At 36.2% G+C, this 60,948-nt stretch overlaps 1 pseudogene; it reads right to left on the reverse strand.

The window, feature by feature from the left end:
• Positions 1-30,101: 30,101 nt before the first annotated feature.
• On the reverse strand, positions 30,102-59,941 carry LOC121419806 (annotated as a pseudogene).
• Positions 59,942-60,948: the final 1,007 nt, after the last annotated feature.

The raw sequence follows: 60,948 nt of genomic DNA on the forward strand, positions 1-60,948 counted from the left end.
GAATTGCAGGCCTACGCTTTACAAATAACTTATAGTACTATTATCATTATCTTTGTTATTATTATTATTATTATTATTGTCATCATTATCATCATCACTATTACTACTACTACTAATACTACTACTACTACTAATAATAATATTGTTATCATTATGTCCTAGTATTAGTATTATTATTATCGTTATCATTATTAGTAGTAGTATTAGTAGTAGTAGTAGTATTTATTTATTATAAGTATTATCAGTATTATTATTGTTTTTATTCTCGCATAGTCCTGATTTCATTTTAGTCCATCATTTGTTCCTATCTCTGCATAAGTTCTTGTTCCTAAGTTTGAAGCATTCAGCGAAAGATTACCGTCAATGCCTTTATCAATACTGATCTCCGCGTAATCATGTTTGAGCTTTTGTTCTACATCATCTCCAGCGAGCTCAAGGCCGGATCTCTCGTCCTGCAATGAAAGAACAGCTGGAGATGATTTCGTTCCTATCTCTTCATAAATTATTGTTTCCTGGTTTGTGACGTCATTGTCTTTATCCTCATTATTTTCCATATACTCAAGGTTGGGTTTTTCTTCGTTATGCTTCATGTATTCATGGTTGAGTTTTTCTTCGTTATGCTTCATGTATTCATGGTTGAGTTTTTCTTCGTTATGGTCCATGTACTCATGATTGAGGTTTTGGTCACTAGCGTCCGTATCGAAATTACGCATATTTTCTTTATTCATATCTTCAGCTACTTCCGTCTGTGAACTGTCATGTAACGATACAGCTACAGAGGATTTTGTTCCTATCTCTTCGTAAATGCCTTTGTCAAGAGTTGTAGCATTTGGTAAAAGATAACCACTAATATCTATGGCACTCATAGTTTCCATGTATTCATGGCTGATCTCTTGTTCATTAAGGTCCGTTATGTGCGTCTGTTCTGCAGTGGGGTCCACCCGGGATTTCCTGTCCTGCAACGAAATAGGAGCTGGTACAATGGGTTCGGAATTAAGATCTTGATCAACAGATCTAGAGTGCGCCAAGTCCATGAATGTAGTACCATCACCATTAGACCCAATCTTCGGTGTTTTCTTTCCCTTTTGACGAAAGTAACATACGAAAGAAATAGCCATTGCGCTAATTACAGTTGCTGCCGCTGCAGGAGCATGTGTTCTGTTGGCCTTGGTCGTCGAAGACATCGTTGTTGATATGGACGGTACTATGATAATATGAAAGAAATTAAGATACCTATGTACAATAGCTTATAGTCCATCAAAGAACACAGCCACTGGCGTACAGATGGGAAGGCTGGGGGACTCCCCCCCCCAAAAAAAAAAAAATAGTATTGATAACAATAATAATAATAAATCACGACCAAGAAAAAAAGAAATAGGGCCTATATTATTTGTGTCAAATCCTATCACTGTATTGTATTTTTGTAATGAAAATTTGAAATCTTAGCTCGTTCGCTTCGCTCGCAACTTTTTATAAATCTTACACAATACGCCATTTCTAACCCCCTCAGACTTTCTGGCTAATTACACAACTGAACACATTACATATAAATATCTATTTTATTATTATGACTATTAATCTCATCTCATCAAGAGTATTCTTAGCACCGAGTTTGTATTTTATGTATAAGCACTTGTGTGCATTTGTCCGATAGAATTTTTAAAGGCTAATTTCTTAACTCTGTAATAGATTTATCTGTGTATTTGTTGTGTAAATAATCATTACTTTCACTTTAGTTGCTGAGATAACGAACCATGATTGTTGATAGAGAAATGAATAAACACATTCGAATTGTTCAAATAAATTTGTTCGAAAACAGAAAGCTTTTATGGTTTAAAATTGCCAAAATCTCTCTCTCTCTCACCCACCCTCTCCACCTAAAAGAAATTTTATATTCAAATGAATAAATAAACTGAAATAAATAACAACAAGGTCATTAAGGGTCAATGAACAGAGACTATGTAGGGAGTAAACAACTTAATCTTGACCAAGGTTAAGTTTTTGAAAAGTCGGTATATCTTTAAAGATATATGGATCCAGCTCATGAAACTTGGATATAAGGGTAATGGTGTATCACTGAACATCCTGCCTGAGTTTATTGTCATTTGGAGTCAACGAACTTTAGCCATGTTTGGGGGTATTTGCTGACTTGCCATCATAACTTTGAAAGTATATTGATGTAATTCATGAATCGTGGACATAAGGGTAATCAAGTATCACTGATTGTCTTGAAGGAGTATTAGGTCACATGATCAAAGTAATAAGTCACCTACACTTCGTTTTGGACTTCTCTTAGTATTTTATTATTACTAAATAGTCGTTTTTAAAGTCAGCAATGCCCAGTGCTATATTGAATCCCGTAATGCAGGCGAGACTGCCAGAGGCGTTCCACTTGTTTATAGACACTATCCTTTTAAGGGGGAGGGGTAATACCAATGTATGGATGGAAGATATTTTATGTATCAGCACTTAAGTATATTTCATCCAATAGATTTGGGTTATTCGTTGGACACATACCCACATAATCGCGTTATATCAAAATTTCAACAATTAAACACCCTCACAGGTTAAGATCTAGGATACATCCTTTTTATCTCAAGTACTTGTTTTTCAGCGTGAAAAAACTGGTTTAAAAACGCCTCATGATTAGTTAATTGCTCCAGGTGGCACCTATAACTATATTTATCCCACCCCCTCCCGAGTACTCTTACATGAGAATAAAAGTCACCCTAACTATTACAAAATCAAGAGAATAGATGTACTTGGGGGTTCCTACTTTCTATTGTCAGATATCAAATATCAAATTTCGCTGCACTCTAAAGAAATATTGGGTAAAAGTGCTCCATGAGGGTAATGTGTCCAAACAACATTTGTCCTTTCTTTTGTGCATTTTTTTGTATCCAGTGTGATGAAAATTTGGCCATTTTAAAGTAAAAGTTGCCTATTGTTTAACCTTACTAGACAATATGCTTACCGCATTGGGTGAAATACTACACAAAATTGGCTGGACACATCATCACCCCCGTGGTGGTAAAAAGTTTAGCCAATATTTTATTATATGTTTGTGGTAGCTCACCTCCTGAATAACAACTGGCACTTGCATCCCTGTTATGACCGCAGTCACTCCAATTCCCGACACCTCCATGAACACAGTCTTTGAGGTTGTTTTCAGTTCCGTAACATTCGACCCGGGTTAGAACGATCCGTCCAGGACCCTGACCAAACCTAGCCGATCGTGGCGCATCCAAGGCTCCATGAAACCCAAGCATCTTACAAACCACCCAAGCGTCTCTAAGATCCCAGAAGTCATCACAGATAGTACCCCACGATCCATTATACAAGACCTCCACTCTTCCTTCCGTATTGTTAGATCCATCAACGAGACGAACTTCAAAGGGATCTAGGAAAAGGACACGAGAGATGGTCAATGATTTTCATTACATTATGGCTATTTTCATTGAAGCACAATTTTTCATTGACGAAATGTGAATTCTTTTAATTTCCCGTTTAACTTTGCTCCTCATAAAATAAGTTCAGGAAAATATATTCATTTATCTATATCTATAAATACAAGATATTTGATGATAGATGTCAGATTTCGATGTGAGTTGTTTTTCCAACGCACCTCCTAGGTAACAAATAGCCCCTGCATCTCTTTCATGAATGCAGCCACTCGTATCTCCAATCTCCCCGTGATAGCAGTGTGCCAAGGTGGTTGTAGTTGCATGGCACCAGACATTGGTCAGGAGAACGTGACCAGATCCATGTCCTGTCCTAGCATATTCCGGTGCACCAACGGCTCCATCAAAACCCAGCATCCTGCAAACCACTCTGGCATCTAGCAAGTGCCAGTTATCATCACATATAGTCCCCCAGGATCCGTTGTACAAGACCTCTATTCTTCCTTCGGTGTTATTAGATCCACCGTCAAGACGAACTTCAAAGGGATCTGTGAGACCTGAGAGGTCAAAGAAGAATGATTTTAACAAAATGACTACTTATTATCAATTTTATCCAGGGTATACCTTAACTACTTGAGAAAGTAAAAATGAAATAAAAAGGTTGCACATAACATTATGAAGCCCATATATTCACCCCTTAACCGGAATCGTTCAACCACAATGCATAGACCCCCCCCCCCTCTCCCTTCGTCATTGATGCAGCCATTAAACAAACGTTGAATACTAGTATTTAAATTATTTTTATATTTCTTTGTATTATTGCGTTATGCATTTGTGCATTTCACCGCTTTAAATGTAACCTGAGATTACGAAATAACCATGTACTTTGGTTCTAACCATCTATTTATATCTAATGAATATTTTAGGTGATCTGGGTACTAAATCGAATTCCCTAGCATTTCCGGGTTGAATACGGACTTAACTGGGTATTTAAAGGAAATGTACGGAAAGTGCGGTTCCTACGATTAAGGATATACAAAGTAGTAACAGAGATCTTATACCCCCTTTTCACCAGATGAAGTTCCCGCTACATTCTTGAAGTTCAGAAGAAACCCTGGGACGTGGCGCCAAATTTGTTTGAATTTCTCGAAAGATGTGAAATTGTCACGTGCATGCTACGTCCGTATCACGTTAATGTGACGTTTATGCTGCGTGTGTGGTGTGCCCACTAAGTTCATTCTGCGCGCAGAGCCGGTCCATGCTGCCTCGGAACGGTTCCCGCTGCGTTCGACTACATCCAGTTGATCATGTAGATTGCGCGACTTTCTGTACCTTCGTCTATTTGGACGTAGAGCCAACCGAGTTTACGTGGTTGCCGCGTAGTGGCAGTAAAGTAGACATGGACAGAGTTGTTGCCACGTTCTTTCGGTGTCCGCTACGTCTATGAAGCTGTTGGTAGGTCTTTAGTGCGTCATTACTACGCTCGGTTCAGACGGCGCTTCCGCTACGCGGACTTTGGACATGTTCAAAGTCCACGTAGCGGAAAATTTGTTTTCGGAGATCATGCAGACTTTGCCACGTCAATAACAGTTCTATTTACGCTCTCAGTACGCTGCAGCAGTTCCCACTGCGTCATGGCAATTTTTCTTTGACGTAGCGAGAACTGCATGGACGTAGCGTTGGTGTAATGGGGGGTATAACTTGACAAACTCCGGGAGCCAATACAGAATACACCGAAGGGCACGAATGTTACTGGGTCCTTACACGGACTTTCACGGTAACTTACGTACTCTATTGTGATATCCCTTGGACATTGGCCAAGATTGAAGTTTCCTTCCTTTTCGCAACATCTGACATGTCTGAAGCTTGGCACGAGCAGGGGCTATTGTTCATGCGCACAAACAATAGACAATTTCGACCCCCAATTTGGCCGGTATGGGACCTCCTGGTGCAAACACGGAGCCTACCGGATGCATTCGTTAGCTACACGGATGTACAAGGTCACTACAAGGACGAACGCAAATCATTATCCGTTCGTGTACTCTTGGATGGAAAACTGAACATGTTCAATTTTTCTTCAAGATATGCCGGTACATCAAGGATGGCGCCGGATGAGTTGCTGGGATATAAACCGTAATCCCAGGTTGTACAGATATGACCGCGGATCGACAATCCGGGATGATCAGTGTTGCATCCGTGACGGTGTAAAGGGTTTGTTTTTTTTTGGCATGTAAGGTGCAGATGTTGTCCTTATAGTAGCGCATAGGTGGATCCTCATCGTGGGCATTTGAGCGGAAATAATACGGCGGTTATTCAAATCTCCTGATTTTTTTGTTAACCTTATCATGAATCTAAGGATAGAGTTAAGAGAACTCTTCATACATTTAGATCTTAGATCTGAACACTTAAAAACAAACTCTCAAAGAATGCTTTAGACAGAATTATCTTCTCAACAGCAAGAGCACTGCTTTACCTGCTCATGATTCAACAGCTGATATGAGTAAGCAACTCACATCTTTCTTGCTGATAAGGTCTGTGGCATTATCCGATACATTATTGAGCAGTGTAGAGACCTGGGGGCCATTTATAAAGCTGTTCGTTAGTTACGAGTGACTTTAAGAACGACTGCTGAACCTTTCTTACGCGCTAAACAAACGTCGATGAATATATCATTTACCACAAGGAGAGATCACCAGTCGCTCTTAAAGTCGCTCTTAACTTACGAACAGCTTAATTAAACACCCACCTGAACTCGAAATTAAATCCCATATCCAGATCGACGAACTCCATATGAATCTTAATTTCTCAGGGTAACAACCGCAGGTGTTATTCAGGTAATCATAAAGAGTACATACAGTCTTGATCCTGGCCTATATGGTAAAAACATCTTCTTCGTTTTGCTCGCTAGTTCATTTACTGCATTGGTGAATATTTCCGTGTCTACAGGTGCATTCCCAGACTTACTAAAACAAGTAATTGTGGTGACAGTGATAAAGAAATCCTCATTTAACAGAGATCATCTCAGGAACTACAGAGCAGTTTCCAAATATCGAGCTCAGATCCAAGATATTTGCGTATGCACCTACATTTCAGTTCGTTCAGTTTATGGATGATTACTGAGTTTGACCGAAGTGACACTACTTGTGTTGAACACACACACAGAGCATTGTCAGATGTTTATGAAAGGTGCAGGATATGATGGCTGTGCACAAGCTAAAGCCCAAATAAGGACAAATCAGAGTTTCTGGTTTTTGCCTCCAAACACATTCTTCAGCTTGTACGAGACGTCAAATTGCAGCTTGATCAACACCCATCTTTTATCTAATCAGATGCGCTGTTTGTGAGTTGTCTTCTTTTTTTTGGGGGGGGGGCTGTTGCAACAATGGTCACTTATGTTTCGCAGATCTGCAATTTCGAAGATCGATGAATTCATTGGGATTCCTGTTCTGTCATTTTTTCCTTAGGTTTCCTTTTTTTTCTTGCATGTGGAACTTTTATGTTGGCAGTGCCCCCAAGTCCCACTCTATCTCTGGCCATCTATACGCAAGTGAGCAGTGCCAAAAATGCTCCGTTACCATAAACCTATTAGATCCATGGCCTCACCGTCTATCTGCTTTTTCATTCAAAATCGGCCGCACAATCTGAAACCATACAGCATTATAAATTGAATTTCTTACGAAAGGAGGGGTTCAAGGACAAGATGGCCATCTGCAAATAGGTGAGTTCTTGGGAACTGCAATTTAATGATATGGGGTCTTCCGAAAATGGCGCCTGAAATGAGGCGCTAAGGAACGAGGAGAATGGGTTGGTCAATGAAAGAGTGTGAAAATGCTATCATTAGGAACTGCTGGCAAGGAGTGAAAAGTGGAGGGGGGATGGGCAATCACCGTGACTCACGTATGATTGTGATTGTGTGTGTATTCTTTTTTTTGGTGGGGTCGGTTATATATCTTTCCCATTACATCTTTCAAAGCGCTAAGAGATTTTATAGTAATTTGCGTTAGATAGAAAATGAGTGTTATTATCATTATGATTATCTAGTGTGGATGAAATTTAGTCTCCAAACTGAAAATTTAGTTTGCTTTCAGAAATACTACCTTTACTGTCTTGATTTAAATATTGAACTGAACTTTACCATGTACGTCTACTTACCAAATGCAACTTCCATGAATATACTCGAAGCTGAGATTATCATATAATACACAAGCAGAAAGGTCGAAGACTTCATGTTTATCAAACTAGTGGCCAGATAATGCCCAGAAGATAGAATATTGTTGAACGCAATGCCGCCTATCCGACCGAGAACAAATTTATTAGGTTTAGTCTATACCTAGTATTTACTGGTTAAACGATGATTGCGCAGATGCTCATTGCTAAGTTCTGACAGCAATTCATCCGACAGTTTATAAATCAGATTTTCACACATCATTTGTAGGATAATAAGGTAATCAGGCTATCTTCTTCTGTGTGTAATATGAACACCTGAAACAACGAAAAACCAACTACCAATAATAAACACATATTCTAATTTTGATATAGGATATAGAATTTTCTCTCTGTTCCTTGTTTCGACCTCGTCAATAACAAGAAAAGCCACGGTCGTTTCTATTTTTATTATTAAGATATTTCTTTCCAGTGAAACTGAGAAACTATTTTCAAAAAAGTACATGGCACTTCATCATATCTAGTTCAGCAAATAAGGTCTATTCCAATTTTGATAGGATCGCAAAGACGATTTCTCATATTTCCTTGTTTTATGAGCGTGTCAAAAACAAGGCAAGGGCAGAGGAATTAGCTTGCTTTTCATACGAAAATGAATAATTGCAATTCTTTAGACTGTTGTTTTAATCAAAGCTGAACAATCACACGTACCATGTAAAACGGATTCAAATTCCAAGACATGCGGGCGGAATCCCATTTAAAATCAACTGGGGTAAATCGTCATTTCATGATTATGTTGGTAAATGATTTTTTTTTTAATGATAAACTGATATTCTATAAAACGGACTGGGATATTGGCGCTAGATTGACCGGAAATGATCCCAACAACTTCTTTTTTTTAGTTTTGGGGGTTCACACACTACTAATATAGTCCTTCTAATATGATCCTTATATCATTTTCCTAATGCTATTAAGCATACTTTTTTTATTGGTAATTAGCTAAGGATGTGTCACCTACAGGTTTCACAGGCCTAATTACAACAGAAGTCACAAAATATTCATTTGATCCAGCCCAGTCCAATGATTTCTTAGTTTCATATAGCTTGTTTACAAAAGAGTATATGATTCCTCATCTAACACTGCCCGAATAGGCAAGAAATATCATTTTACTTTGTGAACATTTTGTGTGCCATAAGGGTTGTATTGTTTCACTTTAAGATGTATATATGAGATTTCGTCACGAGATATTTCAAATACATATCGAATCATTTTAAAAATACGGTCAATATCCCTTTATGAATGTCAGACATGGAATCCCAAATAGATTTTCTATCTAAATGGAGTAAACACTATATGAAATGAAACTATAGTTGCAGGGAGTAAACAGTATGTGTAGTGTTTACACCATTTAACTATAGTTAGTTTAGGTTAGTTGATAGTATTTTGGATGGCATGCATGTCATTAAGATTTTGAGAAAGATTTGTAGTATTTTCATAATTCAAAATGACGACCTTTCCGAATCTAAAGAAAGAGAATTTCTGTGTTGAGTCCGTATTTTTGGCGATTCCATGCTAGAAAAATCAGCCATATTCACAATATTTTTCAACCTGCTGTACATACGAACTCCAATTTGTTTTGTGGTAATATTATAGCACTACTAGGTAGACATGCAAAAAACTGACAACCAACAAAAATATGTCGTCCAAAGGTGAATTAAAGCTTAAAAGTTTGCGTGTCGTACGGGATATTTCTCCGTCCCGTACGATACACACAATTTTCACCTAGAATTTACCCATAATCATTTTCGTTTGTGTTGGTTATTAGTTTTTCACATGACTATCCAACTATAGCTTTATCATTGACATTAAAGAATATTTTATTTCTCACGGATTCGGCTAGGAAACTAGACATTGTTCTCAAAATGTCCCGTACGATACTTATGGAATCGCCCATTCATGTTTTCAGGGTAGAAACTGCAACAATGGGCAGTATTTGAATCATTTAATGACACTTATGGGACTTAAGTAACATTATAGCAGGAGAATATTGAATAATTTGCATAAATTGAACAACTAACTTCATTCAACACTGTACGTGCTTCCCGGGGTAATGGATATAATAAGTGGCAGTATTTGAATCATTTTAACAAATTTAATTCCAAGCTAAGAACCAATAGCTCCAAGTATTTTCATATAAGCATATAAAATTCCTTGGTGAAAATAGAGTAAAAGAGGGCGAAAAGGAAGCAAAGAAAGAAGATGCGCATTCAAAAAGAGACAGGTCTGGGTTATATACCACTCTCATTCAATTGAGAAATAAATTGACTTCATCTTTATGAATAATCTTGCTCCCACCCCCCCCCCCCCCCTATACCCCTTGCGGTCTGAATTACCATGGAATCATGTAATGATCCATTGATATATATTGTTCATTCTAATAATAGGTATAACATAATTATAATGTATAAAAAATGTAGTGTGGCACTCATTTTGAATAAATGCAAATTATGCGTTGTTCCACATCTTCGATGGTCCGTGTCACTCAAGCTTTTGATATATGATTTGGGGATCCAAATCATGTGAATAATTATATTCTTCAACCCTGAAAACATACATGTAGGTTTGCGTGCAAAAGTTTTATTTGAGTCTCATGAGGAAACACATTCAAAACTATGCAAAGTGGCGGCCATTTAGAGTTTATGTAAATAAAACATTGTACCACAGTTCCGATTAATCTACATTTTCGATAATAATTGGTGGGCCCGAATGGTGTCTATGATAATATTTTTCAGCCCTGAAAGCATAGCGTATACCTTCTAAACTTATATTTTTAGGAATCTCAATGATTTAATAAAGTCAAACTAATACTAAACAGTGGCTATTTTGAAGCTATGACAATTAGACATTGCTCCACGGATTCGATTTGTCCTATACTTTCGAAAGACACCAACCCATCCTAATAAACACACAGTTACACACCCACACTCATCTTCAACACATCACCACTCCCACACAGACACCATCGCGACCACACACTCTCCCACTCCAACACACACACTTAACTGCTTCCAAATCAGGCATGCCATTTTGAAGTTAAACAATGGGGCAGTTGGCCATTGCTGATTAATGAATTAACCGGAAAATTTTTACGAAATGTAAAAGCTGCTATATAAAGTGTTTAGGAAGTTTTTAGGAAGCGTTGTGTGGGTAGGGGAGGGAGAATGGGTGTATGTGTGTGTGTGTGTGTGTGATAGAGAGGTAATGTGTGAGGGTGTGTTTGTGTGAGTGGAAAGGGGTTGAATGATGGGTATGTGTAAAGTATTATTTTTTATTTGAAATGTTGTGTAACTGTTTGTTCATGAAATCAGAATAAAAACATTATTCAAAGCAAAAAAAAATGTGTTGCCGTCCGCGTGCGCTGCAACAAAAACTCCCGTATTGATTTAAAACCAGCCCGGAATCTATATATGTCCACACCAGAGAAGTATTGAAACAACACCAGTTTGGAATCAAACCGATGCTGTTTTAATACTAATTGGTGTCGTATAAACACCTACATGTATCTGGTGCTAGACCAAAACAAACTGGTGTATTTTAACACTTCAACACTTCTCTGGTGTGGACAAGTATAGATTCCGGGCTGGTGTTAAATCAACACCAGTTTTTGCAGTGTGTAATAAAATTCTTTGTTCAACACGTTGTTTTATCTTCAGCAGCAACTCGGTGAAACTTTAATTGACATACATTGTCCACAAACCTGTGAAATCCGTATTTTGTATTTTGTATGTGAAAGGATTGTGTTTAACCTTATTTACTTTATTCCTTGTATCATATGTTTCTGGAATATAATGAATAAGGTAAATCCCTGTATTTCAGTGTTCTGATATTTTCTTCATTTTTCAAGATTTCACAGTTTTATACAGTCATGGCATGATGCAAATTTTCGATTGTACATGTACCATTTCTGTTAGCATTATGATCAATTGAGGAAGGAATATATTTTACAAGGAAGGGTCATACTTTACAAGGAATAACGTAAAGTACAACTACACAGCAAATTTCACATTCAGTCCGGAGACAAAAAGGTAGCAAGGATCATTTTCAGGATGTTCGTCCCTTCGTTGCAGTGAATTAACAGCTATTCCATGAATTTCAAATCTTCTAGTATCGTTTTTATTTCCTCGTTTTCTTCCAAGCTTATCTATTCCAGTTTTTATGGGACCGCCTCACCGCCAAACAATTTTCTAAAAGTTCCTTATTTTAAGCCTGTCAACAAGAATACGATTACCTAAAAAAAGATGCCATTATTTCATCTCTCAAACTAATGAATGATAAACGAGTTTTATGCAGTTTAACTTACGGCCTTCTTATCTGTGTTTGTTTGATTATTTATATGTATATTTCAATTTATGTGTTTTATGCAGTGCTTTGCAAATATTTTCGTTTTGTCGCACTTTTACTGGCTTGTTATAAAAAAAATCGTGTAAGTTGTGCGTAAGTTTCGGGTAAACTTTGAGCAGCTGTAAGGGCTAAACATTAAACGACCGGGTTAGTGGAGTGTAGGTTATAGCCAATATAGCCGACCAATTTTTGCTATGGTGTATTTCAACGAACAAAGCTACCAAGTGATAGAGATCCATAAAAGCTGAGATACTCTCATGGTTAGAATCAATTGCGAATGAATCATTTGATATCACAATTTACTTACATATCCATGGACCAGGCCACGGAGGATTATTTGTTGTTACTGGGGGGTACTGTGACAATGCTCAGCACCCCCAGTAACAATAGAATAGTCCTCCATGGACATGGCCTTAATGTCATCGTCGCTCGAGATGAAGATGTTTTAGACCCTGCTTGGACTTTGGAAAATACAGTTTTTGCATAAAACATAATTCATCGAATTTGCCAATTTTTCGCAAATTACTTTAAAACCCCGTCTCAAATTTCATATATAATGTAACTAGAGTAATTTCAGGTTGGTCTTTCCGTTGGGGCTTTTCAGAATTATCACATTCTCATTTTTTTTTTAATATGACCTTGCATGTGTGCTGGGGTTCGATCTCCTCTAAGCTATCACCCTGAGATTATAGCGAGGCGTTCGAAGCTGTTAAGGCAGATTTTGGAATAAAAACAAAATTTGTTAAATTTCCCAAATCCACATTTAGGTAAATTACTAAATCGACATTTTGTTAAATTACCAGAATATGCAATTTACTAAAGTATTGTAAGCTCACTCCAACTTTTACATGCCCGTTGCATTGCGCATGGTTTTAGGAAGGTAGCATTAGGATATACCCTATCGTTCATGCGTATACTAGGGGCGTCGCTATGGGCATGGGCGGAAATCTGTCCCCAAATTTAGGACCATGGCCTGGAAAATTTGACAAGCAAAAAAAAAAAAGAAAAAAGGGTATCACCCCAAATGTAAGGCGATTTTAATTTAAAAAATTGACAAGCAAAAAAAAAAGGTTTTCACCCAAAATATAAGGTCATTTGGTACAAATACATGTATTATTTCGATTATGAAGTGATGTATTCTGCTTCATCATAAAAAGACCAGAAATAGTCAGTGGGAGGACATTTGACAATATGTCCCCCTACTATTTTAGGTACAGGGGACGCCCATGACTATGGGGGGGGGAGAACGCCTCCCTATGCTTGTTCAAGTAATAAAAGAATAACAGAGGATAAACTGATGAAAAAGAAAAATGGTTGGGATGAAAGAATAAAGAATAGACCCTATCGAAAAGTCATCTATGACCCCTAATTTTCATTTAAAACAAAATGACATCTTCTGACGCCACCCTTTAGAGCGCGCACGCACACGTACATTGGAATGTAAAATCGAAATCAACCAGTTAGAATTTTTTTAGGGGGTGGTATTTTGAGAAAAATCATTGTGCTCTCCTCTTGTATTCTTAATGGATTAGGCCTCTGATGAAAGTAATATTATCTGTAAAGTCTAGGACTTTATATGGAAATTAACTTCTCTGAATGTCTGCTTCAAAATTGCATGAGTCGTTGTGCTATTGCAGTTCTCGGCAAGAGAGCTGAAAGAGCCGTACAAGTGTGTGTGTGTGTGTGTTTTGCCAGTGTTTTGCATCACTTTAAAAAGCAATAAAGGAACAGTATATTCAGTACATATACAAATTATACTTTAATTTAGACATCAGAAAGAGAGCACTGGACACAGTCGCATTACTGACACAGGCAGGGCATATCAAACATAAATTAGTCACAGGAGCATAACGTATTAGAGGAGTTTACGGAAGCGAAAATATATTACAATCAATTAAAGTAACCCGGAATAGAAATCGGATAAAGGATACAGAATAACACTATTATCTATGAAAAAGAAAATGCAAGCTAGTCCGTAATGTAATAAGTATTAATTTCACCATTTACTAATAACATCTAGGCTGTACGCAGAAGAATATGACTTTCCCATTTGGGGATTATTTTTGGAATAGTAAATTACAAAAGTGGAAAAAATATCGTAACACTTGAATAAATGTGTGATCTTACTCTTATTCAAATCTGTTTGGATATAACGGTATCTTAGCCATGTTAGCGTTTATTTTCTCTTCCACTTATATATTTTATGGTAGATATGTAGTTTGACAGATGTACTATAGAAAAATTCGTCCGGCTGGCTAGCTTACATTTCACTTGCCCTATTGTTTTATGTTGGCCCTTGCAGCTGGCCATACTCGCAACTTACACGCAACTAACCTAGTTTGTAATGTCACGGAATCGCTTGAAAGCAGTCTGTTCTGACTGAATATGAGTTTTTTTATATGTAGTACGATACGATACACTAAATCATTATATAGAAACGATTTTAGAAACATTATCAATGACCATACATATAATCAATAGAGAACATTGGTAGGCTTTAAAAATCAAGAATTCGACATTAAATTGTAAACAAATAAATATGTACATGTACATATATATGTAATAAAATTGTGATTTACATGGAGCGCCTCTGGCAGTCTCGCCTGCATTACGCGATTCAACGTAGCAGCAGTACTGACTTTGAAAACGACAATAGAATAATTATCCACAAAAAGCACCATTCAAATGATAATAAAATACTATGTTCATTGACCCTAAATGGCATTTGACCTTGATCATGTGACCTATGCCTCGTGCCAGATGATCAGTAATGGATTACCCCTAAGTCCACATTTCATGAACTATGTCCAGGCGCATATCGAGCATCGGATTCTACAATTTCAAGGACCCAATTTTCTGGGGACAGTAGTGACTCTATTATGCTTGTGCATGGGCCCATACATTTCTTTGTCATAGTTGATGCTGGATACGTTAGTGATATCCATAAAATTTCAAAGTTATGATCATGATGATCGCAAATCAACAAATACCCTCAATGTGACTGAAGTTCATTGACCCTAAATGACCTTTCACCTTGGTCATGTGATTTAAAACTCAGGTAGTATTCAGTGATACTTGATTACCCTTATTGTTCAAGTTCATGAACTACATGTAACTCCATTACTTTCTAAGTTATAATGACATTTCAAAAACTTCACCTTCGTTTAAAGGACAAGTCCACCTCAACAAAAACTCGATTTGAATAAAAAGAGAAATATTCAACAATCATAACACTGAAAATTTCATCAAAATCGGATGTAAAATAAGAATGTTATGGCATTTTAAAGTTTCGCTTCATTTAACAAAACAGTTACATGCACATCTCGGTCTGTATGCAAGTGAGGAACTGATGACATCACTCACTATTTCTTTTGTATTTTAATATATGAAATATGAAATATTTTCATTTCCTCGTCATTGTCATGTGAAATGAAGTTTCATTCCTCCCTGAACACGTGGAATTCCATTATTTTAACATTTTGTGCTTCAGGCAAGAGGGTCATAATCGTCAAATTCCTGAAAATTTAAATATTGTATAATTTGAACAATAAAAAACAAAAGAAATAGTGAGTGAGTAACATCATTGACTCTCTCATTTGGATGTAACTGGCTCGTTCATATATCTGTTTTTTTGTTAAAAATAAGCGAAACTTTGAAATGTCATAACTTGCTTATTTCACATCCGTTTTTGATGACATTTTCAGCATTGTGCTTGTCTGATTTTTCTCTATTGATTCAAATCAACATTTTTTCTGGGGTGGACTTGACCTTTAAGATCTCAATGTTGACGCCGCCACCGCCGTCTTATAAAAATTAAGGTTACATCCTCACCGCGAGGGAGCCAGATGTTTTTGCCACTATCAACGATTGTACGTGTGCGTTGTGATTCCTAAACTGGCTATTGTTTTACACTACATGTATACCTGCCTAATTCTGAAATGATACGTCTATTTTTTCGTATTTGCCAGTCATAATTATATTATGATATGATCATAATTTGATTGAAAATCATTGTTTATCATTGTAACTACGGTAATAGATATTATTATTGAAAGTCATTTTCATGGATGGGTGAATGAATGAAAAGACAATATCCCAAACAGTCAGTATATGGACGAGCATTCAAGAACTCAAACTGAATCGAGATTTCCCAGGACATATTTCCAATTGGATAACCATTGAATATCCATAGAATATCCAAATTGAATATCAAGTGAATAGCAATTTGTAGTACATGGAACGATAACAATGGGTACCCATTGAAACCAATTGGTCATCATTTAAACCAATTGACTATTGGTCCCTATTGGAACCAATAGGTTTCAACTGGAAATGAAACCAATTGTTTGTTTGTTTGCTTGAAATTTATTTCTGCGTTCAACATGTTCAACATAATACAACATAATCAATTATTACATAGATTTTACATATATATACATTTTAGACACACGTATCATTTACAATCTCTTTCTGAATATAAAAAAAAGCATATGAAAATATTATTTAACTCAATTTCAGAACGCAGGAGACCGTCGTCATGAGCGACCTGCTTGATGTTGACGACGGCCTCAAGGTAAAAAAAGCGACATGTAAAACTTAGACATTTTTTAACAAGAGGTCATGAGGGTGTAGTGCAAGTGCATGTGTAGTGCAAGTGCAAGTGTAGTGCAATTACATTAGAAGAGGAGGGGTCAAAATTCATCATTAAAAAAAAATACAAGTATAGTCAATGTGGCGGATTTGAATACAATGATATTAGGTTGCGCTTCATAGTGGCTTTAAAGGAATAAAGTGAGGAACACATTTTTGTAGTTTCGGGTAAATTATTCCATAAGTCGGGGCCATGGTGTCTAATTGATTTATGAGTTATTAATAACTTTGGGTTTGTTAGGTGAAAATTTCCAGAAATACGGGTAGGGTATGTGTGAATTGTACTGTTTAGATTAAATAAATTTTGAAATGAGGAGGGAAGTTGATGTTTTTTTGTATTTGAACATAAAAACTGCAACTTGCATGACATTCAAATCAGAAACCTTCAATGTTTTGAGCTTACAGAATAGTGGATCAGAATGAGAAAAATAAGACGATCCTGTACAGATACGAAGAGCTCGCTTTTGTAAGGTGAGAATAGGGTTGAGTTTGGTAGTTCCACAATTGGCCCAAACAATATTACAATATGTTATGTAAGGAAGTACTAGTGTATTGTATAGTAAAAACAGAGTTACTCGTGGTAACATAAACTTTAACTTATTAATAATTCCCACGCCTCGAGAAATACATAGTGTAACATGATTTATGTGATTATTCCAAGTTAAATTCTCGTCAATAATGACACCCAGGAATTTCGAACTCTTCGTTTCTTCGATTGTATTGTTGTCAATGTTAATATTAATTGGATTATTATTCACATGGATATTGTTATGCTTGAAATGTATAAAATGGGTTTTCTGAATATTGAGAGAAAGTTTATTGCATTTGAACCATTTCGAAATTTTTATTAGTTCGGCATTCAAGATATTTTCTAGAGACTTAAGGCTCTTATGAGAATAAAATATGTTAGTGTCATCTGCAAATAGGACAAAAGATAACAGTGATGATGTATTGATTATGTCATTGACGTATAATAAAAACAGAAGTGGACCCAGGATAGATCCCTGGGGGACACCACATTTGATTGGAAGAGACCGTGAGTTAATACCATTAAAAGTCACATACTGTTTTCGATTGCTTAAATAACTTTTAAACCATACGAGCGCCGAGCCCCGAACACCAAAGGAATACAATTTCGAAAACAATATATCATGATTAAGAGTGTCGAACGCTTTACTAAGGTCTAAGAAAATACCAATAATGTGTTCTTTTTTGGCCATGGCTTCTGTAATTTTATCATATATCTGAACCAGAGCTAGATCCGTGGAATGATTTTTTCGAAAACCATACTGGTTTGGATTTAATATTTTATGGAAATTTAGAAAATTATATAATCTATTATAAACAATTTTTTCTAAAATTTTTGATATACTAGGGAGAATGGAAATAGGACGGTAATTAGTGATTTCATGTTGGTCATCTTTTTTGAAAATTGGGGTTACTTTGGCTATTTTTAACAAGTCTGGGAAAATACCGGATTGTAAAGACTGGTTAAATATGTGTGTTAGTGGATCAGCAATGAAATGGATTATTTCCTTTAAAAGTGAAGTGTTAAAGTTATCATGACCTTTGGATTTCGAAGAATTTAATGATTTAGCAATATTAATGATTTCATTCGGGTTTGTCGGTCTTAAAAATAAAGAGTCTTGAATCGGTTCTGAAAAGAATTCAGTAAAATGAGCATTATTCGGAGTAGCAATTTGGGTGGCAAGTTGAGGACCAATATTAGTGAAGAAAGAATTAAAGCTATCGGCATAGTTGTTAGAATCTGTGATTTTGTTACCATTGAAAGTAAGGTTATCTTTAGGTATAGTCTCGTTTTTTGTTCCCATAATTTCTTTTATAACTTTCCATGTAGCTCCTGAGTTGGATTTTACCTTTTGTAATTTGTTTGAGAAATGTACCTTGCGAGAAAAACGAATTAACTTTGTTAATTTGTTACGATACGTTTTGTACACAACTAGACTTGTATCCGTAGGGTTTTTCAAATGTTGTTTATAAAGTCGGTTTCTTGTTTTTATAGATTTAAGTATACCTTTCGTTATCCATGGGTTTATGGGTGTATTACGTTTACGTTTATTTCTTACAAGTGGAATGTTTTTATTGTAATAGAATTGTAGCTTTGAATTAAAATTTTCATATGCAGTATTCACATCATTTGTATTTAGGATATCATTCCATTCTTCGAATAATAAATCTTGTTTTAACATTTCAATATTACGAGGGGTTTCTTTCCGATACATCAAATGCTGTGGTGGTTTAAAACGAGTCAATGATTTTCCACACACAGTAAATATAGGCAAGTGATCAGATACTTCGGAATACAGCAATCCTCCAGTTATCTTTTTGTCGTGTATATTAGAAAATATGTTATCAATTAAGGTTGAGGAGTGAATGTTAATTCTAGTTGGTCTGTTAATGAAAGAATAAAATCCAAATGAATTCATTAGTTGCAGAAACCTATTAGAGAGATTGTTCTGATGCAATGGAAGAAAGTTGACATTAAAATCACCGAGAAAATATATCTGCTTATTTTCGTTTGCTAATTTGCTAACGCATTGCTCGAAATTATCATAAAATAGATCAAAGTGAGTATCAGGAGCTCTATATATTACACCTAAAATTAAGTTTTTGCATTGAAGATTGTCAATTTCAATAAAGAGAACTTCTGTTTGATCAAATTTAATATCATTTCGAATTTTGAAATTTAAATGATTGGCTACATAAAATGCGACGCCACCGCCTCTCTTTCCTATACGATCAGCTCTGACTAAATTATAGTTAGGTAAATTAAACAATGGTGGGGAAGATTGGTGTAACCAAGTTTCACTTATTCCAATTGCAGTGAATCTAAAATGTTTCAATGAATCGAGAAGATTTTGAAGATCATCAAAATTCCTATTTAAGCTTCTGGCATTGATATGCAATAATTTAACATCTTCTATATCATCTTGAAATGTTTCACTGAATTCAGTAGGAGTATAATATTTGCTCTCAAAAGGATATTCATTTGTAGCGTTGTAAAAAATAAAAGGATTGTTATTCATCGCCATGATAAATTATTGAAACCCCAGAAGGGAAATGCAGATAAGAAAACATGTGTAGGTGCTTGTGCAGTTGCGTGCAGGTGCATATGCGAATATGAAAAGCAAGAAAGAGTTATCTGTGAATGGATAACACCTGTCATGACCCACATAGGACGAGCTTGACTGAGCGGAGCCCAACCGTTATCAACATAGAAATAACATTAAATGGGAATGGCTGTACATTCCTATACCAGATTTCAGAAGAAGTAAAAAAAAGGAAAGCGTGAAAAAAAAAAAATAATAAATAAAATAAAGAGTGAATAAACCATCCCCGCTGTGTGTTTAAGAACAAAATAAAAGAAAACTCAGTCAGATTAGGACAAACTGAGCAATCGCGTGTGTCATAACGCACACAACATACTACGCATAGGTATAGCCTATACTGGACAAAACACCGGTTAATAAATAGGTGATCTGTCATAAGGGAAAAACTGCTCTCATCTAGCGGATGGATAGATTGAATGGGTGCAATGTAGGTTATGGTACATGAGTGATTATGTATGAGAGTATTATTCTGCGAGTGTTACATAATAGGTATTTCCACCTGCTTGGATATTGCTAAGTTTTGCTAACAATAACATTCAAGATTGAAAAAGAGAAGTGAATGGTGAACTTGCACGAATACGCAAGGAAGGGTATTTCATGATGTATACAAGATTGAGACAATTAAATTTGTCATGAATGGTTTACGAATACATCACTGAGAAAGCAAACGTTATTTTGAAAAGATTTGAATAACAAAGAGCAGCTACAAGAAAAGAGCATCCCTTGACGTTTGAGTGTACAGTAGCTTGCTTAGCAGTTGATAGTTATAACAAAAACGAGAATTTGAATACATGATCATCATGAAACGTATTTGTTAAGGTAGTCTATAACCCTATGGTTGAAAAAGGAGAAGAGAATACGATTGTTCTCAATAGGTCTCCAATTGGTTGGATACATATTGAATTTTTTCCCCAGTTGAATTTAGCTATCGGTCCCAACCCAAACCAATTCGGGGACCAAATGGTCCAGTGGGTCCAATCAAAGCGAGTCAGAAACGATGGAAACCAATTGGGCATTTGCAGGGTTCCACTTTTATTCCAATCATGTCAATAGGGACCAATTGAAGACCCGTTGGACCAATTGGCCCCATTAGACATCAACGGGGCCAGTTTGCCCAATTGACTCTGCAATAGGAACTCAACTGGTATGAAATTTGAACCCATTGAAGCCCATCGATACCAATTGAATCCAAATTGAAATCAATTGAAAATTCAGTGGGTATTTGTCTTCAATTGGTCCCCATATTGATTTGAAATGGGGCCAGTTCGACCAATTGACCCAACAATAGGACCTCAATTGGTATTGAATTTGGACCTATTGAAACCCACTGATACCAATTGAATCCAAATTGGAACCGATTGAAAATTCAATGAGTGTTCAATGCATTTTAATTGTAATTTTGTCCCGGATTCTTCTTCTGGAAGAATCCTTTAACAGTTTGCCGATACTTTCTGTCAGTTCCAATGTAAATTATAGGTGTCCACCACATGTTACCGTGAACCAATGCTACTGTCGTGAAAACCCAGGATTTCGAAGGAGATGCTAGTACAATGCTGAAGACCATAAGAATTATTTGTGGCAGCCAAGCGAGGTACAAGGAGAGGGTGATCACAGAAACTGTCCAGGTGGCTCGACATATCTTTCTTGTCTTTGACGCTTCCTTGTGGTTCCCCTTCGGCACTGCTGTGGATGATTCCAATGGACCTGCAACTGAAGCTGCAGGGTCTGTCTCAACTGTAGCCTGATCTCCCGAGACAGACGACAGATATTGAATCTGCTTCCTTGTCCTGGTGTTCAGACGATTGGCAATGACTAAAGTTCGGAGATTGGTAAATGTCGTCACCGTTAGAAAAGCAACAAAAAGTAGAGTGATGAATATGATCTGGGGTCTTAGCTGAAGCATGTATTTGTGGATTGCAGCCCGATCACAGTGTGCGATTGCCTCTGCATAGTGGTCATAGTAGGTACCAGGAAGTAAGAGTACGATCATTTGTGACGTGGAAAGCACGACGAGTGCTGAAACCATGAACCAAGCTCTTCTGATGGTGACAACCGATTGGTACCTCAACGGCCACACTATCATTAAATATCTATTAACGTTAATGCAAAGCAGAAACCCAAGGGAGAGAAACAAGAAGGAGGAAGTTATAGAGATGCTCAATTTATAGGCAAAGTGGTTCATTTGTAGTATGTCACTACATATCGCTTGTCCTAAAGATGTCAATCCTAGCAACAAGTAAGTCAAAGACAACGCCTTGAAGAAAAGTTGTGTTACTTTATCATAGCTTGAACGAGTTTTAAAAAGGACGGTGAGAGCAAAGAGATTTACGATAATCACTAGAGCAGCTTGGAACAAACTGAATACCCCGAATGGTTCTAAGCCATTCTTACCTTTACCCGTGAAAGTGAAGTTGTAGAGCTCACATATGTCCATTTCAACCATTTTTGCAGTCCGTGTGAAGTTGGCTTAACTTTCTTATCCTTCGGGAAAAGAGTTTACAAGCCTTGTTTTCCGTTCATCACTACCTGAACTACACCTTTCTCATATCCCGGCTCCACATATATTCCCATTTGAGAAAACTGTGTCACTCATCCTCGTCCTCTGCAATCCTTATAGAATTAACAGTTGTTGTTGTTTCATGATTATTTCTGATGTTGATCAGAATGATGATGAGGATGAAAATGTCGACCCCGGCGTCATTGATGGCACAAGTTGTACATGCAGCATAGATCGTGAAGAACCTTCTGACAAAATGTTGATAAAATTCTACGAAATGATATTCAAGATGAGACAGTGTGTCTCGATTTGCAGATTGAGAATGGCCATAGAAACGCAAAATGCTGCTGATTGATCATCAACGCACGTTGACATGACATTGAATGGTAAGTAAACAATGTTTTGATCTGAAGAACCCTCTGACAAAATGTTGATAAATGCTGCGAAATTCACCATGGTATCTTGATCTGTAAATCAATATGGCCATACAAACGTAGATGCATCAATATATTGTCTTATAACGCACGTTGACATGGCTTTGAAGGGTAATTAAAGAAAGTTTAATGGATGATGGCTGTTTCATTGTATAGAAAGCCTGTCTTGCGATGAAGGGTATTGTTCTCTTATAACTGAGCTGAAGGGTAAATGTCATGCATGATTTTGTTTTTAATTAGAGCCTGAGCGGTGTGCACGCATCGGGTTTTCCCGTCAGCCTCAAATGGTTTGAGATCACTGCTTGATGATATCAATGGGGTTGTGGCGACACCAAGAGTTTCTTAGGGTCTCGAGTTACAAGGGTAATTAAAAAGGACAGCAAATGGATTGAATTGATGTCGCATGAGAGTTTGGCTGCCCTTAATTGGGAAAGGAAGGTGTAGACATCAAGGCCTCGTCTTACAAAGAGTTACAATTGATCCAATCGACCCTAAGTATATGGAAATCCATCAATGTCATATTTTTTTCATCAGGAAATTTGCCTTATGTCCTTGGAAAACAAAGAGGTGCATACTAATAGAGCAAGGAAACAGTGAATGTATGAATATACATCATATGTATTTTATGATACTTGATGAGATAATTCCTCTTGCAACTCCAAAAAGCAAGACTGGAATGTGATACAAGATGTGATGATGAATGGAATGTGAATGTGATCAGATGCGGACGTTGCTGGCTTTCCCTAGTTGTGATTGATTGAATCAATCGTAGGTTTTTGTAAGACGGGGACGAAAGCTAAGCAAATGATAACCGAAACAGAATGCACACAGTGAAAGTGTGTAGAGAACTCTTACAAAGAGTTGCGATTGATCTAATCGATCGTAACTCTATGAAAATCCATCAGTGTAATAAATTTTTCTACAGGAAATTTGCACAATGTGGTTTGTAAACAAAGAAAAGCACAGTGAATGTTTAAGCAAACAATTAACGCATGAATATGCATCATAGCTGGAAAATATTTTGAACAAACATGCATAATACATGTTGACGTTGCTGGCCGTCCATAGTTGCAATTGATCGGATCAATCGTAACTCTCTGTAAAACGGGGGCCCAGGAACATAAAGAGTGAAAGAATCGGTGGAAGAGAGTGTGGGAGCGACAGGGAATTAAGGGAAGCTATATAGAGAGAAGGAGACTTTATACTGAGATGGATGCGTTGTGAAGTTCAATATAAACTTTGAATATTGTGTACCCTGGTGGGAAGGACGTGTTATCTGTCATGATTCTGTCAATGAGATGTTTGATTTGCTCTCCACATTTGAAGGTCTCCCCGATAAACGGTGATTAATATGCACACTAAAAGACTGAAGCTCATATCATTATTTTCTTCTGGGAACCTATATGTTAACAAGCTTTGCTTTTTAATAGGTTCCTCATATTTCACGTTATTGTATTTTCTTGTTAAATACTATAACTATGTATTTTTTGTCATCATGTATTCATAATTGTGTTCAAGATGTATGTTTTTGTGGAATGTGAAACAATAAATCAAATCAAAATCAAAGGCATATTACATCGGAAATACAAGCAGGAGCGACATGGCAATATTTGATTTTTGATTTGATTTGATTTGAATTTATTTTTCCACTTTCGTTTACAATAACAAGTCATATATGACAATAATACATATCAATCAAGAAATAGTTACACAAAATCGAAAAATTAACAATAATTTGTCAAAAAAAGATAACAAAAATTAAAAGCAAAGCTTGTATTGCTTAGGACCCAGTGAAATAACATTTTTTATTTATACAACATTAACAAAAAAAATAAAATTTGTTGGTTGAAAAATACTTGATTTTGTAAGAAAAGAAAAAAAAATAATGATAACGGTGACAATATTTATAATAGCAATTATTACGCTATAGTAACTATGATCCTGCGAAGACGGACATGTAAAATAGAATATAGGACAGACAAAATTACAAAACACAAACATATAACAAGAACAAAAAATTATAGCACAAAACTTAAACGAAAATTAAATATTTCATACCCTGAAGAATTACTGTCGAAACAAAATTGTCATAGCATCAGATAAAACATTTTAAAATTTAAATATTTAAATATTTAAATAAGGTAACACTGCGCGTATGGAATAAATAATAAAAGAAAGCAAGAGTGATAATGCAAAATCATTCAGATGATCAGGACAGATAATGTATGGGTGCGCGCGTAGCAGGAACAATAACTTAATCTTTGTATTTTAAGAGTAACGATAATTTCAATCTTTTTTTGAATACATATAAAGAAGGAGAATTTTTTAAGTAATCAGAAAAAGAATTCCAGAGGTTTGGACCTTAATATATAAACGTATTTTTAGCGAAGAGAGTTCTAAGCAAAAGGCAAATGAAACTCTTCTGATCGTCTCGTTGGGTAATAATGAATTGCGCGATTTCTTAAAAACATATTATCGAAAGAATTTGGCAACAAATCGTTAGTATACTTAAACATAAATTGACCTAATTGAAGCAGATATAAATCTTTTACTTTCAGAATACTACTATCATAGAAAAATGGATCAGTATGAGCACGAAAATCTACTTGATTAATAATTCTAACCGCTCTTTTTTGCAACAATAAAAGTTTGTCTAAGATAGTTTGGTGAGCGTTGCCCCAAGCAAGTAAGCCGTAATTCAAATACGGTAATGTTAGAGAAAAATATAATGTTAGTAAGGCAGAAGGTGGAAGTTGGATCTTTAGTCTATTTAGTATACCTATGTTGCGTGAAATCTTTTTAGAAATATTATCGATATGAATCTTCCATGAAAGCTTATTGTCAATTATTATACCAAGAAACTTAGAATATAATACCTTTTCTAAGGGAGTGTCATCAAAAACTATATCAGCTGGTAAGGCATCAATTGAATTACTAAAAAGGATATATTTGGTCTTTTCTAAATTTAGAGATAATCTATTTGCTCGAATCCACTGAGTAATGTTTTTTAGTTCAGTATTCACAATTTCAACAAGGGTGTTTGGATTTGAATGAGAGAAAAACAAGTTTGTATCGTCAGCAAATAATATAAAAGATGCCATATCTGATGATCTATAAAAATCGTTGATATAGATAATAAACAATAGAGGGCCTAGCAAACTCCCTTGAGGGACACCACAAGTAATATCCCGCAATTCAGAGGAACAGCCATTCAGAAAAATATATTGTTTTCTATTGGAAAGATAACTCCTGAACCACTCCAAAGCCTTCCCACGTATACCATAATGTGAAAGTTTATGAAGTAAAATGTTGTGGTTGATAGTGTCGAAGGCCTTGGAGAAGTCCAGGAGTATTCCAACCATATGAGAAGATGAATCGAGAGCATGGGCTACCTTTTCAACAAGTGATAATAACGCATGATTTGTACTATGTTTTGCTCTAAACCCATATTGATTATCACAAAAAATATCATGATCTTTTAAAAAAGCAATTGTTCTTTTATATATCAATTTTTCTAAAACTTTTGAGAGGGACGACAATAAAGATATAGGGCGATAATTGTTCACATCTTGATTGTCGCCTTTTTTAAACAATGGAATGACCTTTGCTATCTTCATCGTATTTGGCACTATCCCATCTAAAAAAGACAAATTAAATATATGTACGAGTGGATCAACAATAAAAGGTATTATCCCCTTTAATATAACATTGTTGAAACTATCAAAACCAGAACTCTTTTTGTTATTTAAATGAGAAACAATATCCATTACCTCATTCCTGTGAGTTGGAACAAAGAAAATAGAGCTTGAATTTGGAGGATTTAAAAAAATCTCTAAAAGATTTATTTGATGTAGGTATTTTTTGTGCTAACTTCTCACCAATTAAGGAAAAATGTGTATTAAACAGGTTAGCAATTAGGTTGGGATTATCGATTACATCATTATCTCTTTTTATCTTAGTAATTTCATTTTTGTTTTTGGTTAAATTCATAGCTTGTTTGAGGACTTTCCAGGTATTCTGCATGTCGCGTTTATACAACTCTAAGCGACTTGTAAAATATTTCTTCTTTTCAAAACGCAAAATTCTGGTTAAAGCATTCTTATATGAAGTATATTTTTGTTTTGTTCTATCTGTAAATTCGGATTTGTATTTGTAGTACGATTTATTCTTTTTATTTATACACTTTAAAAGAGATTTCGATATCCAGGGAAGTCTAGGAGTAATTTTATAATTTGTTTGACATTTTTGAAGGGGAATACACGCATCTAGTTCTTTATTCAGAATATCTAAAAATATGTTGTACGAACTATTAACATTATCAGTGTTGTAGACATTTGACCAGTCTACGTACTCTAAACTCGCTCCAAGTCTAGCTATGTTTTCAGGGGAAGCTTGACGTCTTAATTTGGGAGGCTGTCCACCACTACTTAAATTAGAAAGAGTAAACTGAGAGAAAATTGGGTAATGATCAGATATATCAGACAGTATGACATATGAATTGGGATGCGAAATAATGTTACTGAAGATATTATCAATCAATGTTGCCGATACATTAGTGACACGAGTTGGCTTAGTAACAAGAGGAAAGAATGCATTTGATAAAAATGTTTCTAAAAAATCATGACATGAACTTTCATTATCATATTTTAGTAAGTTGATATTGAAGTCGCCCATTATACAACAATCTTTATTATTCATTACTGGATTATGCAAAATATTCCTGAGGGATGACAGGAAGTCAATGTTATTGCTGATTGGAGGGGAGGGGCGACCAAAAGCTGTTTCCCCTTTTCGCTGTAAATACGAGTACCACACATTTACGTAATCGAGAAAACTATTTCCAATTAATTTTCGTTTGTTCTTCCTCTTTTTTTCACTAACGTGGATCTTTTTTCATTTATTTGGGGGTGGCCACTAGATATTATTTTAAGATTACCATGGGGTGGCACTCCTATGCTGTAGCCGGTGACGAGACATTGAGTGGAGTGCTTGACTCGAAACCTATTTCTTAGTTTCTTTGTGTATTTAATAAATCTGGTGTTGGCCTAATCATGCTTGAGAAAAAGGTTAAACTGCCCGTTTCGTCTATTGCCAGCTCGTCCACTCATCACATGGTCTACCTTCATTTAGTCTAATGCCATTCCGTCCATCAACATTTCGTTTACCAACTACTTGGTCCAATAACCATTTGGTCCAAAAATCAATTCGTCTAATCACCAGTTCGTCTATGACCATCTCGTCTAAACAAATAGTTGGTCTATTACCCATTTCCTTTTCATTCATTTCGCCCAACTAACACTTATACATGTAGGCCTTATTGTTGGTAATATTTCGTTGGGGTAGGCTTACCCTTTAATAAGAATAATATAGGCTATCTATATTGCGCACATATCCACCTTGTTAGGGGCTCAAGGCGCTCCTATATTACCCGGCGAAGCTAGGCGTTCATAGCGCACACATCTTTCTAAGGAATAAATTCCTACCGGTACCCATTTACCTCACCTAAGTTGAGAGCAGCACATTGTGGATCAGTTTCTTGCTGAAGGAAATTACGCAATGGCTGGGATTCGAACCCATGACCCTCTGTTTCAAAGTCCGAAGACTAATCCACTGGGCCACAACGCTCCACTTTAAGTTAAACGAACCGCCATGGATTCCTTATCAGGAACGCAGCATTTTGCCAAGGTATTGTTTATGATGGAAACAGTTTACACTAAATGTAGCAGAGTAAAGGGCGTCACAACACTCACACCCATTCATATTTTGTTTTCAAAGATTAGACAAAAAACTGGCATAATTGGTGATTTTTGTAAGGTGCCCATAATGGTAGCACGGTAGAGCTTTGTAGCAAAACTAATGATCAATCTAACGCGTGAGTATAATTGACCGCATGTTGCTGCTGTTCTGATTTTTTATTTTTTTTGCGTTCATTAAAGAATATTTACGCCATCTACGTTCGCATTTAGTTTAGTGTTTTGATAATGTCCATAAAAACATAAACTTTACCAGAGGACCCTGAAGGTGTGGAATCAATGAACATCCTTCTGGGTGCGTCATGGTTTAGTGGTTCTGACTCTCGCCTTTGAAACAGAGGTTCGTGTTTTCGACTTGCAGCCATGGCGTATTTTCCTTCAGCAAGAAATTTATCCACACTCTACTGCACTCGACCCAGATGAGGTGAATGGGTACCCGGCAGGAGTAATTCATTGCATGCACTGAGCCCTGGTGATGGTAGCTCGAGCCAAAGCCGGAAGTAATAATAGCAGCGCTTTGTATCCTCTGGCAAACAGCGCTTTATAAATCCAGCTATTATTATTATTAATAATAATTTGAATTCAAGTATTATCTAGACAGCCTAGCTTCTCCATATTACCAAGGTAGTACGTATAGTCCCCTCCAATACACATACCTCATGCAAGAAGAGTGTGCCTTTTATAGGTCTTTAATGGATAAGCATGTCCCATGGAATCTCTTTACTATATGCCTGTCGTGTATTTATAGATTCGTATTTATTCATTTAAAGGTAAAATACAAAATAATTACATTGTTATAAAATTTCTACTTTTATTAAAAAAAATCATAAATCCTGCAGCAGGGTCTAGAAAATATCTGTCATCTAACTGCACTGTTAAATTTTATACAACATGCATTGTGTAAAGTTACATAAAATTGGTATGTGGTGTAAAAATCTCAAGAATGTCATAAAGCCCCCCCCCCCCATTTTATCAGACCTAATCCGTTAAAATGTGTTACATTGCACTGCAGAATGTCCTTGATAATAATTCACAGATCGACTCATTTTTTCTGTAATTTTTTTTCTGTAAAATCTATTTTTCTAAAAATTGAACATAGCAGGAATTCATTGCGAAAACAATACTGAACGTAAACATGACAGTAAAGTGTACAAGGAATAAACCATTATTTTCTTTTATCGACAAAAATGCACAATACACGATATAGTATACACACAATATGATATATACACAATGTAATAACTTTTGAGTCTACATAGACATGGTAAATACTGGTATCTGGATGAATTAAGACAAAACGGCAATTGATAAACTTGTTATTGTGTAACAAACAGGGCACAGGTGCGGTTTTGAAAGGGGGAGGGGCTAAGCCGAAGGTCAAGGGGGAGGGCTAACCATACAGAATATCACAATCAGATGGTCATTTCTTCCATTTTAAACACGTTTATTGAAACAAGTGAAACGCCTCTGTCAGTCTCGCCTGCATTACGCAATTCAATAAAGCAGCAGTGCTGATTGTGGGAAAATGACTATTCACAAAAAAAATACTTTTTATATGATAGGAAATACTATGTTCATTAACCCTAAATGACAGTTGCCTTTGACCATGCGAACTAAAACTCGTGCAAAATGGTCAGTAATACTTGATTGCCCTTATTTCCAAGTTTCATGAACTAAGTCGATAAACTTGCTAAGTTATGACGACATTTAAAAAAACATAACCTTCGGTAAAGATTTCAATGTTGACGAGGCCGCCAACGTTGGAAAAGCGGCGGGGAGGGGGGCAGAGATTCCAATGTTAGAGTGAGGACAGCATTTACGCGTGTAACGTTATAAATGAAACCTGTCATATTGGGTCTAAATTTTGAGGAGTCTCCAAATCATACCAAAATGTGTCTTTTCATCTATATTCAAGTTAAAATTTATACAATATATATCACTATAAAGATTTTCGCTTCTTTAATTAAAAATGTTGACAATAAAAAGGTGGATAAACCCAATGATCTCAAGAACACGTTGGCTTCGGGGGGAGGGCTTTATCCTCAGTTGGTAGCATCTGTCCTAGACGGTTCCATGTAGCCGTATCTTTCGGCGACCTCTGTCTTGTTACCCATGGCGATGTTACGGCTGTAATACAGGCCATTGCCCCGAGCCTCCAGTGGTATCTCTGATGGTGCTTCCGGTGGATGTTGGGCATCGTGGTAGGAGTGATGGGTAGCGTAGAGGTCACCCACGGGGCTAACCCTGTCAGGTTGGTCTCCCACCTCCTGGTACTTAATCCCGTAGTAAGACTGCATTTTGATTATGATGATGATGATGATGATAATGACGATGATGATAATAGTAATAAAATAATCATAAAAAATAATAATAATGATTATAACAATAATGATAATAATAAATACCAATGATAATAATAACAATAATAATAATAATCGTAATAATAACATCAAAACAACATTCACAAAGCGCCTATATAATTTTTTTTTCTAAGCGCCGGATACATAAACAAATATAAATAAGGTGATGGGTTGGATTATAATGAACAAGATACAACATAATATAAACTTAAGACTACCGAAAATGAAAGGAAAAATGCAAGGACGATAATATAACAAATATCAAGAAATTATATAACAAATAACAAACATTACTTTGATTTATTACTCATTAAAAAAATAGTTTTCAATCAAGTCTGAAAGTGGAAAGTGTTGGAGAGTCGCGAAAATAAGCGGTGAGAGCATTCCAAAGCCCTCATGAAAAGTTCATTTAGTTCATTAATAACAAGTCGGCTGCAATTGAATTATAGATTGAATTGTAAGTTACAAATTACTGAATTTATCAGGTCTTGGGTCCGTTGCAGAAAGAGTTGCGTTTAAACGCAAGTCAAAAAATCAATCGCAAGTCCCAAATGCGAGGCTGTTGATTGGTTGAAAATCAAGTTGCGCATGATTTTTAGAGTTGCGTTTGATTGCAACTCTTTCTGCATCGGGCCCCTTAGCCCAAAGAATTCCATTGCCAGATCCTTCCATTTCAATCTAAATGGGCTTCAAGCAAAAACAGCCATCGTAACTATCCAAGTTGCATCGTTTTCCTCGACTACTTCGTTGTTAAATATTTGAGATGCTGTGCCCCTTTCCCTTTTTAAACAACGAAGGTATAACAGTGTGCGGATCCATGCTTATCAATTTAACGAAAGGAGGGGGGACATTTTTCAGATTTTATTTTTACAAAATAGGGTCTTCACACACAATTGATGGCGATGTTCGTAAAGTTCTGACAAGGAAAAAACTGTTTTCGCTTCCGCACATTTTCCAAGAAAATTACGTTTTTTCCTCTGAAGGGGGGGGGCAGTCCGGATGTGCCCCTACCTGAATCCGCCACTGCAGTGGCGTAATGGGCTAAAAATGTTGAGGGAGCTAGATATGACTTATCGCGTAAAATTGTCAAAAGTTGCGAGCGAGCGAACAAAAATTTCAACATTTTTACTACGAAAATCCAATTTTGTAATAATTTTTTTCTTAATATTCATCAAAATGTATCACATTTCACTCTTCTTTCTTTCCTTTTCTTTCCATTTATTTTTATTTTATTTCATTTCATTTTTTGTCTTGGTCGTACCCCCCCCCCCCCATCTGTACGCCACTGAGATGAGAGAGAAATCATGATATTACCGGTACCGACCATTAAATATCTGCAAGCCTATTGAGAGGGATCATTTAAAAAAAAATAATAATAATTTGAACAAGCAACGAGGGGAAACACTCAGGCCCTTTCATTTACGTATTAAGGCTATATAATTATTAGTCTATAGACGAATTCAGATTGAGCGTTGTTTTGTCTTATGCTGGCCATGACTGAAGGGCTTCCAGAATGCGTAACAAAAGAAATATACATACGCGCACATAGCTCATTGCTGATTGGCTGATAGCCCAGTGGTAACCCCCAGCTATGGCTATCATAAGTTACATTGCTCTTAAGTGGGATTTGTCTATTATAGTTACCGGTGGTTCGTATCCTGGCACGCTGTCCATTTGGTCACGCCTTGGTGGCTGGCGAGTTTGCTGCGGCTGAGGGGGTAGCCGACGGTTCGCTCCCACTTCCATCGAAGAACGACCTTAAACGATAAGAAAAGGAACAAAACGAAAATGACAATATGAAATATGATATAATTTTCGAATTATGCATGTACATGTAGGTCCTATTGCCATAATCTATACAATAAACTTTTCTTTTTGTCATTCCGCCACTGCAGCAACTATAATCATCACCTACACTCTAAAAAGGGTTAACCCAATGATTGGGTAAAATGGGAGCATGTATGTTGGTTGGGTAAAATTATTTGCAAATTTTACGAAATGTTGCGTTGAAATAGCCCAATATAGGCTAAACAAAAATACCCAGCAAACATGCATGTTCCCTTTCTACCCCAAATTGGGTAAAATCTTACTCAATGTATTTAGCCCCCCCCCCCCCTTCCCCTTCAAATGAGTAGACCTATAAGAAAATGAGATTTCTTACCCTTCCTCATGCAGTATATGGCCACTATGATCATTAAAAGAAGCACTGCGCCTCCAACAGAGGCTCCAATGATGATTGGGAGACCGATTACTGTAACAACAATAATAATAAAAACGAGTTAAAAGAGAGAAAAAGACGGATTATGATAGAAATGATGGGCATTTATAGAGCGATATCTACCTAGAAGTAATCTATTCCAATGCGCATTAGGGTGTGTGCGCGTGTGTATGAGGGTGTGTTTGTGTGAAACAGAAAGAGACAATATATATATATATATATATATATATATATATATATATATATATATATAACAAAATATGCTGAAGATAAATGGTAATGCTTTCAAAGCCAATATAGTTTTTATTTCCTCAAAATAAAAACTATATTGGCTTTGAAAGCATTACCATTTATCTTCAGCATATTTTGTTACTATTAGCATGATTAGAGAAGGCAATACGTGAAACTTTAAGATATATATATATATATATATGTATATATATATATATCTTACTCAGGTACTTTTTACTGCTAAACTTCGACTGTTGGCGGTGAGGCCCTTTTCAGATTTTCCTGTTTTGGAGCCGGAGATTCGCCATTGTCATCTTGCAGTCATGGCAACGCGTCTTTAGATGCGTCTTTTACAGTGCGCTTCCTCCATCTTCAGCGCATTGATTTCTTTGAAAGGTGAGTTTCACAATCCGTATGCCCATGAACAGACGTGTTTTTCACGACTGTTTCAGAAACGGATTTTGAATTCTCTTTTTTGTCACATCATGGGCACTGACGAAGAGTGTGACTTTACCTTTCATTTTTGAGAGCTTTGCTCCTTTTAAAATCTATGATTTTATTTTTACGGCATTCACTATACCTTTTATGATTATATATATATATATATATGGCGTGAATTGTGTGTGTGCGTTTAAAGGGCCCACGTGTCTGTGTGTGACGATGGGTGCATTACGTGTGCCTGAGAGAGAGAGAGAGAAAGAGGGATAGTGAAGGGACAGATAGATAAAGAAAGAATGAAGGAGATGGAATGAGAGGTGGAATAGAAAAGAGGGGGACCGAGCAGGACAAAAAAAAACAGGTGGCACAAAGTAGTTATAAGGGAGATAGGTCAGACCGGTCGAAAAAAAAAATATGTAGGGGGGAAATTGAGATATAGATTGCAAGGTGAACTCCAATGAATATAGAGGGATAGAGAGAGGGGGAAGAGAGAGAGGGGAGAGAGAAAAAAATCCAAATTAGTGTGCCCCTTCAACGAGACAAAGTGGGAAGTGTTGTTTTAGCCATCATTGGCATGATTAGTTGCCGTAACATCAAATTCAATACACATTGTAATGAAGTCAATCACGTATGTAATTCACAACACATACCTCCCTCAAGAAAATGTATTTGCGTTTGAAATATACTGTAATAATATTTTATAGAAAAAGCAAATCTGCAAATGAGGTAAAAAAAAAAAAAAAAGCATTCCCGCGATTGGCTTTTGCTCTTAAAGTCCCAATTGAAACCAAATATAAGTAAAAATGTATTGTTCCACACTGAAACCAACTGGTCCAAATTGTCTTCCATTCAGATAAATTGGTGGTATAAATTATTTCCCATTGAAACCAATTGTCCCAATTGAAGATTTTACAATTAGTCTTAATGGGAGTTATTGATCTAAACTGCCATGATAAAATGCAATCGGAACTAATTGGGACAGCATACCGGCTGGCAGTGGCATAACTACGGGGGGGGGCATGGAGGACACGGGGGAAAAGAGAAAAAGTGGGAGAAAGGAAGAGAAACGTAGTGGGAAAATAAATTATTATTCATTACAATGTTACATTTTCATCATACCTTTATGAAATATAGTTTGCTCATGGCTTATGTCTTCATTGTTCCCGGTGCTCGCATTGTCTGTTTAATGAGATATGTAATCCTGTTGTACTAAAATCTCCCGTTTTTAAGTCAATATACACCAAATATATTTCCTAGCACTTCGAGTTATTATTGTTTGATGTAGTGACAGATAAAATAGTGATATATAAAGTGATTCCTCCAAGTCTTAATATAAAACATTACCATAGCATAAAGTCTTAATATAAAATATTACGCCCGCATTAGTGGATTAGTAATATATGTCTGCTCTCCATGAATTCCTAAAATCAGTATTTAAAAAGGCCCTTTTTTGTGATCTGAATATTAAAAATTTTCAGCTCTCGCTTCGCGATCGCATCACTTGGTTAGTGAAATACGTATGGTCTTAGTGAATTCCTATAAAGAAGCCTTCGAATGCCCCCACTTGAAGTCTGAATTATCTAAATTTTCAGCTTCGCACTCGCAATATTTGATTAGTGAGATGCGTATGATAATCATGATTACAATGACTACAATAAGTGCTTAATGAGTTCAGATGTAATTCTAACAAAATCGGCAAGCGCTTGGCACTCGCATTACATAACTATGGTGAGATATGTATACTCTTAATGGATTCCGTAAAAAAATAGTCCTTAAAACATGTAAGATATTCCTGCTTGGGGTCAATATATACAAAAATTTCAGCTCGCGTTTGCATTGTTTAGTGAGACAGGTACGTACCATAATTACAAGAATTTGATTATAATGTCCCTTTTTAGGTCTGAATATCAAAAAATGTCAGCTCGCGCTTCGCGCTCGCATTATTTGATCAGTGAGATACATATCCGTTTAATGGCATTGTCCTTAAAATGTCTCTATTAGGTGAGTTTACCTGGCAACTAAGTGACTCAATTTTTTTGCTGGTGCCCCCAATGGTGTGACTGAAGGTAAGCCACTGCTGGCTGGTAGGAGTATAGGCGTAGGATGTCAAGCGAACCCATTGGTCCCCGATGAAATCATGTGGCAGATCAAATTTCAATGTGTTTTTAATTGTTTTCACCATGGTCCTGGGAAGAGGATGTGCTGGGGTGCTGCGTATTATTCACCATAGGCAGCACTCCCTAGAAATCTGGTAGGTGCTCAATAACATAAATTTAACACCTTTTAATATTTTTTTATTTGTTTTTCAAATTTCTCGTGACTAAATGAGCATCATTTCGTATTAACCGCCCCCCCCCTTATTTTATTATTATTATCATTATCCATTTTTTGCTTGCACTCTAAATAATATTGGGTAAAAGTGCTCCATGAGGGTGATTATGTGTCCAACCAACATTGGGCAATTCTTTAGGGCATTTTTATTTATCCAGTGTAATGGAAGTCTTGCCCGTTGCTCCTTATTTTTCAACCTTACTGGACAATATGCTTCCCGCATCGAGTAAAATACTGCATAAAATTGGTTGGACACATAATTACACTCGTGGTGTTTTACCCAATATTTTTTACAGTGTGTCATTTTTTTCCCTGATGAAACTTTTCCTTTTGTCATGTTTGTAGCGAACCCCACCCCTCCTTTTTTTGCTTGTAAAATTTAAACCAGCACACCAGGTTAATGAAAAAACAGGGCCCTGCTTTTCAATTGTTTTGTTTTTGTTTTTTGTTTCTGGCTTGGGATGGACTGATGACGGTAACTTTTACCTGTTTCCGCTCCTGTAATCTTCGAAGATTCGCTGGACACACCGTTTCCGTAGCTTACAAGCGCCATATTTTTCCATGACCGTCCGCGTGGAACAATCAGGTATTCACCGACGCCGACACAGTCCTGGGCCGCTGCGTCGGCCTGATTGAGTGCCTGCTGGTCGATGAGATGAAAGCAGAGACCGTTTGGGAGAGTAGTACTGTTGCTGTTCGCTTGGACATCCACGCTCCCGCCGCGCTGGCTGCTGTAAACGCCTTCGACTCCTGTAACAGAAATTCCATCAAAGTAGAATTTCAACCTGACATTAAATATGGTTTAATGATAGCGGAAAATTATATAGAGAAAAACATTGGTGAAGGTTTGATTAAATATCATTAAAGAATAAGAAGGTTATGTTCAAATTTGTCATTTATGTGACGTCATATGCGTGCGACTCCCTATACATCATGAATTCATTTTTTTTCTCTAATGAAACATGATGACAAAAAGTTAAAAGCATTTTTCACATTCACCCTCAAATTTACATATCAATATTTTTTTTAGAAAATTGCTCTTTTTAAATTCACATCACACGACATAAGGAGCTGCTAGTCTGTGACATCACAAAATTAACACTTCGAAAATTCACAACTTCGTTTTTACTTGATGAATTTTCATCAAACCATCACCAACATTTTCCCTATTTCTAGTTTTATTTATGGGGGGGGGGCTTTCATTAATACAAATTTGTTTTAAGTTTAAACTTCTTCTTCTTCTAGACAATGATTATTAAAAGAGGATGATTTGTCAATCATTTCTACGGATAATAACAATACCCACGCTGGTTAAAGAAAGGAAGTTCCAGGGTTTCCTAAATCTGAATTGTTTTTATTCTTCTTACGTTCAAACCAGTTATTCAAAATAGTGGGTATCAGTCCAGAAGAAGTTCCAGTCTGGCATTAAGTCGTGTCTTTAATATCAGGGGAGGGGCAATCGAGAGCGGATCCATGGGTGGTTATACCCTGTACACTAGATTATGAAATCCCTCGGAAAGCGGGGGTGGGGGACGGGGGTCCGCCCCCTCCCCTAATTTTTTGTTGATAACCTTTTTTTGTCAATTTTGTTTCCTGTGTCCATCCCAAAATCTTTGGTGGACACTCCCTACATTTTTGCGCTTCCGCCGCCAATGCTCACAGGGGGTGAGGAGAGACTTGCTATTCCCTCACAAGGGGGTAAAGAGACATTTGTTATTCCCTCAAAAGAGTGTAATAAGACATTTGCTATTCCCTCAGAAGAGGGTAATAAGACATTTGCTATTCCCTCAGAAGAGGGTAATAAGACATTTGCTATTCCCTCAGAAGAGGGTAATAAGACATTTGCTATTCCCTCAGAAGAGGGTAATAAGACATTTGCTATTCCCTCAGAAGAGGGTAATAAGACAGGTTACACTTTGTAATTCCGAAGGTTCGTAATTCCGAAACACGTAAATTGCCTATACCTCGATGTTCGTTAATCCGAAAACGAAAAAGGGTTCGTTAATCCGAACATTTGTGGCGTAATTCCGAAAACGAAATAAGGTTCGTTGTTCCGAAGGTTCGATAATCCGAAAACGAAATAAGGTTCGTTGTTCCGAAGGTTTGTTAATCCGAAAACGAAATAAGGTTCGTTGTTCCGAAGGTTCGTTAATCCGAAAACGAAATAGGGTTGGTTATTCCGAAGGTTCGTTAGTCCGGAAACGAAATATGGTTCGTTAGTCCGAAAACGAAATAAGGTTCGTTAATCCGAAAAAAATTCGCCCCCCCCCCCCATTGGCGAAAGTTGGATCCGCCGGGGGGTAGCAGGGGGCACTTGTACACCTAAAGAAATAACAGGGAAATGCTATTTTTCCAAAATGGGAAATTCCTTTTTTTTTCAAAATCAATACTTCATTTAAAGTATATATTTTAGATTAATTTTCAGGAAAAGCTCTTATTAAAAATGACATCCCCTCCAATACAAATATTATTATCTGGAGGTTACTCGCAAATGACCAACACACTTAATCCCCCAGCTGCATCTTTAAACCATTTGCTTGGGCAGCATTTGCTCAGATAAAATCGAAATTAAGCGTATGTTTGATCCGGGCGCCTATTCTTAAATCGATACATGCTTTGGCCACAACACACACACACATATCATCGTTCGTTAGTTTATCATTGCATGATATCATATTATCTTGCAAGAACAGCACCGTTCTTGTTACCAAAATGAATTAATTTCATTTTCGGAAATACGAACTTTATTTAATTTTCGGATTAACGAACCTTATTTCGTTTTCGGATTTACGAACCTCATTTCGTTTTCGGATTAACGAACCTTCGGAGTTACGAACCTCATTTCGTGTTTGGATTAACGAACCTTCGGAATTACGAACCTCATTTTGTTTTCGGACTAACGAACTTTCGGAATTATGAACCTTATTTCGTTTTCGGATTAACGAACCTTCGGAATTACGAACTTTCGGAATAACCGAACCTTCGGAATTACGAATGTATGCGAATAAGACATTTGCTATTCCCTCAGAAGAGGGTGATAAGACATTTGCTATTTCCTCAGAAGGGGGCAAGAACAGGGTCCTGTCCACGGAGGAGTATTTGTTTTAAAAACGGACATCGAAGCCTTTCGGACATGCACTCATCGGAGTAAAATCGCATGAATGACTAAAACTATATATTGTTTTGCTTTAGCGCCTAATACCTTGGTCACATTTGCTCTACGGCGGCCGTACGGCAAGTTGAAAACAGTCGTTTTAACATTTTTTGTACCAGCTGCATATAGGTGGTTTGAATTAAATTAACAAAACGGCTGTTTTTGACTCGCCGTACGGCCGCCGTAGATCAAATGTGACCAAGGTATTAGTCATTCATGCGATTTTACTCCGATGACATCATGTACAGTATGTCCGCTATTAAGGCTATTCTACGATTTTGCGGTACCAAACAATTGTCTATTCTATTGTTACTGCGGCGCTGAGCATTGTCATAATATATAGCATTTATGAGGCGCCGATCTATCTAGCTGGACGGACGGCCTATTCAGTGGCGCACTATAACCCCCGGCTGCGCGTTTCCGTTTTACACCCTGGCGAAGGCATTTTCCGGAAAAGTAGCCAAAAAGCGACTAGTGAAGAGTCTACACACGTCGCTGGTTGCATGCAGCGTGCGACACAGGAAAGACAGATTGAAGTTTGATCCCGGAGTTTGATGGATTGATACACTTATAGAAGCTGCCGAAAGAAGAAGACTGATAAATAGATAGAGACAAGATAGACAGATAGATAGAAATAGAGAGAGAGAGAGGGGTGGATAGATAGATAGAGAGAGAGAAAAAGGGAGAGATGGATGGATAGATAGATAAATAGAGAGAGGGGGAGAGACAGAGAGGTCGATATATAGAGGGAGAGGGGGAGAGAGAGAAAGAGAGAGAGAGAAGGATACATAGATAGATGAGAGATAGATAGATGTTAGATAGATAGATAGATGAGAGTAAAGAGGGAGAGAGACAAAGAATATTAACAAATTAACAGATAGATAAGTTAAAAAATAGATAGATAAATAGATAGAGAGAATAAGAGAAAGACAGACAGATGGATAGATAGATAGAGAGAGAGATATTAAATAGATAATTAAAGAATGAGAGAGACAGAGAAGATTATTAACAAATTAACAGATAGATAGATACTCTAGTTAAAAAATAGATAAATAGATAGAGAGAAATAGAGAAAGACAGACAGATGGATAGATAGATGGATAGAGAGATAGATAGAGAATTTGAGAGATAGATAGATGTCAAATAGATCAAGAATGAGAGAGAAGAGCGACAAATTAACAGATAGATACCGTAGTTACATAGGTAGGTAGAGAGAGAGAAATAGAGAAAGACAGACAGATGGATGGATAGATAGAGAGAGATAGAGAATTTGATAGATTTTAGATAAAGAATGAGAGAGACAGAAGATTATTAGATAGATAGATACTGCAGTTACATAGATAGATAGAGATAGAATTTGAGAGATAGATATATAGACAGATAGAGAGAAAGACAGACATCAGCAAATCGGCAAGGCAAATGATCAAGGCAAACATTCGTATTAAACCTGCAAGTACGGTTCTGCGGATAACTTCGGTGCGGACTTTGGATCGCGCGCCCAGCTGATAATGTAAACAAACGTAGACGTAGACTCTTCACTAGTCGCTTTTTGGCTACTTTTCCGGAAAATGCCTTCGCCAGGGTGTAAAACGGAAACGCGCCCCCCGGCTGGCGTATTTTTTTTCTACACCACTGCTCCGCCAAAATATTGAAAAACCCCGCAGAAACGGCTCGCGCTAGAGTCTAACACGTGACCAGACACGTTTCGTCGTGCACACCTTGATTTCGTTCAATAGTCACAAATAGCCTTTTCCGGAGCTTTTTAAAAGCGTTTAGTTTGTAGGGACCTAATCTGCTTGCATTTCATATTAATTCTACACCGTATGAGCATTCTGTTCGCAGTTATGGCACCTCCAGACATTCAGATGCATGAAACAAAGAACTAGCGAGGGTTCTTATAATTAGCTGCAGGTAGACTAGATTTCTTTTCTTCGTCGACTAAAACTCTCACCCTCTCTCTCTCCAGCATTCTCCGTTCTGTATTTGGGCGGCAGTGGTCTCTGCATTGCTTTTTGCAATACAAAAGACATTTATTAGCCTCTCATTTTGTTGATGAATTTTGTCTGTATTTATTGATATGCAAACCTTGATACCTTTGCTTTTCTCTAGTTATTTACAAAGCATAGGGACTACTTCTGCACTGATATGCGTTCTAGAAATATGATTTTATATTATTATTGTGATCATTATTATTATTATTATCATCATTATCATTATTCTTATTTGGCAGATAAGATCTTCTCTCCACCTCATTAATTCTTTCTTTTTTTCTCAATTCTTTTTAAAGGAAAGTCTACCCCGAAATAACTTTTTTTTTCAACAGGACAAGAAAAATCAGATTGACAGAAAAGGCTATGAGGGAAATCGGACAACTAATGATGTTATGAATTTCTAATGAAATGAATATCACTATATAGGCGATTGCCAACTTGCTGATATCATAGGTGCATGCACGACTAACCATAGTTCATTACTACAAAATTTTGATTACCTCAAAACTTATTCCAGGATATCTAGATGATAGTTTCCATTATTACAGATTTTATAGTTCTATTTCCTTGAAAATATGAATTTGATTCAATATTTATAATAATTGAGTGATTAAAGGTATAAAAATATATTCAAGCTCAATATTTTTAGTTCATTATATTTTAAAAAGGCCTATACATAACAATGAAATGTAAACTTGATTCGAGTTCTGAAAAAAATCATGTGATTGGTCAAATAATGATTTTTTGCAGTATAAATACATTTGTAAACAAAATGAATGGTTAGTGGTGCATCCATGACTTCACGAAATCGGCAATTTGTCATGTGATTTCCCCATATTTTCATGTGATTGAAATTTCATAAATTATTTAGTTGTCCAATGTGAACGTTTTAGTTTTGTTCATCTGATTTTTCTGCTTGGGTATATATAGACCGTCTTCTTTTACCCCCCCCCCTTGCTTAACGGACTAGTCAACCCCAACAAAAACTTGATTTGAATAAAAAGAGAAAAATTCAACAAGCATAACACTGAAAATTTCATCAAAATCGGATGTAAAATAAGAAAGTTATGACATTTTAAAGTTTCGCTTAATTTCACAAAAACAGTTATATGAACGAGCCAGCTACATCCAAATGAGAGAGTCGATGATGTCATTCACTCACTATTTCTTTTGTTTTTTATTGTTTGAAATATGAAATATTTTGATTTTCTCGTCATTGCCATGTGAAATGAAGTTTCATTCCTCCCTGAACACGTGGAATTCCATTATTTTAACATTTTGTGCTTCAGGCAAGGAGGTCCCAATCGTCAAATTCGTAAAAATTGAAATATTGTATAATTCAAACAATAAAAAACAAAAGAAATAGTGAGTGAGTGACATCATCAACTCTCTCATTTGGATGTAACTGGCTCGTTCATATAACTATTTTGTTAAAAATAAGCAAAACTTTGAAATGTCATAACTTTCTTATTTTACATCCGATTTTGATGAAATTTTCAGCATTGTGCTTGTCTGATTTTTCTCTATTGATTCAAATCAACATTTTTCTGAGGTGGACTTGACCTTTAAGGCCCATTTCTTTTCATTTTTTTTCCTCACAATATAATTTTTTTCCAAGTCATTCTCCTTTTATCTCCTCTCACCCTTTATCTCTATTTCTCCTGCCCCCCCCCCCCATAGGAACGCTAGTGAGGCCTATATAATGTAGGAAAAATACTAAAAATTGCCCTCACACTTTCTTTCAGCAAATTCAATTCGCCACTAGACTTTAAATAGACAATATCTTTTAAAAGTTTTACATATTCATTTTCAATATAAAATCAGCTAAGTTACAAACTGAAATGTTTTTTAGAACCCTTTTCCGTAATATCAACAATAAGCCTAAGAAAATAATGTGGTAACGGGATGATTTCAGGTGGCCGTTTTGGATAATTCATTCAACTTCATGTTCATACACCGGGTTCACATCTCACGCGGAATTCCGAGAGCTTTGCTTTCAAGAACGCACAGATTAGACTTGCCCACTAAAATCTCGTGCCAGCCGTTTCTTTCGTTTTTCTGGGAATTTTGGCGGAGCAGTGGTGTAAAAAAAAAAAATACGCCCCCGGCTGTAGCTCCAGCTGCTAAAGGCGCTTGGTGCATTCAAGGGTTTCCATTCACCTCACCTTGGTCGAGTGCAGCACAGTGTGGATAAATTTCTTGCTGAAGGAAAACACGCCATGGCTAGGATTCGAACCCACGACCCTCTGTTTGAAAGGCGAGAGTCAGAACCACTAGACCACGACGCGCCCCTAGTAACAATAGATAATCCTCCGTGGCCAAGTCCCCAGTTATATCCCCAAAATGGGGTGAGAGGACACCAGCAATTCCCAATAGCGTACCTAGGATTTTCCGCAGGGGGGGGCAAAAAAAGTTCTTCAATTTCAAACTCGTCGGGGGGGGGGAGAGATACCTGCCTTGCATGGGTTGTGACTCGTCGGGGGGGGGGCAGTCTGCCCCCTTCCCCTGTAGTTACGCTAGTGGTTATTCCCTTAGAAGAGGATAAGAAGACAATTCCTATTCCCTTCCCTTTTTATCACTTCTTTTTCATGTCTGGGGGAATATAACCATGGCACTGGATCAATTAGAACTATCTCGGTGATCTTGAATATTTCTAATTCTCATGTATTCAATTGGACGCTTGAAATTTATCTTTTGGGTCATTTATACCATATTACTGTACCATTGATAGGAGAATATGCATTATTTTCTAAAAATTAATCAGTTGCCATGGCAACGGCCGAAACAATGCATTTATTAATTTACCTCCCATATTTAAACAAATCTTATGGCATAAACTAATAATGTTTTATACTTTAGTCATACAGGAGACATTCGTTGTTCCCTCAGATGGAGGCAGGGAGACACTTACTTTTTCCTCAGACATAAATGAAAGGGATTTAAAAAACACCTGCCATTTTTATTTGTATTTGTATTTTTTGTCTGAGAGAGGTGTTCTCGCATCTACCTATGGTATTATTACATTATCAAATATTAATCTCATATTCAAAACAACAAGGCTGTAGTTAATGGCCATGCTACTAACACAAAGGGGATATATTAATTTCCTTGTATAATTTCATATTATAGTAGAGGTACTACACTTACCCAGTTCCGAAGGTGACAGAGCTAAGATTGAAAGAGAAACCAATATAAACGATTATTTAGGATTTTCTAGGGGATCCCATCGGCAGACAAACCATCATTTCCTCACTTCCTATCCGGAGAAGCAATACATGTATAGTTTCAATTTCAGTGACACATTACACGCATGATATTGAGTAATTTCATTCAATATTATTAGAACTGGAAAGGAAGAACTCAATGGACTACTGGGGGATTTTTACATAGACACGAGCAAGGAAATAAAAAAAACAGACAGTCTTTTTAAATTGTACCCCGGCTTTTACCTTTTATGTTTCATTGCTTATTTATGTATTTTTATTTCTTGTGTGTGTTTTGGTCTTGAAGGTATTGTTTGGGGGTGCCCCAAAGACCACCCCCCCCCCACACACACACACACATTCGTACGCTAGTAGCTAGAGATGTTTTTTATTGCTTTTCTCAGAGAAAGGGAGATGAGGAAGGGAAGAGAAAAATAATTCACAGTTTTTGCTATTTCTGTTACTTTTTAGTAATTTCAGAAAATTTCAATTACGAATAAAAACCTAAAACTACATGGCTTCATCGTGCGCAATGATCACACAACTGTATGAATACCCATTTTTTGTTTCATAAGTTTTCTTTTTAAGGAAAGGAAAGTGGTGTTCTATGTTGTTTTCATTCTTATAATAACTGATAAAAAAATATTTATTGCAAATGAAAGCACGAAACTAAATTATGTGAAAGCAAGTAATTTAATTACATAAACGAAACACAACTGTTTGAATTCCTTCTTGGTCTCAGATGTTGCCTTTTACGAAAGAGAAAAAAACTGCGCACTCGATGTATTTAAGTTATTTTCATTCTTATCATATCTGAACAAATATAAAATGAACAATTGACATCAGTAATTTCTAGAAAAAAAATTATTACAAATAAAAGCCAACATTGATTTTTTATTGTTCAACATCAACCTTACTTTCTTCTACAAGGGAGACAGGTTTTACACATTTGTATGAAAATACTTGATCATGATTTTAGGAAATGGGGGATACACCATCGTCAGTCCGCCTATTCCGCATTCATGACGGCATTCATAATTAAATATTTTACTTAATACATTCACAGCAGCAGCAAAAACTGTGGTGTTTACTGGTGTACATAGAGGACCACACTAGTTATTTTACACCGGTGTTAAATTGGTGGTGTTAGGTTTACACCTATAGGTGTGATTACAACACCTATGGCTGTTACACTTACACTCTTTGGTGTTATGTTCAATCTCTAGGGTATTATTTTAACACATCAGGGTGTGGTCCTCTATTAACACCAATTGCTGTCAGTTTTAACACCACAGTTTTTACAGTGTTTAATTCACAAAATATTGATAGATTTGAATGCAATTACTAGTTCAGTTATTTATCAAATCCTTTCAATTTTGTTAAAATTAACCAGCACTTTTTTTGCTTACGGTCTGGTGTGCCACTCTTAGACGTATGGGTCTTGCTAACAAAATAAAAGCTTGGTAATAGACCTTACGCATGTGACGTCATAAACGTATAGCGCCATCCCTCAGAGGATATAAGAATATGCATAAAGGGAGTTGTCAGAGATGCACCAGCCGCATATCACCAACACATGCAAGGCAATAGCTTCAGCCTCTAAGATGGCGGCGTAATGACGTCAATACATAAGGTCTATCTGTAGATGACATTCTTACGTCGTGTTGACTTTTGTACGGACTCGTTATCTTCGCTGAATCCAAACACAGTGTGACTCTTCACGGTGATGTCGTACAGCGTAAAAGGCCGAAGGTTGTCGATCCTGACACGAGTCAGTATGATTCCGGAAATCTCCGAGCACTCGTCCGGTCTGAAGACCTCACAGTAGGTCACTGTGAAGGTTTGGGGTTTCCCCCCTGAAGCACCCTGCACCCACGTGACTATGAACGAGTTCACAGTCACAGAGGAAATCCAGTTGGCGGCATCGGAGGGACTTTCTGGTAAATCTGTTGAAGTAGAAATACGGAAGACACGTTTTTTTGGTCCAGTTCAATTTTATTTTCTATTTTTTTCACATTGCAATAACATTGCAAATCAGTAAATATTATAAAGGTAAATAAATTACATAAAAATAGTCAATACAATACAACATAAACATCAATATACAGAGATTGATGACTTTGAAAAGCGGGTTGCAGCCAGAAACGAACTGCCCTTATATATTTTTATAAAATCATATTTATTTCTTCCTCATATCACATGTAAAAAGAAATATAACATGACATCATTAAAACATAATTGTTTCAAGTTTACACATAAACATTTTAACATGGTAAGAAAATGAATATATATGAATTTCAAATGTTAACTTAGAATTTAGAATTAATCTGCTTACATTTATAATCACGGAGGGATAAATACAGAAAAGAATCCAGGTACAACAACAGCAGCAAAAATCTGACTTACGGAATTGCACTTATAATCTGTATATAAAACTCAAGTTAAGATTCTTCTTTCCTCCCTCGTTTACCATAGTCTTCAATCAAACAGATTAATGAGGAATTTATATTAATTAAAAAAAAACATACACAAAACTTAAACCAGACCCTTAGCTACACTTAACCCCCCCCCCCCCCTACCCCCATAAACGACGAATAAAGAATAATAATAATGGTAATAAAAAAATAGAGAGAGAAAAAAATAGGCCGATCCGTAAAAGGATAGTAAAATATGATAATCTAAGAATCGCCTCTCAGGTAAATATACGCCAGTATATAATTCAGTACCTGAGATATTATTATCATTATTATTATTATTATCATTTATTGTTGTTATTATTATTATTGTCAAAAAACGTACATTACCTGTTATACTTAGTGATTCCAAATATATTTCAGAAAGGAGGGGGTTGAAAAAGAATGGATTTCGACAGAGTATAGATTTTGTTTTCAATAAGATGCACAGACACGTGCCAAATACAGTACAATTGTTTAGACTTATCATCTAAAATTCATGGCAGATCAGGTTTAGGTCATTTTTTTCTGCCGCACTTTAGAAAAATATTGGGTACAATTGTATCCAGCACGAGGATAATTATGCGTCCAACCTATTTTGGGCAGTATTTTACCCGATTCGGAAAGCATATTGTCCAGTAAGATTTAAAAAATAAGCAGCAATTACTAAGAATGGGCAAAATTTTCATCACAAAAAATGCTCAAAAGAAATGCCCAATCTTGGTTGGACACATAATTACGCTCATCTTTTAATTTTACCCAATATTTTTAGAGTGTATTCTCTCTTCTGTCACATCTGTGTACGTCTTCGTAGGCAAGAGGGGTCCACACACTACAAGCATTTTTCGTTTTGGTGGATCCCTCCATTTTATCAGATCTATATAATGTTTATGATAATTTGCTTTTATATACTTTATTTTGCTTCACTTCTGGAAAAATAAGATAATCTGATAATAGTGTACATACATTTCATTTGAAAATGTCATTGTCAATATTTTTCGACCACTTTAATTTGTTCTGTTGAAAATGAAATAAAACAAGTTGAATTGAATCGAATAATGGACGTAATTATTTTCAACGAGAACCTCTATTCCGCTTACAAAAATAGAATAGTTTCATGTGCCCCAATGGTTACCCATATTTATAAAAATCGTTGATCTGCCACTAGATTTACTAATTCAGTCTCCATATGCAGGATATTCAAACTGAAACTACAATATAAACCACAATCCCAACAGACGCCCAATAAACGTAACATATAACTACCATATCTAACTGATGTGTTAATCTCTTGTGGTGTAAATAATGTCATTAATAATTGTAAAAGCAGTAATATTCCTAAATATTGACTTCAACAACTCTTCTAATTTAAAGTATTCACAATTAGTAGGATAAATGATCTTAGTTCAAATAATTCGTCTGGATTACGGTCGCTTAAAGGTATTGTTTAACTTTGTGAGCAGCTGATTAAAAAAAAAATACCAAACCAAGATGAAACATGTGTACAAGTGCATGTATTAGAACTAGTAAACCCTGAAAACAACCATTATTGAGAATGAAAAGCTAAAACTACAAGGCAAACCCCGATTATGTAAATAGGCCTCGAATAGACACCTAAATAGTACACTTAAGTATATGGGATGAAATTAAGATGGTGTGTCCGGTCACTTTATATTTAAATTTTTGAAGCACTAAAAAATCATTTTCGAACGCAATTTTTTCTGGGATTCATTTTTGTAACATATCACAGACACAGGTGACAAGTGTGACCTTCTCGCTCAGATTTTTTAAATGTCAAACCAATGTTAACCAATCACTTTAATACATCGTTGTATTTTAAAGAACATTTTCCAGCCTGATACATTCCTGGGCCCCGTAAAAGTATCTTTCGTTCAACTTTTATGCCAATTACAAACCAGGGGCCCATAACCACAAAACTTAGCAATGATCGTAGAACATTTTTCAACGATTGATTCCATTGACTACAATATGCAAACATGCTTACGATCAATCGTTAACCGTTGTGTTACGGACCCTAGATCTCTTTCCATGTTATGTAGATACGCTAGCATATGGGCCTAAATGATAATGTATCGGGCCCGTATTCTGAAGTCGGGTTTAAGTTAAACTCAGGTTTAAAGATGTGGTTTAAGTATTGGAAGCCAAAAGTATCGAAATTATTCATTAACTGTTAGGCTATTTATATTTATTAGGAGGCTGCACTCTACAAGCTCCGCTTTTTAGCAGCCTCCTCCATGTGGCGTGTGTTCCAACCTGATTTGTAATAATCTTGAATATAATTTTTGTTCAGGGATACTTGGAAATATGTTTTGTTATTTATATGTCAAAATGAAATGAAATGTTTCTTATGTTTACTGTGCTCTTTCCTGATTCATCGATGGTGACGACAATAATCTTTTTATACTTCCTAGACAATTATGAATGATTTATGAGCCAAATGAGCTAAAGTATGATATCTCTACAGTTAGTGATTTATGTAACAATTCTCTCTCCATACTTAAACCACAACTTTAAACCTGAGTTTAAGTTAAACCCGACTTCAGAATACAGGCCATAGTATCCAAGAACACCTGCAAGCGACCAGAATCAAACAATAATTCAGGGGGCGGAGCATGGCGTTCGGACGAATATGCGTAAATACATCTTTATTCGATAGTAAGGAAAATGGTTACCACCTAAACGTGGCAATGTCATCTAGTGACGAATGTTAACACGATATCAAGAAAAATAGATGCATTTTTCACCCTTTCTCCTCTCAATAGTTTCATAACGTCATAAAGGTTGTACCAATTGTCAAAAAAATAACTGCAAAACCCTTAAAGATTAATTTTTTGACATGTTTCGCTCATAAAAAAGTAAGGCGCTGATTAATTCGCTGAAATTTAAGTCTTCTAAACCTACTTAGTGTGACATATGGTCTGGTTCAGCGGCGACAGGAGGAGCGAGGGAGCGAGCGCCCCTCCCCCCATCACCCCTGCATTGTTCATGCTGTGAAAGAGGGAGAAAACAAGAAAGATGGAGAAAGTGGAACAATATATGCTTTAAAAGGAGAGAGCTATATGTGGTGTAACTCTTTATTATTACACATTTTCTGGGGGGGAGAGGTCGGAGGTCACAAATTTAGGTCACATTATCCTCCCCCGCTCCCCATACAACAATCATGTCACATCATCTTATCTGGATGAATGCTTTTTTTCAGGAAAGAAAGGTACTCAATACTTACTGCCGACATCAAAAGTAGCGCTAATGCTGAGGGGAGCCGGCAGACCATAATGCATTGCGGTGCACCGCACCACCTTCATAGACTCCACCGAGGTTGCGGTAAGCGTCATCGTCCTTGATGACGTCACTAATGGAGAATCAGAAGCGCTGAAGTGATTGGCTTGATTTGAAATTTGAGGATTGAGATCAGGGGCGGACCAGGTGATATTGGCGGGAGGGTTGCATGGAGATGGAATGGTGCAGTTCAGCGTGTAAGGACGGTTGACGACTGCGTACAACGTGCTCTCGTTCGAAACCTCGACATCCTTTTCGACGTCAATGACGGCGATCTCCGTAGGTACATCTGTTTAATTTTTTTTTCAGAAAAGATCAAATGAATACATACAGGTATATGTATTGCCACAATTATGCGTAGTGTTTTTTTAGGGGTGGGATATACTTTTTTTATTAGTAGTTAGTGACGTAAGGTAATGGCGTAAGGTGCACAAATATGTCGGGGATTTGAATATTCTTAGGCTTTTGAATATTGCACACGGTCTGTTAAATAATGAAATGAAACTTTACATATAGGACTTTAGACTTAGAGGACACGTTTCTTCACTACCAGTACTGCCGAGGTCGTAGTATAGCCTGTTGATTAATGGTGTAATGGTTTTTTTTTACGACCATCCAAACTTGACTCATAAGTAGAGAAAAAATGAAGCCAAGCACGTAGTTTCTGAATTGACAAACCATGGTGCCATTAGGACATATACTTTCACATGAACATTTCTCTGGTGTAAAGCTAATTATTTTTATGGATGTTCACAATGTGTTTATATCACACCATGTGAATTTGTTGAAATTTGTAATAATAATGCTTGTTTTATTAGAGTTTCTTTCACTCTCTCTAATTATCCAAGTCATTCTAGAATAGATTTTGCATTAATTAAAACCCCCATTCACATCCTCAAATATTTGTATAGACCTTTTGCATGTGACGCTTAAATGGTCTCATAGCGCCCTCCCTCAGAGGATATAGGAATACGCGTAAGCAGAGTTGTCAGAGATGCGCCAGCTTACGGTGATAAGAACACTAATGCCTGTAAGGCAATGACTTTCGCCTCCAAGATGACAGCGGAATGACGTCAATGTATTTGGTCTACTTACATGTCACGGCGAGTCTGGAAGTGATGTCATCGAGTCCACCTCTCCTAACCACTTTACAGACATAAATTCCATCATCTGCAAGAGTTACTTCATTTATTGTCAGTGTAAAAACCACTCGAAAGGCGGCCAGCTGTGTCTACCGCGTACTTCTCGGGAATAGACCGCGAGATTGAGCAGGAGATTACCGCATTACCGGTGCAGCCTGTGACGTTCACAATTTTATCGCGGCCATCTTTAGTCCACGTGACCCTGGCCAGCTCCTGTGGAGTTGTCTGGAAGGGGCAACGAAGGTAAGCTATCTCTCCGGCATTCGATCGTATGGTGGTCTGAGAAATCACTTCATTTCTTCCTACAAACAGAATTGAAATATACAAACTGCGAGTTTGATAAATTAAAAAATATACACATTACATTTTCGATCTTAGTTAAGGGTTCGGTTAATATTGATTTGACTTTAATTCTTTAAGAAAACCAAGCAGCAAGCAAAGGTCCCATTTCTCATCTGACGGTGTCTGTGGTGTGTGGTGTAAAAATGAAGCCCTGACATTATTGCACCCGAAAATCACTATTCAGTGTTAAAACGAGTGGGACATATAGTGATTGGAAACACCGACCCAATTTCATTCCTTGTACTACATTATACTCTGCATGCTCTATAAGGGATGAATTAAATGCCGAATGAAAGTGCATAAACAAGTTTGATTTTTTTTCTTCCTGTCTTGTTTATTAATTTGTGTACCTGCATGAACGGAATAATGAAAGAAAAAATAAAACACACATCAAAGCTCGGGATTTGTTTAAAACCAAATGTATTTTTAGCCCGTCTTTCAGCAATATAAAGCAAATTATACAGTATCATCACACTGCAAAAACTCCGGTGTTGATTTAACACCAGCCCGAAATCTACATATGTCTACACCAGAGAAGTATTGAAACACCACCAGTTTGGAATCAAACCGATGCTGTTTTAATACTGATTGGTGTTGTATAAACACCTACCTGGTGTTAGACCAAAACGAAACTGGTGTTGTTTAACACTTTTCTGGTGTGGACATATATAGAATTCGGGCTGGTGTTAAATCAACGCCAGAGTTTTTGCAGTGTACAATTGTTACCAATTGAAGAGCACTCTCAGGTATGATATGGCGATGATAACAAATAACGGAAATTATGGTAATTTAGTATGATAACGATAATTGCGATAGTAAATTATAACATGTTAAAGCGATAATATATATTTCCAAATCAGAAATATTGATAATAATAATGACGATAATGATATAACAAACAGTAGTAATTATAATTAAGAAACTATAGAGTCCAACGTCTCGCCCAAAACTCCCCCGACTTTGCCTTGACATGGGAAATGCATAAATTTAGCCGACATTGATTTTGACTCATCTCCTGTCCAAAATGGTCACTTGTGATATTATTTTCCATGATATATAGGCATTATAATAAGTAATATGCCGAACCTCCAAACTTTAAAATCTACCTTCTAAGATTTGATATAGGCCTATGCATGCATATAACTTGTTTGAGTATCGGACAGTCCACAGGTCTGAATATTCGCAACAAAATTTTAAATTATATTATCATTATGATTGTTTGATTGTACTTTAATTTTTAGCAGTCTATTCGTATTCGTTTTGGTATGGAGCCCCTAATGTGACATGTCATGATTTTCTTCCAATCCTTCATGATTTCGGGGGGGGGGGGGGTGGTAACATGGATGGGTTGCTATATGGTACCACATTTGTACTTGGTGGCTAATAATGTTTAAGCTTGAAAATACAGGCGAATAACTGACTGTATCCGTAACATTTTCATTCATATCCAGAAATAGGTTCCTTGCAATTTTTCAATTTATTTTGTTTGAACAAAAATAAGGATAGCTCGCCGTTGCTCCACATAGGTGATTGATGGCCAGTGATGCTTTATCTTGAAAATACGTACAAGCGAGCTTCAATCACACACACTCACTCACCCACCCCCCCCCCCCCCCACACACACACACACGCAAATAACATCTGTTACACAATCATTTGTAATTTTCTTCAATATTTGGAAATATCTTGCATAATTTCCTTAGATTCTGTTTGAAAAATATAGCAACAGATGGCCATAAAAACACATTTGTGCTTGCTTGATATTGATGTTTTCGGCTGGAATCTGTGAACTAGTTTGATAACTTCCATTACAGCAACATCCGTAACAAATATCTTTAAATCTTCACATATCATTTTCGGATCTGTGAGTTGCTGATCACAGAAAATTGATGCAGATTTGAATTGAATTGAATTGAATTGAATTTAGTACCAAATATTACTGTCAGGTACAATTACAAGGAATAATACATCACAAGTCATATAAACAAAACATTTGGTAATTGGAGCTAACATAATAGCAAGATGCTAATCGAGGTTAACCCCAAATAATGTCATTATCATATAGTCAGGCAGCAGATGTCATTTACCTCGACAAATTGGCTAAGTCTGATTTTTCACTTTTATGTGATTGGTGACATCACAAGGAACAACTTCCAACTTGGTGACAAATTTCTAATGGTCATCTTGACCATGTTAGGGGTCAAAATGTTGTCAATAGGGGTCAATTTTTTAAATTGCCCCAATTCTGTCAAATGACACATCAAATTGATTGTCTTGTTATACTGAACAAAAAAGTGTACACAATCATATACTCATATACTCCCGTTAAAAAGTTATGACCGGAAATGTCAAAGGTCAATGAACTTTCGTTCAATGGCAAATTACACTGAAGGTGTTAAGAAAGCTCATTTTTTCCGTGTTTTTATGCATGTGTGTACTTTTTTATTCTCGATTTTGATAAGTCCATCGTCAGAAGTCCTTCTCCAGAAGATATAAAGGGTCAAGACAAGGTCAGGGAAAGGTCAAAAGGTCAACAAACTTTCATTAGAGGCCAAAATACACGTCTTATATAGCGGTTAGAAGTTTAGAAGTCTTATTTTTCGTGTTTTTTTTATTTTGAGTCTATATCTAAGAAGATATTTTATATACAAAGGGGTCAAATATGCTTATTTAAAATAGATAAACAGAAATAGACGTCGAATACATTCAATGTGGTACTTTCAAACGACTTGAAAAACCCTTATGCCCTTAAATTCATCTTCATGATGGTATAAGTGCAACCAGCTCTTTCCGAGTTTCTGGATTTAGGAATTCAATTCAAGTTCAGTTCATTTTCAATTTACTCGTCTTTGATAATTATGTAAAGATACATTTAATACTTAGTTTGCTTTGTACATAATATTTTAATCAATAGAGAGAGTATTGTAATGTATTGGGGAATATAATTATGTGCACTATGTTAACAGACACATCGATTGATCAGTGCTCCCAGCTCCTAAGAAAGATGCCTAACATCTTATTTGGATTAACTTACGAATAAGATAATGAGGTAAGGAATGAGGATGATATGATATAAGTTGGACTCAAATTGCTATTAATTCTAATGTGTGACTGTTATATTATTTCTGACAAAGAGGCAACATCGTGTATGCATGATCATTGTAGTCATGGGTATCCATCATGCTGATGTGATATGTTCTGACCATTACTCGATCTCTGGAGCCAACGACTACACATTTCTGATTATGTGCTGACATTAACGCGGCTTGTACTATTTTATCAAGTGTGTGTTTCCAGAGCATACAACGTGAAACTAAACTTAATACAAGATGCAGATTTTGTTTTCGTTCTTTTGTCGTTCTTGTTTTTTCCTACTTGCTGAATTACCTGCATGTTACTAGAAAGAATAATTATATAATTGAAGTAAACCACAGCCATACCGCAGCGGGAAGGGGGGGGGGCAGCTGCCCCCAGAAATTGTGAAGACTTGCATTTTTACTAAAAAAAAATAAATACAATTGACCAAAAGTATGCACGAAATCCTTATAAATTTTCACTTTACAAAATGCAAAAGGGCCCAATGATAAGCTTAGAACAGCACATGAACCATAAATGTGAATATAGTCCTTCTTGACTCCAGAGATCGAGTAATGGTCAGAATATATTACATCAGCATAATGGACATCCATGACTACAATGAGCATGCATACACGATGTTGCTTCTTTGTCAGAAACAATATAACCGTCAGACATTAGAATTAATTGAGGAGCAATTGGAGCCCAACTTATCATCTTCAATCGTAACCTCATTATCTTATTTGCAAGATAATCCAAATGAAATGTTGGGCATCTTTCTTAAGAGATGGGAGCACTTATCAATCGATGTGTTTTTTCTGTTAACATAGTATTATACTTATACCCCAATACATTACAATAATTTCTGTTAATTAAGATATTCTGTACAAAGCAAATGAAGGAAATACTTCTTTACATATCAAAGATTAGAAAATGGAAAGTGAACCGAACTTGAATTGAATTCCTAAATAAAAAACACCCTGGTTGCACTCATCACATCTTGAAGATCATAAGATTTTAAGGGCATAAGGGTTTGTCAAGTCTTTTCAAAGTATTCATGCAATACCATACCACACTGAATGTATTCGACGTCTATCTCTTTTTATCTATATTGTTCCTAAATAAGCACATTTGACCCCTTTGTATATAAAATATCTTCTTAGATATAGACTCAAAATAAAAAACCCACGAAAAATAAGACTTCTAAACTTCTAACCGCCATATTAGACGTGTATTTTGGCCTCCAATGAAAGTTTGTTGACCTTTTGACCTTTCCCTGACCTTGTCTTGACCCTTTATATCTTCTGGAGAAGGACTTCTGACGATGGACTTATCAAAATAGAAAATAAAAAAGTACACACATGCATAAAAACACGGAAAAAATGAGCTTTCTTAACACCTTCAGTGTAATTTGCCATTGAACGAAAGTTCATTGACCTTTGACATTTCCGGTCATAACTTTTTAACGGGAGGTCAAGAGTATATGATTGTGTACACTTTTTTGTTCAGTATAACAAGACAAACAATTTGATGTGTCATTTGACAGAATTGGGGCAATTTAAAAAATTGACCCCTATTGACCACATTTTGACCCCTAACATGGTCAAGATGACCATTAGAAATTTGTCACCAAGTTGGAAGTTGTTCCTTGTGATGTCACCAATCACATAAAAGTGAAAAATCAGACTTAGCCAATTTGTCGAAGTAGCCGGTAAATCATGACATATGCTGCCTGACTAATAGATTAAACAATAAATTTAACTAAATCTCAATATTGTACAACTAATTCAATATTAATTCTACTTATTAATGTTGCAGAAAGTTTCGATCATTTTCAGTGAACATATTTACACTATTTACAAGAAAAAAACAAACGTCTTAATTATTCACGAATTCTTTACATAGAATTATTTGTTTTCAGGCAGTATTTTACCATATCAAATTAATTATAATCTTCCAGTAGCATTAATTTTAACGATTTGCTAAATGTCTTACGACTGGGGGTGTTTCTAATATTACTTGGCAGGAGATTCCATAAAGTAGGACCAGAAAATGAAATTGATTGTTTTTCCCAAATTGGTATTATTTTTCTCAAGATTAACATTTCGCTTTTCTCTATTTCTTGTATTGTAAGGATGATCTATAAATGAAAAATAATCAATAAAACTATGTGGCAACCGATTATTAATTAAATCGTGCATAAATACTCCTATCAAATATTGGTAGTGTTTGAAAATATTGAGAATATTTAGATCATAAAATAAAGGAGCAGAGTGGTAAGTATGATGGTTGAACGTCATTATTCTAGCTATTCGTTTTTGTAGTAATAATATAGGGTTCAGGGTTGTTTTGCACGTCCCACCCCATACTTCCAGACCATACGTTATATGTGGTAAAATAAATGAGTTGTATAACATAACTAAGATTCTCTTTGTTACATAATTCCTCAATCTATAAAGTATTCCAATTTTTTTGCTTAGCACATTGCAGACAATGTCAACCTGTTTCTTCCATGTAAGGTTTTTGTCGATACATATACCAAGAAATAATGTTGATTCAACACACTCTAATAAAGTTCCTTTCAGTGACAATTGTCCTGATATCAAAATATTTTTTCGTCTATTTTTAAACAACATATATTTAGTTTTCGTAACATTGATTGACAATTTGTTGGCATTGTACCATGCTATGATATTGTTTAAATTGAGACTAATTTCTGATAAATCAATGTGTCGTTTATCGCAATTGAAAGTGTGAAATAAATTCGAGTCATCCGCAAAAAGTCGAAAATTGAAATAATTTGATGAGTTTGCCAAATCGTTTATATACAACAAGAACAAAGTTGGACCCAAAACTGATCCTTGTGGAATACCGCATGAAACTGACCTGTATTCGGAATTTACACCATCATAATTAACAAATTGCTTTCTGTTTCGTAAATTATCATTAAACACTCTACTGTCATACTTCGAATGCCATATTGTTCTAGTTTCTTAATGAGAATAGAATGATTAATCGTATGAAAAGCTTTAGCAAAATCGATTAATCTTCCTACTGTCACCTTTCCTTCATCAGTATATCTTGTAATTTGATTAATAAGATTTATCAGCGAAAGTTTCGTACTGTATCCATTTCTAAAACCATATTGGTGTTTGTACAATATTTCATTATTTTCTATGAATTTCATCAATCGTGCATTCACTAGTTTTTCAAATATTTTGCTAATCGCGGGTAAAATTGATATTGGTCTATAATTTCCAGGTAATTCTTTATCTCCCTTTTTGAAAACTGGTATAACTCTTGCAACTTTTAATTTATCTGGAAAAATGCCTGTGGTAAATGATCGATTGAATATATGCGAAAGAGGTTTGCAAATACAATTCATAGCGTATATCAACAATCGAACTGATATATCATCATAGCCACTTGCTTTAGATTGATCAAGAGTGTATAACATTTCTTTAACTTCTGAACTTGTTATTGGCAGGAAGAAAAATGTTTGACTAATGTATGGACCCATGAACTCTCGGTAATTAACATTTGGCTCCTCAATTTTCTCAGCTAGATTTTCCCAATAGTAGAGAAATAATTGTTGAGTGAATTTGCTATATCAACAGCAAATTCACTCAACAATTATTTCTTCATTAGATTTTACTTTTGTGGGTGTGTGGGGCCTGTTACAACCGATAATGTCGCACCAACGCATATGGTCGCAGATTGCGACATTTTGCCATGCAAGAGCGTCCGACGCATAATGTTGTAGTTTTTCTAACACATAACGTCACATGTCGCAACGCATAATGTCGCAGCAAATTGTCAACGCATAATATCACATGTCGCAACGCATAATATCACATGTCGCAACGCATAATGTCACAGCGGTATTTTCTTCAGGACTCGAGCTACAGATAAGATATAAAATATGCTTTCACTTAGTATTTTGAGACACGAGAAAGAGAATGAAATTATTTGGAAATCAGGATTACTCTTTGTATGGATATTTATAGGTTTATTGCCATTTCGTCTACTACCTTTTCCCCACTATCGCATCGTCTACCATTAGTTAGTCAACTATCACCTTAGTTCTATAACCATTTCGTCTAATTACCATCTCGTCTAATAGCCAGTTGGTCTAATAGCCGTTTTGTTTGTTATCATTTAGTCTAATTGTATATTTTTTTCAGTTGGTCCAATGTCCACTTTGTCCAATATCATTACTTCTATTACCTTTTGGCCTAATAGCCAATTGGTCTAATAACCACTGGGTCTACTCTCATTTCGTCCATGTTCCATTTGGTCTAACTTCAGTCGGTTCACTATCACTTTGTCTAAACCCATTCGGGCTAACAGTCATTTGGTATCGTTGCATAGGTCCACTCACTAATAGGTCGAATCACCGGTATCTTCTTCAGGACTCGAGTTACATAACTAAACAATTGACGGCAGCGCGAGTCGAAAAATAAATTGGATCTAAGAACAGGACGCTCTTTTAATGTTTTGTAAATCGTAAAATGGATGGGTAACTAATCGCTAGTCTTTGTGTTACGGAACCTTGGTTTAATCAATTCTATGTTATAGTCCTAACGTTTCAATAGATGAACCCTAAATTGTAATGATTTTTGATGCAATTTATTATTGAAGGTAGACAGACTTCAGGTTTTAAATTTCATCATGAAATTAGTAGCTTCCAATAATATGATTATTTCTTTTCTTTCTCCTTCTACACATTAAAAACGCTGTTTGAAATTTTAAACACGGCTGTTTGCTATGTGAATCGCACAGTAGTTGTCAAAACCATGCTTAATTTATTGAGAATCAAATATTAAGAATTAAACTTTGTTGTTTAAGATTTAAACTCTTGTTTAAACTGCTTGAACAACTGTACGATTCATATATAGTAAACAGCGTTATTCGTAAATTTAAACATTTTTATTGTGTACCAACAAATATTTCAATTTCAACACACTAATAAAAGGAGACTTCATTGCACGTAATTTGCGAAAACTAAAAAAAAAATAATGTAATTTTTACCAAGATTCACGAGCCCACTGTTTATCAATCACGATTAATTGGTGCAACGGAGAGACGTTTTAGCTTACCTAAAATATGAAGAAATATGAAGCACAGAAACGTTCCCCAAAAGAATGATGACATCTTGGAGCGACAGGACCCTAACACTAAAGAATTTTTATTCAGTGAAAGATTATTGCATTCGATATAATTAGACACCTTCTGGAGTGCACTTCAGAACTATGTGAACTGAAGAAGTAGCCTACAGTACAGTGGAGTAGCCCTTCGCAATTGGGGCTTTGAAAATATCATTCCAAGTTTCACTCTCTCTCTCTTTCTAAGTTCTAAAACCGCATGATCAATGTGCCATTATTTTTATCACATCGCTTTCACTTCTCAATCAATCAACAAAATTGACAGTTAAAATCATAATATGCCTATTATATGCCTATACTTTAAATTCTTTCGAATCTGTGAAAGTGAATGCTTCTATTGATAGCAATAATGTGGTCGAAATCCCTCACATTATGAAAGGTCAGAATCTACCATAATATTTGTTGATTTCGATATTGTTTTCGATCATGCAACTGGGGCGGATCGAGCCTTCGCCAATAGGGGGGGGGGCGGAATTTTTTTCAGCCACATTTTCCCCGATCGGCTGCTCGAAGTTGATTTTCGTTTGTTTCTTTGAAGGGGCTGTCTTCATAGTCACTTCTAAGCTTCATTCTTATAATTCAACCTAATTGTATAGTAACCTCATTTAAATAATGCGAGAGCGAAGCGCGTGCTATTTTATTATTTCATGCATTTTGTCCTATAAGATTAAAGCATTCATGGCAATGTTTGTGATCATAAACGAGATGTGTATCCAACTAAATAATTACTGCTAGCGCGAAGCGAGAGCAGAAATTTCTAATATACGTTTTGATCTGATCAAAAATTGATCTGTTAGGTCTGCTTGCAGTTAGCCACAAAGACACTACATATTTCAACAATCCAATAATGAGAGCGCGAAGCGCGAGCTGAAAATTTTGACATTTCTACCTGAAGAATGGAAGTTCTAAGCACGTTTTGTAATCGTAAAAAGATAAGTATATAACTGAACATTTGATGCGAGCGCGAAGCGGAAAAATTCGAGATTTAGACCTAACAATGGGACACCCTCTTCATGTTTTGTAAATCATGAAAAGGATGAGTAATTGGGAATCTTCCTACATTGATAATGCGAGCGCAAAGCGCGAGCAGAAATTTTTTGATATTGCGATGTGAAATTGG

The sequence above is a fragment of the Lytechinus variegatus genome, chromosome 8 (genome assembly GCF_018143015.1).
Source record: "Lytechinus variegatus isolate NC3 chromosome 8, Lvar_3.0, whole genome shotgun sequence".
In the NCBI taxonomy this organism is placed as follows: domain Eukaryota; kingdom Metazoa; phylum Echinodermata; class Echinoidea; order Temnopleuroida; family Toxopneustidae; genus Lytechinus; species Lytechinus variegatus.